Source organism: Coturnix japonica, unplaced genomic scaffold (assembly GCF_054131305.1).
Source record: "Coturnix japonica strain WE unplaced genomic scaffold, WE-NBRP24 Scf043, whole genome shotgun sequence".
NCBI classification, from domain to species: Eukaryota; Metazoa; Chordata; class Aves; order Galliformes; family Phasianidae; genus Coturnix; species Coturnix japonica.
In genome coordinates, this window is record NW_028188946.1 from 1 (window position 1) to 65,000 (window position 65,000).

At 52.0% G+C, this 65,000-nt stretch overlaps 2 protein-coding genes across 14 annotated transcripts; one reads left to right on the forward strand and one right to left on the reverse strand.

Annotated features, from left to right (window-relative positions):
- Positions 1-154: 154 nt before the first annotated feature.
- Positions 155-32,455, reverse strand: SF3B2 (splicing factor 3b subunit 2). 12 transcript variants are annotated; one of them, XR_014940501.1, is made up of 24 exons: positions 27,294-27,424; positions 27,166-27,212; positions 23,872-23,949; positions 23,474-23,647; positions 22,976-23,035; positions 22,777-22,894; positions 22,599-22,687; positions 20,000-20,105; positions 19,814-19,902; positions 19,482-19,703; positions 18,457-18,594; positions 18,157-18,237; positions 16,207-16,434; positions 15,369-15,518; positions 10,814-10,903; positions 10,594-10,701; positions 9,171-9,278; positions 8,890-9,032; positions 8,388-8,489; positions 3,420-3,519; positions 2,358-2,543; positions 1,314-1,407; positions 585-610; positions 155-530 (listed from the first exon to the last, which is right to left on the reverse strand). XR_014940501.1 is itself a non-coding variant. In XM_085531506.1 (23 exons), the coding sequence occupies exons 1-22, from the start codon at positions 27,400-27,402 to the stop codon at positions 1,339-1,341; spliced, it is 2,598 nt and encodes an 865-aa protein (XP_085387632.1). In that variant the 5' UTR covers positions 27,403-27,424; the 3' UTR covers positions 155-281; positions 1,314-1,338. The 12 variants fall into 12 exon arrangements, 3 of the variants coding, with proteins under 3 accessions (XP_085387632.1, XP_085387630.1, XP_085387631.1); XR_014940502.1 differs by lacking the exon at positions 585-610 and adding an exon at positions 634-664 and having other exon boundaries at positions 155-387; XR_014940499.1 differs by having other exon boundaries at positions 1,314-1,410.
- On the forward strand, positions 27,586-32,346 carry EIF1AD (eukaryotic translation initiation factor 1A domain containing). Of its 2 annotated transcripts, XM_015851209.3 has the most exons (5): positions 27,586-27,747; positions 29,202-29,310; positions 30,922-31,030; positions 31,151-31,195; positions 31,344-31,576. In XM_015851209.3, exons 1-5 carry the CDS (start codon positions 27,661-27,663, stop codon positions 31,543-31,545), a joined length of 552 nt encoding a protein of 183 aa, XP_015706695.2. In that variant the 5' UTR covers positions 27,586-27,660; the 3' UTR covers positions 31,546-31,576. The 2 variants fall into 2 exon arrangements, with proteins under 2 accessions (XP_015706695.2, XP_085387634.1); XM_085531508.1 differs by lacking the exon at positions 30,922-31,030 and having other exon boundaries at positions 31,344-32,346.
- Positions 32,456-65,000: the final 32,545 nt, after the last annotated feature.

Below are 65,000 nucleotides of genomic sequence, written 5' to 3' on the forward strand. Positions count from 1 at the left end.
TGGGGTCATTTTGGGCTGATTTGGGCCCATTTTGGTTCATTTAGGCCCATTTTGGGGCAATTTGGGCCCATTTTGGGCTGATTTGGTTCATTTTGGGTTCATTTGGGCCCATTTTGGGTTCCCATACCTGGAACATTTGGGGGGAAACCAGAAATAGTGAGGAAACGCCTCTTTATTTACAAAATATGGGGGGTACAAGGCAGGAATGGGGATGAATGGGGGCAATGGGGGTGAATGGAGCCATAGAGGACAATGGGGGTGAATGGGGCCATGGGGTCAATAGGGATGAATGGGGCCATGGGGTCAATGGGGATGAATGGGGCCATGGGGTCAATAGGGATGAATGGGGCCATGGGGGTCAATAGGGGTGAATGGGGCCATAGAGGACAATGGGGGTGAATGGGGCCATGGGGGTCAATGGGGATGAATGGGGCCATGGGGTCAATGGGGATGAATGGGGCCATGGGGTCAATGGGGATGAATGGGGCCATAGAAGGTAATGGGGGTGAATAGAGCCATAGAGGACAATGGGGATGAATGGGGCCTTGGGGTCAATGGGGGTGAATGGGGCCATGGGGTCAATAGGGATGAATGGGTCCATGGGGTCAGTGGGGGTGAATGGGGCCATGGGGTCAATGGGGATGAATGGGTCCATGGGGTCAGTGGGGGTGAATGGGGCCATGGGGTCAATGGGGATGAATGGGGCCATGGGGTCAATAGGGATGAATGGGGCCATGGGGTCAATGGGGGTGAATGGGGCCATAGAAGGTAATGGGGGTGAATGGAACCATAGAGGACAATAGGGATGAATGGGGCCATGGGGTCAATGGGGATGAATGGGGCCATGGGGTCAATAGGGATGAATGGGGCCATGGGGTCAATGGGGGTGAATGGGGCCATAGAGGACAATGGGGATGAATGGGGCCATGGGGTCAGTGGGGGTGAATGGGGCCATGGGGTCAATGGGGATGAATGGGGCCATGGGGTCAATGGGGATGAATGGGGCCATGGGGTCAATAGGGATGAATGGGGCCATAGAGGACAATGGGGATGAATGGGGCCATGGGGGTCAATAGGGATGAATGGGGCCATGGGGGTCAATAGGGATGAATGGGGCCATGGGGTCAATAGGGATGAATGGGGCCATGGGGTCAATGGGGATGAATGGGGCCATGGGGGCAATAGGAATGAATGGGGCCATAGAGGACAATGGGGGTGAATGGGGCCATAGGGGTGAATGGGGCCATAGAGGACAATGGGGATGAATGGGGCCATGGGGGTCAATGGGGGTGAATGGGTCCATGGGGTCAATGGGGGCAGCAGGGCTGTGTGGGTCCATCAGAACTTGAACTCCTTGTATTTCTTGCCCCCCCCTCGTGCGTCCTGCGGCTGCGCCTTGCGCTTCTTCTGCTGCGGGGAGCAAAGGGGCAAAGGACGGCGGTGAGGGGGGGGAGAGGGGCTGCTATGGGGCTGCTATGGGGCAGCTATGGGGCTGCTATGGGGCAGCTATGGGGCCGCTATGGGGCAGCTATGGGGCTGCTATGGGGCAGCTATGGGGCTGCTATGGGGCCGCTATGGGGCAGCTATGGGGCAGCTATGGGGCAGCTATGGGGCTGCTATGGGGCAGCTATGGGGCTGCTATGGGGCTGCTATGGGGCAGCTATGGGGCTGCTATGGGGCTGCTATGGGGCTGCTATGGGCCCGCTATGGGGCCGCTATGGGGCAGCTATGGGGCCGCTATGGGGCAGCTATGGGGCAGCTATGGGGCTGCTATGGGGCTGCTATGGGGTCCCTATGGGGCCGCTATGGGGCAGCTATGGGGTCCCTATGGGGCTGCTATGGGGCTGCTATGGGGCCGCTATGGGGTCCCTATGGGGCCACTATGGGGCTGCTATGGGGTCCCTATGGGGCCACTATGGGGTCCCTATGGGGCCGCTATGGGGCTGCTATGGGGCTGCTATGGGGCAGCTATGGGGCTGCTATGGGGCAGCTATGGGGCTGCTATGGGGCCGCTATGGGGCAGCTATGGGGTCCCTATGGGGCCGCTATGGGGCCGCTATGGGGCCACTATGGAGCCGCTATGGGGCTGCTATGGGGCAGCTATGGGGCCGCTATGGGGCAGCTATGGGGCCGCTATGGGGTCCCTATGGGGCCGCTATGGGGCCGCTATGGGGCAGCTATGGGGCAGCTATGGGGCCGCTATGGGGCTGCTATGGGGCAGCTATGGGGCTGCTATGGGGCCGCTATGGGGCAGCTATGGGGCAGCTATGGGGTTGCTATGGGGTCCCTATGGGGCCGCTATGGGGTTGCTATGGGGCAGCTATGGGGCTGCTATGGGGTCCCTATGGGGCACAGACCTTCTGCTTGGCTGCGTGCTCGGCCACCATGTCGCTGAAATCCTCCTTCTCCACCTGCGCCTGCTGCTCCCGCACGCGCTCCTCGTATTTCTGGGTCATGGCCGTAGGATCCAGCTCCAGCTCCTCCGGTGCCAGCGCCACCTCCACGCCCTGAGCCTCCGCCGACGGCCCCTTGCGGCCCATCACCTGCAGGGGGGAAATGATAACACATCAATGCAGCACTGCCCCATAACTGCCCCATAACCACCCATAACTGCCCCATAACCACCTGCAGGGGGGGGGAATAGTATCACATCAATGTATCACTGCCCCATCACTGCCCCACAACTGCCCCATAACCACCCATAACCACCCATCACTGCCCCATAACCACCCATCACCTGCAGGGGGAGCAATGGTATCACATCAATGTATCACTGCCCCATAACTGCCCCACAACTGCCCCATCACTGCCCCATAACCACCCATCACCTGCAGGGGGGAGCAATGATAACACATCAATGTATCACTGCCCCATAAGTGCCCCATCACTGCCCCACAACTGCCCCATAACCACCCATAACCACCCATCACCTGCAGGGGGGCAACAATATCACATCAATGTATCACTGCCCCATAACTGCCCCATCACTGCCCCATAACCACCCATCACTGCCCCACAACTGCCCCATAACCACCCATCACTGCCCCATAACCACCCATAACCACCCATCACCTGCAGGGGGGAGCAATGGTATCACATCAATGCAGCACTGCCCCATAACTGCCCCATAACTGCCCCATCACTACCCCATAACTGCCCCATAACCACCCATCACCTGCAGGGGGGCAACAATATCACGTCAATGCAGCACTGTGAGCACCCCATAACTGCCCCATAACTGCCCCATAACCACCCATCACCTGCAGGGGGGCAACAATATCACGTCAATGCAGCACTGTGAGCACCCCATAACTGCCCCATAACCACCCATCACCTGCAGGGGACACTCTTACAGACCCGAGGGCCCCCACCCCATAACCCCCCGCCCCATAACCCCCCCCATAGCCCTGTGTTCTCACGGCCGCCATGTCGTAGATGTGTGTGGATCCCATCATGGCGCCGCCCACTGTGGCCGTTCGCTTCTCGGGGACCACAGTGAAGAGCTGGGGGGTCTCGCTCCTAAAGGGGGGACGTGAAGGGGGCGGGTTGGGGCGCTGTGTTCTCTGCTTGGTGCCCCATAGCGCCCCATAGCGCCCCATAGCGCCCAGCTGCTCCATAGCACAACAGCAATAGTGCCCATAAACCCCCCCCAACTCCCTACCCCACAACCCCCCAAAGCCCCCCCAACATCCCACAGCCCCTGACCCACCCCAAACCCCCCAAAGCCCCCAAACCCCCCACACCCCCCAAACCCCCCACAGCCCCCAAACCCCCACAGCCCCCAAACCCCCCCACAGCCCCCAAACCCCCCCACAGCCCCCAAACCCCCCCACAGCCCCCAAACCCCCACAGCCCCCAAACCCCCCCCACAGCCCCCAAACCCCCCACAGCCCCCAAACACCCCCCACACCCCCCAAACCCCCCACACCCCCCAAACCCCCCACAGCCCCCAAACCCCCCCACAGCCCCCAAACCCCCCACAGCCCCCAAACCCCCCACAGCCCCCATAACCCCCCACAGCCCCCCATACCACCCACAGCCCCCAAACCCCCCCACAGCCCCCATAACCCCCCACAGCCCCCCATACCCCCCCACAGCCCCCATACCCCCCCACAGCCCCCAAACCCCCCCACAGCCCCCAAACCCCCCCACAGCCCCCAAACCCCCCACAGCCCCCAAACCCCCCACAGCCCCCACAGCCCCCAAACCCCCCACAGCCCCCATACCCCCCCACAGCCCCCAAACCCCCCCACAGCCCCCATAACCCCCCACAGCCCCCCATACCCCCCCACAGCCCCCATACCCCCCCACAGCCCCCATACCCCCCCACAGCCCCCAAACCCCCCCACAGCCCCCAAACCCCCCCACAGCCCCCAAACCCCCCACAGCCCCCAAACCCCCCACACCCCCCACAGCCCCCAAACCCCCCACAGCCCCCATACCCCCCCACAGCCCCCAAACCCCCCCACAGCCCCCAAACCCCCCACAGCCCCCAAACCCCCACAGCCCCCAAACCCCCCCACAGCCCCCAAACCCCCCACACACCCCATACCCCCCCACAGCCCCCAAACCCCCCACAGCCCCCAAACCCCCACAGCCCCCATACCCCCCCACAGCCCCCCATACCCCCCACAGCCCCCAAACCCCCCACACCCCCCACAGCCCCCAAACCCCCACAGCCCCCCATACCCCCCCACAGCCCCAAACCCCCCACAGCCCCCAAACCCCCCCACAGCCCCCCATACCCCCCCACAGCCCCCAAACCCCCACAGCCCCCATAACCCCCCATAGCCCCCAAACCCCCCACAGCCCCCATACCCCCCACAGCCCCCAAACCCCCCACAGCCCCCAAACCCCCCACAGCCCCCCATACCCCCCCACAGCCCCCATACCCCCCACAGCCCCCAAACCCCCCACAGCCCCCAAACCCCCCACAGCCCCCCATACCCCCCCACAGCCCCCATACCCCCCCACAGCCCCCCATACCCCCCACAGCCCCCAAACCCCCCCACAGCCCCCATACCCCCCCACAGCCCCCAAAGCCCCCACAGCCCCCAAACCCCCCACAGCCCCCCATACCCCCCCACAGCCCCCATACCCCCCCACAGCCCCCAAACCCCCCCACAGCCCCCAAACCCCCCACAGCCCCCCATACCCCCCCACAGCCCCCATACCCCCCCACAGCCCCCAAAGCCCCCACAGCCCCCAAACCCCCCACAGCCCCCCATACCCCCCCACAGCCCCCATACCCCCCCACAGCCCCCAAACCCCCCCACAGCCCCCAAACCCCCCACAGCCCCCAAACCCCCCACAGCCCCCAAACCCCCACAGCCCCCAAACCCCCCCACAGCCCCCAAACCCCCCACAGCCCCCAAACCCCCCACAGCCCCCAAACCCCCCCACAGCCCCCATACCCCCCCACAGCCCCCCATACCCCCCCACAGCCCCCAAACCCCCCACAGCCCCCAAACCCCCCACAGCCCCCATACCCCCCCACAGCCCCCAAACCCCCCCACAGCCCCCAAACCCCCCACAGCCCCCCATACCCCCCCACAGCCCCCATACCCCCCCACAGCCCCCAAACCCCCCCACAGCCCCCAAACCCCCCACAGCCCCCCATACCCCCCCACAGCCCCCATACCCCCCCACAGCCCCCAAAGCCCCCACAGCCCCCAAACCCCCCACAGCCCCCCATACCCCCCCACAGCCCCCATACCCCCCCACAGCCCCCAAACCCCCCCACAGCCCCCAAACCCCCCCACAGCCCCCAAACCCCCCACAGCCCCCAAACCCCCCACAGCCCCCACAGCCCCCAAACCCCCCCCACAGCCCCCAAACCCCCCACACCCCCCAAACCCCCCACACCCCCCAAACCCCCCCACAGCCCCCAAACCCCCCCACAGCCCCCAAACCCCCCACAGCCCCCAAACCCCCCACAGCCCCCATAACCCCCCACAGCCCCCCATACCACCCACAGCCCCCAAACCCCCCCACAGCCCCCATAACCCCCCACAGCCCCCCATACCCCCCCACAGCCCCCATACCCCCCCACAGCCCCCAAACCCCCCCACAGCCCCCAAACCCCCCCACAGCCCCCAAACCCCCCACAGCCCCCAAACCCCCCACAGCCCCCACAGCCCCCAAACCCCCCACAGCCCCCCATACCCCCCCACAGCCCCCAAACCCCCCCACAGCCCCCATAACCCCCACAGCCCCCCATACCCCCCCACAGCCCCCATACCCCCCCACAGCCCCCATACCCCCCCACAGCCCCCAAACCCCCCCACAGCCCCCAAACCCCCCCACAGCCCCCAAACCCCCCACAGCCCCCAAACCCCCCACACCCCCCACAGCCCCCAAACCCCCCACAGCCCCCATACCCCCCCACAGCCCCCAAACCCCCCCACAGCCCCCAAACCCCCCACAGCCCCCAAACCCCCACAGCCCCCAAACCCCCCCACAGCCCCCAAACCCCCCACACACCCCATACCCCCCCACAGCCCCCAAACCCCCCACAGCCCCCAAACCCCCACAGCCCCCATACCCCCCCACAGCCCCCCATACCCCCCACAGCCCCCAAACCCCCCACACCCCCCACAGCCCCCAAACCCCCACAGCCCCCCATACCCCCCCACAGCCCCAAACCCCCCACAGCCCCCAAACCCCCCCACAGCCCCCCATACCCCCCCACAGCCCCCAAACCCCCACAGCCCCCATAACCCCCCATAGCCCCCAAACCCCCCACAGCCCCCATACCCCCCACAGCCCCCAAACCCCCCACAGCCCCCAAACCCCCCACAGCCCCCCATACCCCCCCACAGCCCCCATACCCCCCACAGCCCCCAAACCCCCCACAGCCCCCAAACCCCCCACAGCCCCCCATACCCCCCCACAGCCCCCATACCCCCCCACAGCCCCCCATACCCCCCACAGCCCCCAAACCCCCCCACAGCCCCCATACCCCCCCACAGCCCCCAAAGCCCCCACAGCCCCCAAACCCCCCACAGCCCCCCATACCCCCCCACAGCCCCCATACCCCCCCACAGCCCCCAAACCCCCCCACAGCCCCCAAACCCCCCACAGCCCCCCATACCCCCCCACAGCCCCCATACCCCCCCACAGCCCCCAAAGCCCCCACAGCCCCCAAACCCCCCACAGCCCCCCATACCCCCCCACAGCCCCCATACCCCCCCACAGCCCCCAAACCCCCCCACAGCCCCCAAACCCCCCACAGCCCCCAAACCCCCCACAGCCCCCAAACCCCCACAGCCCCCAAACCCCCCCACAGCCCCCAAACCCCCCACAGCCCCCAAACCCCCCACAGCCCCCAAACCCCCCCACAGCCCCCATACCCCCCCACAGCCCCCCATACCCCCCCACAGCCCCCAAACCCCCCACAGCCCCCAAACCCCCCACAGCCCCCCATACCCCCCCACAGCCCCCAAACCCCCCCACAGCCCCCAAACCCCCCACAGCCCCCCATACCCCCCCACAGCCCCCATACCCCCCCACAGCCCCCAAACCCCCCCACAGCCCCCAAACCCCCCACAGCCCCCCATACCCCCCCACAGCCCCCATACCCCCCCACAGCCCCCAAAGCCCCCACAGCCCCCAAACCCCCCACAGCCCCCCATACCCCCCCACAGCCCCCATACCCCCCCACAGCCCCCAAACCCCCCCACAGCCCCCAAACCCCCCCACAGCCCCCAAACCCCCCACAGCCCCCAAACCCCCCACAGCCCCCACAGCCCCCAAACCCCCCACAGCCCCCCATACCCCCCCACAGCCCCCAAACCCCCCCACAGCCCCCATAACCCCCCACAGCCCCCCATACCCCCCCACAGCCCCCATACCCCCCCACAGCCCCCATACCCCCCCACAGCCCCCAAACCCCCCCACAGCCCCCAAACCCCCCCACAGCCCCCAAACCCCCCACAGCCCCCAAACCCCCCACACCCCCCACAGCCCCCAAACCCCCCACAGCCCCCATACCCCCCCACAGCCCCCAAACCCCCCCACAGCCCCCAAACCCCCCACAGCCCCCAAACCCCCACAGCCCCCAAACCCCCCCACAGCCCCCAAACCCCCCACACACCCCATACCCCCCCACAGCCCCCAAACCCCCCACAGCCCCCAAACCCCCACAGCCCCCAAACCCCCCCACAGCCCCCAAACCCCCCCACAGCCCCCCATACCCCCCACAGCCCCCCATACCCCCCCACAGCCCCCAAACCCCCCCACAGCCCCCATACCCCCCCACAGCCCCCCATACCCCCCCACAGCCCCCAAACCCCCCCACAGCCCCCATACCCCCCCACAGCCCCCAAACCCCCCCACAGCCCCCCAAACCCCCCCAAACCCCCCACACCCCCCCACACCCCCCATACCCATCCATGGCTTCCTCGATCTTCTTCTTACGCAGCTCTATCAGTTCGGGGGTCTCCATCCCCGCTGGCACAGAGGAGAAACCGCCGGGGGTGATGAGACCACTGGGATGGAGGCAATTAAAAGAGGAGGTGTTAATTAGGGGGTGGCAGCGCATACAGGGCAGTTATGGGGTAGCAGCATCGTATGGGGCAGTTATGGGGTAGCAGCATCGTATGGGGCAGTTATGGGGTAGCAGCATCCTATGGGGTAGCAGCATCATATGGGGCAGTTATGGGGCAGCAGCATCCTATGGGGCAGTTATGGGGTAGCAGCATCCTATGGGGCAGTTATGGGGCAGCAGCATCCTATGGGGCAGTTATGGGGTAGCAGCATCATATGGGGCAGTTATGGGGCAGCAGCATCATATGGGGCAGTTATGGGGTAGCAGCATCGTATGGGGCAGTTATGGGGCAGCAGCATCCTATGGGGCAGACATGGCTCAGCTATGGGGCAGAGCAGCACCTGTCGGCCGGGGTCACGAAGCCGCTCTCGTCTGGTTTCTCCTCATCACTCTCCTCCTCTTCCTCCTCCTCTGACGACTCCTCGTCCGACGGCTCCAGTTCCCCCCATGGGGTGCGATCAATTTCCTCCTCCTCCTCCTTTGCCTGTGGGGCACAAATATGGGGGGAGAAAAGGGGGGCGGGACCCCAAAGGAGGAGTTGGGGGGGGGTTCTATGGGGGTTCTATGGGGCTGAGACCCCCATGAGGGTTATGAGGGGTGGGGGATGTGGGGAGGAGCTCACCTGGAACTCGGCGGCGTTGGTCCCAAAGACGTCCCCATAGAGCGGCTTCCCGGTCTCATCCACGGGGGGCTTCCCCCACCCCCCTGCGTGGTACCCGAACGAGCAGCCCTGGGGGAGGGGCACAATGTGGGGCCTGCCCCATAGCGCCCCATAACACCCCACAGCCCCCCACCCCATAACACCCCACAGCCCCCCCATCCCATAACACCCCACAGCCCCCCACGACCCCCCCATCCCATAACACCCCACAGCCCCCCACGACCCCCCCCACCCCATAACACCCCACAGCCCCCCACGACCCCCCCCAGCCCATAACACCCCACAGCCCCCCACGACCCCCCCCATCCCATAACACCCCACAGCCCCCCACAACCCCCCCCACCCCATAACACCCCACAGCCCCCCACGACCCCCCACCCTATAACACCCCACAGCCCCCCACGATCCCCCCCACCCCATAACACCCCACAGCCCCCCACGATCCCCCCCACCCCGTAACACCCCACAGCCCCCCACGATCCCTCCCATCCCATAACACCCCACAGCCCCCCACGATCCCCCCCACCCCATAACACCCCACAGCCCCCCCATCCCATAACACCCCACAGCCCCCCACGACCCCCCCATCCCATAACACCCCACAGCCCCCCACGCCCCCCCCCACCCCATAACACCCCACAGCCCCCCACGCCCCCCCCCACCCCATAACACCCCACAGCCCCCCACGACCCCCCCATCCCATAACACCCCACAGCCCCCCATGACCCCCCCCCCCCATAACACCCCACAGCCCCACATGACCCCCCCCACCCCATAACACCCCACGACCCCCCCCACCCCATAACACCCCACAGCCCCCCACGACCCCCCCCATCCCATAACACCCCACAGCCCCCCACAACCCCCCCCACCCCATAACACCCCACAGCCCCCCACAACCCCCCCCACCCCATAACACCCCACGACCCCCCCCATCCCATAACACCCCACAGCCCCCCACGACCCCCCCCACCCCATAACACCCCACAGCCCCCCACGACCCCCCCATCCCATAACACCCCACAGCCCCCCACGACCCCCCCCACCCCATAACACCCCACAGCCCCCCACGACCCCCCCATCCCATAACACCCCACAGCCCCCCCATCCCATAACACCCCACAGCCCCCCACGACCCCCCCCCCCATCCCATAACACCCCACAGCCCCCCACGACCCCCCCCACCCCATAACACCCCACAGCCCCCCACGACCCCCCCCACCCCATAACACCCCACGACCCCCCCCATCCCATAACACCCCACAGCCCCCCCATCCCATAACACCCCACGACCCCCCCCACCCCATAACACCCCACAGCCCCCCACGACCCCCCCACCCCATAACACCCCACAGCCCCCCCACCCCATAACACCCCACTGTACCTCTGGGATGGGGGAGTTGAGCCCCGGGATCTTCAGGTTGGGGTATGAGGGGGGGGGTCCGTAGCGCTGCATCGCAATCAGCCACGGGGGGGGCACTTTGTGGGCGCTCTGTGGGGGCACAAGGAGGGATCAGGGGGGGGCTCAGCCCCTATTTGGGGTTACCCCCCCCCCCCATTGTGCCCCATTGAGCCCCATTGTGCCCCATTGAGCCCCATCTCACCGGCCCCACAGGCATCCCCAGCGCGATGCGCAGCTCGTCAGACAGGTCTCCAGGCTTCTTCTCCTTCAGGCGGGTCTCAAACTCCTTGCCCTGGGGGGGGCAACAGTGGGGGGTGTGGGGGGGTGTATGGGGGGATATAAGGGGGGATGTATGGGGGGATGTATGGGGGATGTATGGGGGGATGTATGGGGGGATGTATGGGGGGGTGTATGGGGGATGTATGGGGGGATATGGGGATGTATGGGGGGATGTATGGGGGGATATGGGGATGTATGGGGGGATGTATGGGGGGGTGTATGGGGGATGTATGGGGGGATGTATGGGGGATGTATGGGGGGGTGTATGGGGGGATGTATGGGGGGGTGTATGGGGGGATGTATGGGGGGATGTATGGGGGGATGTATGGGGGATGTATGGGGGGATGTATGGGGGGATGTATGGGGGGATGTATGGGGGATGTATGGGGGATGTATGGGGGGATGTATGGGGGATGTATGGGGGGATGTATGGGGGGATGTATGGGGGATGTATGGGGGGATGTATGGGGGGATGTATGGGGGGATGTATGGGGGATGTATGGGGGATGTATGGGGGGATGTATGGGGGATGTATGGGGGGGATGTATGGGGGATGTATGGGGGATGTATGGGGGGATGTATGGGGGATGTATGGGGGGATATGGGGAGAGATATGGGGGGATGTATGGGGGGGTGTATGGGGGATGTATGGGGGGATATGGGGATGTATGGGGGGATGTATGGGGGGATATGGGGATGTATGGGGGGATGTATGGGGGGGTGTATGGGGGATGTGTGGGGGGATATGGGGATGTATGGGGGGATGTATGGGGGGATATGGGGATGTATGGGGGGGTGTATGGGGGGAGATATAGAGGGATGTATGGGGGGATGTATGGGGGGATGTATGGGGGATGTATGGGGGGGTGTATGGGGGGATATGGGGATGTATGGGGGGATGTATGGGGGATGTATGGGGGGGTGTATGGGGGGATGTATGGGGGGGTGTATGGGGGATATATGGGGGGATGTATGGGGGGATGTATGGGGGGGTGTATGGGGGATGTATGGGGGGATGTATGGGGGGGTGTATGGGGGGGTGTATGGGGGGATGTATGGGGGGATGTATGGGGGGATGTATGGGGGGATGTATGGGGGGATGTATGGGGGATGTATGGGGGGTGTATGGGGGGGTGTATGGGGGGATGTATGGGGGGATGTATGGGGGGATGTATGGGGGATGTATGGGGGATGTATGGGGGATGTATGGGGGGATGTATGGGGGATGTATGGGGGGATGTATGGGGGGTGTATGGGGGGATGTATGGGGGATGTATGGGGGATGTATGGGGGGATGTATGGGGGATGTATGGGGGGGTGTATGGGGGGGTGTATGGGGGATGTATGGGGGGATGTATGGGGGGATGTATGGGGGGATGTGTGGGGGGATGTGTGGGGGGATGTATGGGGGGATGTGTGGGGGGATGTATGGGGGGATGTATGGGGGATGTATGGGGGGATGTATGGGGGGATGTATGGGGGATGTATGGGGGGATGTATGGGGGGATGTGTGGGGGGATGTGTGGGGGGATGTATGGGGGGATGTATGGGGGATGTATGGGGGGATGTATGGGGGATGTGTGGGGGGATGTATGGGGGGGTGTATGGGGGGATGTATGGGGGGATGTATGGGGGATGTATGGGGGATGTATGGGGGATGTATGGGGGGATGTGTGGGGGGATGTGTGGGGGGATGTATGGGGGATGTATGGGGGATATATGGGGGGAGATATGAGGGGATATGCAGAGAGATATAGGGATGGGGGATGCAGGGAGAAGGGGATATGGGGTGGGGAGATAGGAAGAGTGGTGGTGGGGAATGGGGTGCTCTATGGGGTGCCCTATATGGGGTGCCCTATATGGGGTGCCCTATTGGGTGCCCTATATGGGGTGTCCTATGGGGTTCCCTATGGGGTGCCCTATATGGAGTGCTCTATGGGGTGCCCTATATAGGGTGCCCTATGGGGTGCCCTATGGGGTGTCCTATATGGGGTGCCCTATGGGGCGCTCTATGGGGTGCCCTATGGGGTTCCCTATGGGGTGTCCTATATGGGGTTCCCTATGGGGTGCCCTATATGGGGTGCTCTATATGGGGTGCCCTATATGGGGTGCTCTATGGGGTGTCCTATATGGGGTGCCCTATGGGGTTCCCTATGGGGTGTCCTATGGGGTGCTCTATGGGGTTCCCTATGGGGTGCCCTATATGGGGTGCTCTATATGGGGTGCCCTATATGGGGTGCTCTATGGGGTGTCCTATATGGGGTGCCCTATGGGGTTCCCTATGGGGTGTCCTATGGGGTGCTCTATGGGGTTCCCTATGGGGTGCCCTATATGGGGTGCTCTATATGGGGTGCCCTATATGGGGTGCTCTATGAGGTGCCCTATATGGGGTGTCCTATATGGGGTGCCCTATGGGGTGCCCTATATGGGGTGTCCTATATGGGTTGCCCTATATGGGGTGCTCTATGGGGTGTCCTATATGGGGTGCCCTATATGGGGTGCCCTATATGAGGTGCCCTATATGGGGTGCCCTATGGGGTTCCCTATGGGGTGCTCTATATGGGGTGCTCTATATGGGGTGTCCTATATGCGGTGCCCTATATGGGGTGCCCTATATGGGGTGCTCTATGGGGTGCTCTATGGGGCGCTCTATAAGGTGCTCTATGGGGTTCCCTATGGGGTGCTCTATATGGGGTGCCCTATGGGGTGTCCTATATGGGGTTCCCTATGGGGTGTCCTATGGGGTGCCCTATATGGGGTGCCCTATATGGGGTGCTCTATGGGGTTCCCTATGGGGTGCCCTATATGGGGTTCCCTATGGGGTGCCCTATATGGGGTGCCCTATGGGGTGCCCTATATGGGGTGCCCTATATGGGGTGTCCTATATGGGGTTCCCTATGGGGTGTCCTATATGGGGTTCCCTATGGGGTGCCCTATATGGGGTGCTCTATATGGGGTGCCCTATATGGGGTGCTCTATGGGGTGTCCTATATGGGGTGCCCTATGGGGTTCCCTATGGGGTTCCCTATGGGGTGTCCTATGGGGTGCTCTATGGGGTTCCCTATGGGGTGCCCTATATGGGGTGCCCTATATGGGGTGCTCTACGGGGTGCCCTATATGGGGTGTCCTATATGGGGTGCCCTATGGGGTGCCCTATATGGGGTGCTCTATATGGGGTGCCCTATATGGGGTGCTCTATATGGGGTGCCCTATATGGGGTTCCCTATGGGGTGCCCTATGGGGTGCCCTATATGGGGTGCTCTATATGGGGTGCCCTATATGGGGTGCTCTATATGGGGTGCCCTATATGGGGTTCCCTATGGGGTTCCCTATGGGGTGCCCTATATGGGGTGCTCTATATGGGGTGCCCTATATGGGGTGCTCTATATGGGGTGCCCTATATGGGGTTCCCTATGGGGTGCCCTATGGGGTGCCCTATATGGGGTGCTCTATATGGGGTGCCCTATATGGGGTGCTCTATATGGGGTGCCCTATATGGGGTTCCCTATGGGGTTCCCTATGGGGTGCCCTATATGGGGTGCTCTATATGGGGTGCCCTATATGGGGTGCTCTATATGGGGTGCCCTATATGGGGTTCCCTATGGGGTGCCCTATGGGGTGCCCTATATGGGGTGCTCTATGGGGTGCCCTATATGGGGTGCCCTATATGGGGTGCTCTATGGGGTTCCCTATGGGGTGCCCTATGGGGTGCCCTATATGGGGTGCCCTATGGGGTTCCCTATGGGGTGCCCTATATGGGGTGCCCTATATGGGGTGTCCTATGGGGTGCCCTATATGGGGTGCTCTATGGGGTGCCCTATGGGGTTCCCTATGGGGTTCCCTATGGGGTGCTGTATGGGGTGCTCTATGGGGTGTCCTATATGGGGTGCCCTATATGGGGTGTCCTATGGGGTGCCCTATATGGGGTGCTCTATGGGGTGTCCTATGGGGTGCCCTATATGGGGTGCCCTATATGGGGCGCTCTATGGGGTGTCCTATGGGGTGCCCTATATGGGGTGCTCTATGGGGTTCCCTATGGGGTGTCCTATATGGGGTGCCCTATATGGGGTGCCCTATATGGGGTGCCCTATATGGGATGCCCTATATGGGGTGCTCTATGGGGTTCCCTATGGGGTGCCCTATATGGGGTGCTCTATATGGGGTGCCCTATATGGGGTGCTCTATATGGGGTGTCCTATGGGGTTCCCTATGGGGTGCCCTATATGGGGTGCCCTATATGGGGTGCCCTATATGGGGTGCCCTATGGGGTGTCCTATATGGGGTGTCCCATATGGGGTGTCCTATGGGGTGCCCTATATGGGGTGCTCTATGGGGTGTCCTATATGGGGTGCCCTATGGGGTTCCCTATGGGGTGCCCTATATGGGGTGCCCTATATGGGGCGCTCTATGGGGTGCCCTATGGGGTGTCCTATATGGGGTTCCCTATGGGGTTCCCTATGTGGCGCAGTGGGCCGCACCTCGTAGTACAGGTCGCCGTGGATGGTGAGTTTGGGCTTTGTCTGCCATTTGAAGAAGGCGTCGTGCAGCTTCTGGTAATCAATGTCGATTTTGCCCATTTTCGGCCGCACTTTTTCCCGCATTTTGGATTTCATCGTTTTCTGCTCCTCCTGGGGGGGCAGAAATGGGGGGGGGGGTTATATGGGGGGGTTATTTGGGGGGGGTTATTTGGGGGGGTTATTTGGGGGGGGTTCGGGGGGTGTCCGCACCCCTCCAGCCCAATACAGCTACAGGGCAGCCCCCAGAGCACAAAGAGCCTCCAAAGGACCACATACAGCCGCCATATGGAACTGAAGGAGACCCCGACCCCCCCCAATAAACCCCCATATCCCCCAGCCCCCAATAACCCCCATAACCCCCAGCCCCCAATAGACCCCCATAACTCCCAATAAACCCCCATATCCCCCAGCCCCCAATAGACCCCCATAACCCCCAATAGACCCCCATAACCCCCCAGCCCCCAATAGACCCCCATAACCCCCAATAACCCCCATAGCCCCCCAGCCCCCAATAGACCCCCATAACCCCCAACAGACCCCCATAACCCCCAATAGACCCCCATAACCCCCAGCCCCCAATAGACCCCCATAACCCCCAATAGACCCCCATAACCCCCAATAGACCCCCATAACCCCCAATAACCCCCATAGCCCCCAGCCCCCAATAGACCCCCATAACCCCCATAACCCCCAATAGACCCCCATAACCCCCAATAACCCCCGTAGCCCCCCAGCCCCCAATAGACCCCCATAACCCCCATAACCCCCCATAACCCCCATATCCCCCAGCCCCCCCCACCTTCTCCTGCAGCGCCTCCCTCATCTCCTGGATCCCGGTTCTCTTGATGAACTCGGGCAGCTCGAACGGCGGCTTCTCGATGCCGCGCTTCCCCTGCAGGTATTTCCTCTTGAAGCACCAATGACGCGGCACCGGCACCGAGTTGCGCGTGGCCTTTAAGTGAACCAGCAGCTTCGGGTCCTGCGCCGTCACGTCGTGCATCTCCACCACGTCCGGGCGGGCCACCAGCTGCAGGGGGGGACAGGGGGGCAATGAGAGTAATGGGGGCAATGGGAGCAATGAGAGTAATGGGGGCAATGGGAGATGGGGCAGGATGTGGGGCAGGGGACAGGGGGGCAATGGGAGCAATGAGAGTAATGGGAGATGGGGCAGGATGTGGGGCTGGGGGCAATGGGGGCAATGGGAGCAATGGGAGATGGGATGGGGGGATGTGGGGCTGGGGGCACTGGGGGCAATGGGAGCAATGGAAGCAATGGGAGATGGGATGGGGCAGGATGTGGGGCTGGGGGCACTGGGGGCAATGGGAGCAATGAGAGTAATGGGAGATGGGGCAGGATGTGGGGCTGGGGGCAATGGGGGCAATGGGAGCAATGGGAGATGAGGGGATGTGGGGCAGGGGGCGCTGGGATATGGGGCAGGGGGCGCTGGGGGCAATGGGAGCAATGGGAGCAATGGGAGATGGGGGGATGTGGGGCTGGGGGCACTGGGGGCAATGGGAGCAATGGGAGATGGGGCAGGATGTGGGGCAGGGGGCGCTGGGGGCAATGGCAGCAATGGGGGATGGGATGGGGGGATGTGGGGCTGGGGGCACTGGGGGCAATGGGAGATGGGAGGATGTGGGGCTGGGGGTGCTAGGATATGGGGCAGGGGGCACTGGGGGCAATGGCAGCAATGGGAGCAATGGGAGATGGGGGGATGTGGGGCAGGGGGCACTGGGGGCAATGGGAGCAATGGGAGATGGGGGGATGTGGGGCTGGGGGCAATGGGAGCAATGAGAGTAATGGGAGATGGGGGGATGTGGGGCAGGGGGCGCTGGGATATGGGGCAGGGGGTGCTGGGGGCAATGGGAGCAATGGGAGATGGGGGGATGTGGGGCTGGGGGCACTGGGGGCAATGGGAGCAATGGGAGCAATGGGAGATGGGGGGATGTGGGGCTGGGGGCAATGGGAGCAATGGGAGATGGGGGGATGTGGGGCAGGGGGCGCTGGGGGCAATGGGAGCAATGGGAGATGGGGCAGGATGTGGGGCTGGGGGCACTAGGATATGGGGCAGGGGGCACTGGGGGCAATGGGAGCAATGGGAGATGGGATGGGGGGATGTGGGCCAGGGGGCGCTGGGGGCAATGGGAGCAATGGGAGATGGGGGGATGCGGGGCAGGGGGTGCTGGGATATGGGGCAGGGGGCGCTGGGGGCAATGGGAGCAATGGGAGATGGAGGGATGTGGGGCTGGGGGCACTGGGGGCAATGGGAGCAATGGGAGATGGGATGGGGGGATGTGGGGCAGGGGGTGCTGGGGGCAATGGGGGCAATGGGAGCAATGGGGGCAATGGGAGCAATGGGGGCAATGGGAGATGGGGGGATGTGGGGCTGGGGGCACTGGGATATGGGGCAGGGGGTGCTGGGGGCAATGGGAGCAATGGGAGATGGGGGGATGTGGGGCTGGGGGCACTGGGGGCAATGGGAGCAATGAGAGTAATGGGATATAGGGCAGGATGTGGGGCAGGGGGCGCTGGGGGCAATGGGAGATGGGGCAGGATGTGGGGCTGGGGGCACTGGGGGCAATGGGAGCAATGGGAGATGGGATGGGGCAGGATGTGGGGCTGGGGGCACTGGGATGTGGGGCAGGGGGCGCTGGGGGCAATGGGAGCAATGGGAGATGGGGGGATGTGGGGCAGGGGGCACTGGGGGCTCTGTGAGCACCCATAGGTGTCGCTGTTTGCGCCCCCCGACCTGTTTGAGCTCCGCCACCGTGAAGCGGTTCATGCGCCGCAGTTTCTTCTTGGACAATTTGGGAACTTCAGGTTTTTTCTCCTAAAATAAAACCACCATCCCATAATGGGACCCCCAGAAACGCAGCCCCCATTGTGACCCCCCCCACTGCGTCCCCCCCACCCCATATAGTGCCCCCATCCCACTCACCCCCTCTCACTGTTACCCCACATCATCCCCCCGTCACCCCCGTGTCCTCCACCCCATAAGTGCCCCCCGCCCCATAAGTGCCCCCCCCCATTGTCCCCCCGCTGCCCCCACCTGCTCATCGTCGCTGCTGTCCCCGTCGCTGCCCTTTTGTCCATCCTCGAATCCCTTTTTTTTGGGCACTGTGGGGTTTTCGGGTCTCTCTGCTCTGTCGGGCTCCTTCTCTTTGTCCTTCTTCACGTCGTCCGTCAGCTGTGGGGGCCACCAGCAGCACCCATGGGTGCCACCATCCCCCCATGTACCACCACCCCCCACCCATGGGTGCCACCATCCCCCCATGATCCAACACCCCCCACCCATGGGTGCCACCATCCCCCCCTGTTCCACCACCCCCCACCCATGGGTGCCCCCATCCCCCCATGATCCACCACCATCCCCCCATGATCCACCACCACCCATGGGTGCCACCATCCCCCCCTGTTCCACCCCCACCCCCACCCATGGGTGCCTCCATACCCCCCATGTACCACTATCCCCCACCCATGGGTGCCCCCATCCCCCCCTGTCCCACCACCCCCCACCCCCACCCATGGGTGCCACCATGCCCCCCATGTACCACCCCCACCCATGGGTGCCCCCATCCCCCCCTGTCCCACCACCCCCCACCCCCACCCATGGGTGCCCCCATCCCCCCCTGTCCCACCCCCACCCCCCACCCATGGGTGCCCCCATCCCCCCATGATCCACCACCATCCCCCCATGTACCACCCCCACCCATGGGGGCCACCATCCCCCCATGATCCACCCCCACCCCCCCCCATGGGTGCCCCCATCCCCCCCTGTTCCACCCCCACCCATGGGTGCCACCATCCCCCCACGTACCACCCCCCACCCATGGGTGCCCCCATCCCCCCCTGTTCCACCCCCCACCCCCCACCCATGGGTGCCCCCATCCCCCCCTGTCCCACCACCCCCCACCCATGGGTGCCACCATCCCCCCCTGTTCCACCACCCCCCACCCATGGGTGCCCCCATCCCCCCATGATCCAACACCATCCCCCCATGTACCACCACCCCCCACCCATGGGTGCCCCCATCCCCCCCTGTTCCACCACCCCCCACCCATGGGTGCCCCCCACCTTGAAGGCCTCAAAGATCCTCTTGAAGAACACGAAGTTGGGGTCGTAGATCTCGGGCTCCTCAGTGACGTATTCAATCTCCACGTCCGCGTTGCCCCCATCGTTGCCCCCCCCCGGCCCCACGTCTCGTGACGGCCCCAAATCTCGGGTTCCTGCCCCCGAATCTCGTGCTGCCCGCGAGCGCTTCTTCTTCTTCTTGCGGTTACGGCGCTTCCGGGTGCGCTGTGGGGACAGCAGTTGTGGGGCGCTGTTATGGGGCGCTGTTATGGGGTCACTGCTTATGGGATCACCACTTATGGGGCAACGCTATGGGGCGCACTTCTGGGTCTCACCTCCTTCTTGGACAGCCCCAGCTCCTCCTCCACCTCATGCACCGGCATACTGACCAGGGAACGCGACTCCATCTCCAACTCATCCTCCACTGCAGACCCCAAAAAACCCCAAATCCGGCCCAATTTGGGGGAGGTGGGCAATGGGACCCCCCCCCCCAGCAGCACCCATGGGTGCCGCCCACCCACCCGTCAGCCCCGGCACCGTGATCAGCTCCTCCTGCCGGATCTCCTTCAGCTGCAGGATCTTCTCCAGGGCCTGCGGGATCTTCGGCCCCACGGCAGAATCGTCCAGCTGTGGGGTGGGGTGGGGGTCAGGGGGGCACTGCCCCATAGGGACCCCAGGGATCACGGGGCACTGCACTGCCCCATAGGGACCCCAGGGATCACAGGGCACTGCACTGCCCCATAGGGACCCCAGGGATCACAGGGCACTGCACTGCCCCATAGGGACCCCCAGGGATCCAGGGGCACTGCACTGCCCCATAGGGACCCCCAGGGATCACAGGACACTGCACTGCCCCATAGGGACCCCAGGGATCATGGGGCACTGCACTGCCCCATAGGGACCCCCAGGGATCACAGGGCACTGCCCCATAGGGACCCCCAGGGATCACGAGGCACTGCACTGCCCCATAGGGACCCCCAGGGATCAAGGGGCACTGCACTGCCCCATAGGGACCCCCAGGGATCATGGGGCACTGCACTGCCCCATAGGGACCCCAGGGATCACAGGACACTGCACTGCCCCATAGGGACCCCAGGGATCACGGGGCACTGCACTGCCCCATAGGGACCCCCAGGGATCCAGGGGCACTGCACTGCCCCATAGGGACCCCCAGGGATCCAGGGGGGCACTGCACTGCCCCATAGGGACCCCAGGGATCACGGGGTATTGCACTGCCCCATAGGGACCCCCAGGGATCACGGGGCACTGCACTGCCCCATAGGGACCCCAGGGATCACGGGGTATTGCACTGCCCCATAGGGACCCCCAGGGATCATGGGGCACTGCACTGCCCCATAGGGACCCCCAGGGATCCAGGGACACTGCACTGCCCCATAGGGACCCCCAGGGATCACAGGGCACTGCACTGCCCCATAGGGACCCCCAGGGCACTGCACTGCCCCATAGGGACCCCCAGGGATCCAGGGGCACTGCACTGCCCCATAGGGACCCCCAGGGATCACAGGGCACTGCACTGCCCCATAGGGACCCCCAGGGATCACAGGACACTGCACTGCCCCATAGGGACCCCAGGGATCACAGGACACTGCACTGCCCCATAGGGACCCCCAGGGATCACAGGGCACTGCACTGCCCCATAGGGACCCCAGGGATCACAGGGCACTGCACTGCCCCATAGGGACCCCAGGGATCACAGGGCACTGCACTGCCCCATAGGGACCCCCAGGGATCCAGGGACACTGCACTGCCCCATAGGGACCCCCAGGGATCACAGGGCACTGCACTGCCCCATAGGGACCCCAGGGGTCACAGGGCACTGCACTGCCCCATAGGGACCCCCAGGGCACTGCACTGCCCCATAGGGACCCCCAGGGATCCAGGGGCACTGCACTGCCCCATAGGGACCCCAGGGGTCACAGGGCACTGCACTGCCCCATAGGGACCCCCAGGGCACTGCACTGCCCCATAGGGACCCCAGGGATCACGGGGCACTGCACTGCCCCATAGGGACCCCAGGGATCACAGGGCACTGCACTGCCCCATAGGGACCCCAGGGATCACAGGACACTGCACTGCCCCATAGGGACCCCAGGGATCACAGGGCACTGCACTGCCCCATAGGGACCCCCAGGGATCACGGGACACTGCACTGCCCCATAGGGACCCCCAGGGATCACGGGGCACTGCACTGCCCCATAGGGACCCCAGGGATCACGGGGCACTGCACTGCCCCATAGGGACCCCAGGGATCACAGGGCACTGCACTGCCCCATAGGGACCCCCAGGGATCAAGGGACACTGCACTGCCCCATAGGGACCCCCAGGGATCACGGGGCACTGCACTGCCCCATAGGGACCCCAGGGATCACGGGGCACTGCACTGCCCCATAGGGACCCCAGGGATCACAGGGCACTGCACTGCCCCATAGGGACCCCCAGGGATCACAGGGCACTGCACTGCCCCATAGGGACCCCCAGGGATCACAGGGCACTGCACTGCCCCATAGGGACCCCAGGGATCACAGGGCACTGCACTGCCCCATAGGGACCCCAGGGATCACAGGGCACTGCACTGCCCCATAGGGACCCCAGGGATCACGGGGCACTGCACTGCCCCATAGGGACCCCCAGGGATCACAGGGCATTGCACTGCCCCATAGGGACAGGGATCACAGGGCACTGCACTGCCCCATAGGGACCCCCAGGGATCACAGGGCACTGCACTGCCCCATAGGGACAGGGATCACGGGGCACTGCACTGCCCCATAGGGACAGGGATCACGGGGCACTGCACTGCCCCATAGGGACAGGGATCACGGGGCACTGCACTGCCCCATAGGGACAGGGATCACGGGGCACTGCACTGCCCCATAGGGACCCCAGGACACTGCACTGCCCCATAGGGACCCCCAGGGATCCAGGGGCACAGCACTGCCCCATAGGGACCCCAGGGATCACGGGGCACTGCACTGCCCCATAGGGACCCCCAGGGGTCAGGGGGGCACTGCACTGCCCCATAGGGACCCCCAGGGATCACGGGGCATTGCACTGCCCCATAGGGACCCATATTGCCCTCTGATTTTAGGAACCCCCCATTACCTCTCTGCTGTCATCTCCAGGCGGTGGGGGGGGTCCTCGTGGTCGAGAAGTCCCCATTGTTCCCATAGAGGAGCCCATAGAAGCGCTGCCTGCAGGGGGTTGGGGGCAGGACAAACAGGAGGTGCTGCCCCCGGGGGGGGGTTTGGGGGGTGGTTTGTTGGGGGGGGGCAGTGCTCACCTCGGGGGGGCAGAGGGGCCCGAGCACCCATAGGTGCCACCTCAGGGGGGCGGGGGACGGGGGGCGCCATCTTGGCCATCTCCTGCTGCTGCCTCTCCTGCTCCAGCAATACAGCTGCCTGCAGGGGGGGGGGGGGTGTCACTACTGGGCTGACCCCTCACCCAGCCCCCCCAGGGACCCCCCCCCATACACTGCTCACCCGCTTCTGCTGCTCCAGCAGCTCCTGCTCCTTGGCCTTATCCCCAAACTGGTGCTGGCCCTATTGGGGGGGGGGGGCAGAGCAACTCAGGGACCCCCAGGGGGAGGAATAAAGATCTGCCCCAACCCAATGGGGGGGGGGACAGAGCAGGGAGTGGGGGGCAGGCAGCACCAAGGGGGGGTCGGAACCCAGGGGGGGGGGCAGTTAATAGGGCTGGAAAGCAGCACCCAAGGGGGGGGGGCAGTTAATAGGGCTGTACAGCAGCACCCAAGGGGGGGGGGGGGGGGCAGTTAATAGGGCTGTACAGCAGCACCCAAGGGGGGGGGGCAGTTAATAGGGCTGTAAAGCAGCACCCAAGGGGGGGGGGGGGCAGTTAATAGGGCTGTACAGCAGCACCCAAGGGTGGGGGGGGGCAGTTAATAGGGCTGTACAGCAGCACCCAAGGGGGGGGGGGCAGTTAATAGGGCTGTACAGCAGCACCCAAGGGGGGGGTCTGACCTGCTGTGCCCGCTCCTCCTGCAGCATCAGCGCCGCCTGCTGCTGTGCCAGCGTGAGCCGCTCCTCCTCCGACATCGCTGGGGGGGCGGGGGCTGCTGTGCCCCCCCCCATCCCAAACCCCATGGCCATGGCTGGGGGGGGCGGGGGAGGAACCAGCGCCACCGGGGGGGGGGGCTGCAGGAGCAGGACGGGACGGAGGGAGCAAAGTAAGACCCCCCCCATCCCTGTACCCAAATAAATAACCAGCCCCCCCCCCCCCCAAAATCATCAGAGCCCCCCACAGAACGGATCCACCCCTCGATTTCAGGGCTCTGTGGGTCCCCCAGCCCCATAATCCCCCAGCCCCATATCTTGAACCACATCTCACTCTGCCCCCCCGGACCCCCCCACCCCGTTACCTGTGTGGGCAGGGGGGGGGGCGGCACCTTGTCCCCCTCGTCGGGGCGCAGTGTGGGGCGGCTCAGCACGATGCCGGTCTGTGGGGCAACGGGGGGGGGGGCATCAATGGGGACAGGGGGGGGACAGAGTCAGAATGGGGACAGGAGGAGATCGGGGACGTAATGGGGACATAAGGGGGAGGCTATAGGGACATTATGGGGGTGTAATAGGGATATAATAGGGACATAATGGGGACTTAATAGGGACATTATAGGGACATGATAGGGACTTAATAGGGATAAAATAGGGATATAACAGGGATATAATAGGGATTTAATGGGAACATCGTGGAGACATGGACCAATGGGACCCAATGGGCCACAATAGGACCCGATGGGGCACAATAGGACCCAATGGGACCCAATAGGACACAATAGGACCCAATAGGGCACAATAGGACCCAATAGGGCACAATAGGACCCAATAGGGCACAATAGGACCCAATAGGGCACAATAGGACCCAATAGGGCACAATAGGACCCAATAGGACCCAATAGGACACAATAGGACCCAATAGGGCACAATAGGACCCAATAGGGCACAATAGGACCCAATAGGGCACAATAGGACCCAATAGGACACAATAGGACCCGATGGGGCACAATAGGACCCAATAGGGCACAATAGGACCCAATAGGGCACAATAGGACCCAATAGGACACAATAGGACCCAATAGGACCCAATAGGACACAATAGGACCCGATGGGGCACAATGGGACCCAATGGGACCCGATGGGACCCAATGGGACACAATAGGACACAATAGGACCCAATGGGACACAATAGGACCCAATGGGACACAATGGGGCACAATGGGGCACAATAGGACCCAATAGGACCCAATGAGGCACAATAGGACCCAATGGGGCACAATAGGACCCAATGGGGCACAATAGGACCCAATAGGACACAATAGGACCCAATGGGGCACAATAGGACCCAATAGGACCCAATAGGACACAATAGGGCACAATAGGACCCAATAGGACCCAATAGGACCCAATAGGACACAATAGGACCCAATAGGGCACAATAGGACCCAATAGGACCCAATAGGGCACAATAGGACCCAATAGGGCACAATAGGACCCAATAGGGCACAATAGGACACAATAGGACCCAATAGGGCACAATAGGACCCAATAGGGCACAATAGGACCCAATAGGGCACAATAGGACCCAATAGGGCACAATAGGACCCAATGGGACCCAATAGGACCCAATGGGACCCAATAGGACACAATAGGACACAATAGGACACAATAGGACCCAATAGGGCGCAATAGGACCCAATAGGGCACAATAGGACCCAATAGGGCACAATAGGACCCAATGGGGCACAATAGGACCCAATGGGGCACAATAGGACACAATAGGACCCAATGGGACACAATAGGACACAATAGGACCCAATGGAGCACAATAGGACCCAATAGGACACAATAGGACCCAATGGGACACAATAGGACCCAATGGGACACAATAGGACACAATAGGACCCAATGGAGCACAATAGGACCCAATAGGACCCAATAGGACCCAATAGGACCCAATGGGACCCAATAGGACCCAATGGGGCACAATAGGACCCAATAGGGCCCAATGGGGCACAATAGGACACAATGGGGCACAATGGGGCACAATAGGACCTAATGGGGCTCAATGGGGCACAATGGGACCCAATGGGGCACAATGGGACACAATAGGACACAATGGGGCACAATAGGACACAATAGGACCCAATGGGGCACAATAGGACCCAATAGGGCACAATAGGACCCAATAGGACACAATAGGACCCAATGGGGCACAATAGGACCCAATAGGGCGCAATAGGACCCAATAGGACACAATAGGACCCAATAGGGCACAATAGGACCCAATAGGGCACAATGGGGCACAATAGGACCCAATGGAGCACAATAGGACCCAATGGAGCACAATAGGACCCAATGGGGCACAATAGGACCCAATGGGGCACAATAGGACACAATAGGACCCAATGGGACACAATAGGACACAATAGGACCCAATGGAGCACAATAGGACCCAATAGGACACAATAGGACCCAATGGGACACAATAGGACCCAATGGGACACAATAGGACCCAATGGGACACAATAGGACACAATAGGACCCAATGGAGCACAATAGGACCCAATAGGACCCAATAGGACCCAATAGGACCCAATGGGACCCAATAGGACCCAATGGGGCACAATAGGACCCAATAGGGCCCAATGGGGCACAATAGGACACAATGGGGCACAATGGGGCACAATAGGACCTAATGGGGCTCAATGGGGCACAATGGGACCCAATGGGGCACAATGGGACACAATAGGACACAATGGGGCACAATAGGACACAATAGGACCCAATGGGGCACAATAGGACCCAATAGGGCACAATAGGACCCAATAGGGCACAATAGGACCCAATAGGACACAATAGGACCCAATGGGGCACAATAGGACCCAATAGGGCGCAATAGGACCCAATAGGACACAATAGGACCCAATAGGGCACAATAGGACCCAATAGGGCACAATGGGGCACAATAGGACCCAATGGAGCACAATAGGACCCAATGGAGCACAATAGGACCCAATGGGGCACAATAGGACCCAATGGGGCACAATAGGACCCAATGGGGCACAATAGGATCCAATGGAGCACAATAGGACCCAATGGAGCACAATAGGACCCAATAGGGCACAATAGGACACAATAGGACACAATAGGACACAATAGGACCCAATAGGACACAATAGGACCCGATGGGGCACAATGGGACCCAATGGGACCCAATGGGACCCAATAGGACACAATAGGACCCAATAGGACACGATAGGGCACAATAGGACCCAATAGGGCACAATAGGACCCTATAAGACACAATAGGACCCAATAGGGCACAATAGGACACAATAGGACACAATAGGGCACAATAGGACCCAATAGGACCCAATAGGGCACAATAGGACCCAATAGGGCACAATAGGACCCAATAGGACACAATAGGGCACAATAGGGCACAATAGGGCGCAATAGGGCGCAATAGGACACAATAGGACACAATAGGACCCAATGGAGCACAATAGGACCCGATGGGGCACAATAGGACCCAATGGGACCCAATAGGACACAATAGGACCCAATAGGACACAATGGGCCACAATAGGACCCAATAGTCCCCAATGTTCCCCGCAGTCCCCGCAGTCCCCGCAGTCCCGTTCCTTGTCGCTGACCTGCACGGTGTAGCTCTGCAGCCGTTCCAGCAGCTCCTCCCGGCTCCCTGCGGACAAACCGGAGCCCCGATCTCAGCCTCGCCCTGCGGCTCCTCCCCCCCGTCCCGTCCCGTTTGTTCCCGCCGTACCGTGCGCTGCCGCCCCGATGCTGCCCAGCCCGTGCCGCAGCTCGGCGGGGCCCCAACTCGCGTAGTCCCCCGGGCCCGAACCCGCCGCCTCCGTCCGCTCCGCCGCCATCTTGCCGAGCAGGGCCTCACGCACGGCACGCACGGCACGTACAGCCAATCAGAGAGTCGCCCCGCCCCTCACGCAGAGCGCGTGGCACGCACAACCAATCAAAGCGTTGCTCCGCCCCCTCCGGGCAGCGCGCGGCACGAGCAGCCAATCCGGGCGCAGAAGCTCTGTGGCGGATGTGACGTCACGTACCGGAAGCGGAAGTGCTCCAGTTGGACGGCGGTGGCGGCGGCGCCGGTTCCGAGCCGCTCCCGGGCCGCCATGTCACGTGCCACCAAGCGGAAACACGTGACCCGGGAGGTGCTGGAGGAGCACGTGGTGCCCACCCCGCAACAGAGAATCGTCAGGGTGCGGGGCCTATGGGGGGTAATGGGGGGCTATGGGGCTTATGGGGGGCTGTGGGGTGTTATGGGGGGGCTATGAGGTGTTATAGGGTTTATGGGGGGTTGTGGGGGGGTAATGGGGGATAATAGGGGGCTATGGGGTGGATTATGGGGCTTATGGGGGGATATGGGGGGGCTATGGGGTGTTATAGGGTTTATTGGGGCCTATAGGGGGTTATGGGGTGTTATGGGGGGCTATGGGAGGGTTATGGGGTGTTATAGGGTTTATGGGGGGTAATGGTGGGTTTATGGGAGGCTATGGGGCTTATGGGAGGGGCTATGGTGGGCTATGGGCTGTTATGGGGGCTATGGGGTGTTATACGGGGGGCTATGGGGTGTTATACGGGGGGCTATGGGGTGTTGTAGTGTTTATGGGGGGCAATGGGGTGTTATGGGGGTTATGGGGCGGCTATGGGGTAGATTATGGGGCTTATGGGGGGTTATGGGGTGTTATAGGTTTTATGGGGGGTTATGGGAGACTATGGGGTGTTATGGGGTTTGTGGGGGGCTATGGGGCCTATGGGGTGTTATAGGTTTTATGGGGTGTTATAGGGTTTATGGGGGGCTATGGGTTGTTATAGGGTTTATGGGCTGTTATAGGGTCTATAGGTTTTATGGGGTGTTATAGGGTTTATGGGTTGTTATAGGGTTTATGGGGGCTATGGGGTGTTATAGGGTTTATGGGGTGTTATAGGGTCTATAGGGGGCTATGGGTTGTTATAGGGTTATGGGGTGTTATAGGGTTATGGGGTGTTATAGGGTTTATGGGGTGTTATAGGGTTTATGGGGTGTTATAGGGTTTATGGGGTGTTATAGGGGGCTATAGGGTGTTATAGGGTCTATAGGGTTTATGGGCTGTTATAGGGTCTATAGGGTTTATGGAGTGTTATAGGGTTTATGGGTTGTTATAGGGTTTATGGGGTGTTATGGGGGGCTATAGGCTGTTATAGGGTCTATAGGGGGTTATGGGGTGTTATAGGGTTTATGGGCTGTTATAGGGTCTATAGGGGGCTATGGGTTGTTATAGGGTTATGGGTTGTTATAGGGTTTATGGGGTGCTATAGGGTCTATAGGGGCTATGGGGTGTTATAGGGTTTATGGGGTGTTATGGGGGGCTATAGGGTGTTATAGGGTCTATAGGGGTTATGGGGTGTTATGGGCTGTTATAGGGTCTATAGGGGTTATGGGCTGTTATAGGGTCTATAGGGGGCTATGTGATGTTATAGGGTTTATGGGGGCTATGGGGGGGTTATAGGCTGTTATAGGGCCTATAGGGGTTATGGGCTGTTATAGGGTTTATCGGGTGTTATGGGGGTGTTATGGGCTGTTATAGGGTCTATAGGGGTTATGGGGTGTTATAGGGTTATGGGTTGTTATAGGGGTTATGGGGTTTGCTCTCACGCCGCCGTCCCGCTGCAGGTTCTGAGCAGCCCCGGGAACAACCTGCACGAGGTGGAGGCGTCCGACGGGTCGCGCTTCCTGGTGAGCATGCCGGCCCGGTTCCGGCACCACGTCTGGATCAAACGAGGTGGGAACCAACAGCCCCATGGGATCCAATACGGCCCCATTGATGCCCCATTCATGGCCCCATTGATACCATTGAGTCCCCATTCATGGCCCCATTCACGGCCCCATTGATACCATTGAGTCCCCATTGATGGCCCCATTGATACCATTGAGTCCCCATTCATGGCCCCATTCATGGCCCCATTGATACCATTGAGTCCCCATTCATGGCTCCATTCATGGCCCCATTGATACCATTGAGTCCCCATTCATGGCCCCATTCATGGCCCCATTGATACCATTGAGTCCCCATTCATGGCCCCATTCACGGCCCCATTGATACCATTGAGTCCCCATTCATGGCCCCATTCACGGCCCCATTGATACCATTGAGTCCCCATTCATGGCTCCATTCATGGCCCCATTGATACCATTGAGTCCCCATTGATGGCCCCATTCATGGCCCCATTGATACCATTGAGTCCCCATTGATGGCCCCATTCATGGCCCCATTGATACCATTGAGTCCCCATTGATGGCCCCATTCATGGCCCCATTGATACCATTGAGTCCCCATTCATGGCCCCATTCATGGCCCCATTGATACCATTGAGTCCCCATTCATGGCCCCATTCATGGCCCCATTGATACCATTGAGTCCCCATTCATGGCCCCATTCATGGCCCCATTGATACCATTGAGTCCCCATTCATGGCTCCATTCACGGCCCCATTGATACCATTGAGTCCCCATTCACGGCCCCATTGATACCATTGAGCCCCCATTCATGGCCCCATTCACGGCCCCATTGATACCATTGAGTCCCCATTCATGGCCCCATTGATACCATTGAGCCCCCATTCATGGCCCCATTCACGGCCCCATTGATACCATTGAGTCCCCATTCATGGCTCCATTCATGGCCCCATTGATACCATTGAGTCCCCATTCATGGCCCCATTGATGGCCCCATTGATACCATTGAGTCCCCATTCATGGCCCCATTGATGGCCCCATTGATACCATTGAGCCCCCATTCATGGCCCCATTGATGGCCCCATTGATACCATTGAGTCCCCATTCATGGCCCCATTCACGGCCCCATTGATACCATTGAGTCCCCATTGATGGCCCCATTCACGGCCCCATTGATACCATTGAGTCCCCATTCATGGCCCCATTCACGGCCCCATTGATACCATCGAGTCCCCATTGATGGCCCCATTGATACCATTGAGTCCCCATTCATGGCTCCATTCACGGCCCCATTGATACCATTGAGTCCCCATTCATGGCCCCATTCATGGCCCCATTGATACCATTGAGTCCCCATTCACGGCCCCATTGATACCACTGAGTCCCCATTCATGGCCCCATTCACAGCCCCATTGATACCATTGAGCCCCCATTCATGGCTCCATTCATGGCTCCATTGATACCATTGAGTCCCCATTCATGGCCCCATTCATGGCCCCATTGATACCATTGAGCCCCCATTGATGCCCCCATTGATACCATTGAGTCCCCATTCATGGCTCCATTCATGGCCCCATTGATACCATTGCGTCCCCATTGATGCCCCCAGCCCCCCCCCCATGGTTCCCCCTTTCACCTCCCCCCCGTGTCCCCCCAGGTGACTTTCTCTTGGTGGACCCCATTGAGGAGGGGGTGAAGGTGAAGGCTGAGATGTCGCTGCTGCTGCTGCGGCCCCACGTTCGCTTCCTGCAGCACCAGGGGCTCTGGTACCGACCCCCATTTTGGGTCCCATTCCCCCTTTTTGGGGTCTCCCCCCTTTATGGGATGGATGACGCCACCCCACATCCTTCCCCCAGCCTCACTCTGTCCTTATCTCCCCCCCCCAGGCCCGCAGCCTTCACAGCATCCTCAGAGCCGACCCGGCAGGAGGGGTGAGTAATTAACGGGGTGGTGTTAATGAGGGTTAATGAGGGCAATGGGGCCGTTCATCTGACTGGGGAGGATGCACTGTGCCCCCCCTCAATGGGGCTGGGATGGGACTGAGATGAGCTGACGGTCCGTGTCCACCCCATTGAACAGGAACGGGGACACGGAGCTGTTCGTTAACACCAACCGGGCGCCCGTCAGCGAGGAGGAGGATGGAGGGGACACAGGAGGGGACACAGGAGAGGATGAAGAGGACACGGGGGATGATGAAGAGGACATGGGAGAAGATGGAGGGGACACGGGAGATGATGAATCCGGGGCTGACAAAGGCACAGAGAGCAGCACTGCGACGTAGGGATTCGCCTTCAATAAAGAGTTGGACTTTACCTGGAGCTGTTGTGCCCCACAAGGGGTTTGCAGAGCCTGAGTTATAGGGCTGAAGTCATCTTATGGGGCACCATGAGGCTCTATGGGGTCTTGTGCGGCTCTATGGGGTTCTGTGGTGTGGTTATGGGGCTCTGTTGGGTGGCTGTGGGGCTCTGTTGGGGTTCTGTGGGCTCTTATGGGGCTCTATGGCAAAGCTCTTTGCTCGGGGAGCAGCAGCAGGCGGAGACTTACCGAGATGGCAGAGTCGGGGGGTGTATCTGCATCCACACCTGAAATAGAGATGGAGGCACAGCAGGACGGCAGCCACTGGCACAGCATCACCCCAACAACGTCAGCAAACAATATCACTATCTATTGTCACTCCCTGATGTCACCCCCCAGAGATACCCAGCATCACCCCATTGACACCCCCAGTGTCACCCCAACATCACCAGCCCCCATTGTCACAGCTTAATGTCACCACAACCCCAGTGTCACCCCCAGTGTCACCCCAACAACACCAGCAAACAACAGTGTCAGCACCTACTGTCACCCCCAGAGATACCCAGCATCACCCCAGTGTCACCCCAACGTCATCAGCCCCCATTGTCACAGCTTAATATCACCATACACCCCCATTGTCACCCCAACATCACCAGCCCCCATTGTCACAGCTTAATGTCACCATACAACCCCAGTGTCACCCCAATGTCATCAGCCCCCATTGTCACAGCTTAATATCACCATACAACCCCATTGTCACCCCAACATCATCAGCCCCCATTGTCACTGCTTAATGTCACCATACAACCCCATTGACACCCCCAGTGTCACCCCAACATCATCCGCCCCCATTGTCACAGCTTAATATCACCATACAACCCCAGTGTCACCCCCAGTGTCACCCCAACATCACCAGCCTCCATTGTCACAGCTTAATGTCACCATACAACCCCAGTGTCACCCCCAGTGTCACCCCAACGTCATCAGTCCCTATTGTCGCAGCTTAATGTCACCACAACCCCATTGACACCCCCAGTGTCACCCCCAGTGTCACCCCAAAGTCATCAGCCCCCATTGTCGCAGCTTAATGTCACCATACAACCCCAGTGTCACCCCAACGCCTCCCCAGCACCATCAACTCCACCATGACTCCTTGCTGTTAAAGCCCCCATCACACCCCCCATCACCCCCATCCCCCCCCCCATCCCCACCTCGTGTCCCCCCACTGACCCCCCGGTGTCTCCCCACATCCCGTTTCCATCGTCACCCCCCGACGTCAAACCCCAACGTCACCCCAACATCAGCCCATTGTCCCCATCACGTGACGCTCCTCTGCCGTCCCGATTCAGCCTATGACCACAATGAGGCTGCGCAGCAGGTTCGTGTTTATTCAGCACACGGGGATGATTCCTCCTGTCACGTGTCCTGTCACGTGTCCTGTCATGTGTCCTGTCACGTGTCCCGTCACGTGTCCTGTCACGCAGCAGCGCTACAAAGTCCTTCCTGCCCCCCATAAACTGCCCCAAAACCCAGCGATAAACACCCCCCCCCCCCCAAAAAATACCCGGATTTGGCCCCAAAATACCCGGATTTGGCTCCAAAATACCCGGATTTGGCCCCAAAATACCCGGATTTGGCTCCAAAATACCCGGATTTGGCTCCAAAATACCCGGATTAGGCCCCAAAATGGCGCCGCGTTCCCTTATAGCCTCCCTGTGGGGCTCAGTGTGTCTCTATGGGGCGCCGTGTCCCTGTGTCTCCTCCCCCATCTCCCCGTGACTCCCGTTATAATTAAAGCGGCCGGTTCCGGCTCCATCCGGTTCCCCCCGAACCCCCCGCAGCCCCACGGCGGAAACACCGGAAACGGGCAGCCGGAAACAGAACTGCACCCCCCACAGCCGGAACCGGAAATAAGGAGGCGGTCTCAGTGATATCCCACAATCCCCTCCGCCGGAAGAGACGCCATTGCTAACGAACAAAATGGCGCCCACCAAATGAGGCGGTATATCCCGCAATGCACCTTGCCGGAAGTGATGCTACTGCGCATGATCAAAATGGCGGCCTCCAGATGCCACGATATGCCTCGTTATATCCCACAATGCACGATACCGGAAGCGAACCTACTGCGCATGATCAAAATGGCGGCCTCTAATGCCTCGTTATGCCTCGTTATATCCCACAATGCACCATTCCGGAAGCGACGCTACTGCGCATGATCAAAATGGCGATTTCCAATTGCCACGTTATGCCGCGTTATATCCCACAATGCACCATACCGGAAGTGCCACTACTGCGCATGATCAAAATGGCGATCTCCAGATGCCTCGTTATATCCCACAATGCACCATACCGGAAGCGACCCTACTGCGCATGATCAAAATGGCGGCCTCCAAGTGCCACGATATGCCTCGTTATATCCCACAATGCACCATTCCGGAAGCGACACTACTGCGCATGTTCAAAATGGCGGCCTCTAAATGCCTCGTTATGCCGCGTTATATCCCACAATGCAATATACCGGAAGCGACGCTACTGCGCATGATCAAAATGGCGACCTCCGGATGCCCCGTTATGCCTCGTTATATCCCACAATGCACCACACCGGAAGCGAACCTACTGCGCATGATCAAAATGGCGGCCTCCAGATGCCACGATATGCCTCGTTATATCCCACAATGCACCATTCCGGAAGCGAACCTACTGCGCATGATCAAAATGGCGGCCTCCAAATGCCACGATATGCCTCGTTATATCCCACAATGCACCTTGCCGGAAGCGACACTACTGCGCATGATCAAAATGGCGGCCTTTAAATGCCTCGTTATATCCCACAATGCACCATACCGGAAGCGACGCTACTGCGCATGATCAAAATGGCGATCTCCAGATGCCTCGTTATGCCGCGTTATATCCCACAATGCAACATACCGGAAGTGCCTCTACTGCGCATGATCAAAATGGCGACCTCCAGATGCCTCGTTATGCCGCGTTATATCCCACAATGCACCTTGCCGGAAGTGACGCTATTCCTCACTATGAAAATGGCGCCCGCTACGTGCCGGGACGCTGTGGGGCTTTATGGGGCTCTTTGGGGGTCTATGGGGCTCTATGGGGCTTCTATGGGGCACTGTGGGGCACTATGGGGCTCTGTGGGGCTTCTATGGGGCACTGTGGGGCTTCTATGGGGCACTATGGGGCTCTGTAGGGCTTCTATGGGGCGCTGTGTGTCTCTGTGTGTCTCGGGGGCTGTTATGGGGCTTCCACCGTCACCGCCATCATTCCCCTCACACCAGCCACATCACTGACCACCACCATCACCACCATCATCCCCATCAGCCCCATTATCACCATCACCCCATTATAACCATCACCCCCATTATCACCATCACCCCCATTATAACCATCACCCCCATTATCACCATCACCCCATTATCACCATTACCCCCATTATCACCATTACCCCCATTATCACCATCACCCCATTATAACAATCACCCCATTATAACAATCACCCCATTATCACCATCACCCCATTATCACCATTACCCCCATTATCACCATTACCCCCATTATCACCATCACCCCATTATAACAATCACCCCATTATAACAATCACCCCATTATCACCATCACCCCATTATAACAATCACCCCATTATCACCATCACCCCATTATAACCATCACCCCCATTATCACCATCACCCCCATTATAACCATCACCCCATTATCACCATCATCCCATTATCACCATCATCCCATTATCACCATCACCCCATTATAACCGTCACCCCATTATAACCATCACCCCATTATCACCATCGCCCCATTATAACCATCACCCCATTATAACCATCACCCATTATCACAATCCCCCCATTATCACCATCACCCATTATGTCCATCACCCCCATCACCCCACCATTGTCCCCCCACTGTCCCCCCCCACTGGAGCCCCTCCCCCATTGAGCACCGTTCAGCATCCGCTGCTGTCACACCCATCCCCTCCCCTCTACGTCACCCCACTGCCCAATTCCAAGTGGTTTTCTTCCACTCTAACCCATCTTTCTTGGTTTTCTTCAGCTTTAACCCTGATTTTCTTGGTTTTCTTCCACTCTAAAACTGCTGTTCTTGGTTTTCTTCTGTTCTAACCCGTCTTTTCTTGGTTTTCTTCGGCTCTAACCCGTCTTTTCCTTGTTTTCTTATGTTCTAACCCATCTTTTCTTGATTTTCTTCTGCTCTAATTCTGCTTTTCTTGCTTTTCTTCCACTCTAACTTTGCTTTTCTTTGATTCCTGCTGCTCTAACCTGTGTTTTCATGGTTTTCTTCAGCTCTAACCCTTCTTTCCTTGGATTTCTTCCACTCTAACCCTGCTTTTCTTGTTTTTCTTCCACTCTAACCCTGCTGTTCTTGCTTTTCCTCTGCTCTAATCCTGTATTTCTTGGTAGGAAAAAAGTGTAGGAAAACCAAGTTTTAATGAGTTAGAGCGTTGTAAAGTCAAGAAAAGGTGGTTAGAGTGAAAGAAAACCAAGAAAAGCAGGGTTAGAGCGGAAGAAAAACAAAAAAAAGCACGGTTAGAACAGAAGAAAACTAAGAAAAGCAGTGTTGTAGTGGAAGAAAACCAAGAAAAGCAGTTTTAGAGCGGATGAAAACTAAGAAAAGCAGGGTATAGCTGAAGAAAACCAAGAAAAGCAGGGTTAGAGCTAAAGAAAACCAAGAAAAGCAGGGTTAGAGCTAAAGAAAACCAAGAAAAGCAGGGTTAGAGCAGCATGAATCCAATAAAAGCAGAGTTATAGAGGAAGAAAATTAAGAAAAGGAGGGTTAGAGTGGAAGAAAACCAAGTAATGATGAGTTAGAGTGGGTAAAATCAAGAAAAGGTGTTTAGAGCAGAAGAAAACCAAGAAAGGATCGGTTAGAGCAGAAAATAACCATGAAAAGCCGGGTATAGCAGTAGAAAACCAAGAAAAGCAGGGTTAGAGCAGAAGAAAACCGAGAAAAGCAGGGTTAGAGCAGAAGAAAACCAAGTAATGACGGGTTAGAGCAGAGTAAAGGAAAAGACAGGTTAGATCGGAAGAAAACCAAGGAAAACGGGGTTAGAGCAATTCCCCTCTCTCTGCTCCCCCTTAACATAAACTATAAATCTGTAACTACCCTTTGCCTTAGTGAGGCCCCTTTCCCTTTCTGTAGCCCAGTGTTCTCTGTTCATCTACTCTGGCTCCTTTTTCACTATTCAGTCCCTCATCTACTCATTGTCACATTCCAACATGGTTCCTTGTGTAATTCCATTGATACCTCCACATCTACATACAGCTTCACTGTCAAACATCAGCTCCGTGTCCCCCCCCAGACACCTCAAAATCCCCCCCAAACATCTCTGCCCCCCATCAGCTCAGCATTACTCCATTATCAGAACCAGAACTCACCTCCTGTAGTGCTGTTCTAGGCCGAGCAACGTGATGGCGGAGAAGCCAAGTCCTGGGGCTCCATCCAGCAGCTCTTGGTCCAAGGCAGCAACAGAGCAGAAGAGCTTCTTCATGTGGGTAGATGTGACCACAACGAGGAGCTCCAGCAAATACCTGCTGCCCCACAGTGCCAGCCCTTATATGAGCACCAGGAGGGGGCGGAGCCAGCCCTGCAGCCAATCGGATGTGTTGCCTGCACTTGGGCTGTACTGCTGTGTCCCCGCCCCATCATGGCTTCCAACCATGACTAAGCATTTCTATTATATCACCCTAATTATATCATGATATCATCGCCCCCATCACCCCCCATCGTTCCAATGTCCCCCCCCATAACCCCCCCATCATCCCAATGTCCCCCCAGCATCAACCCTAGAGCGGTGCCCACAGTGTCACCCCATTGTGACACTGAGATCTGCACCCCCGTGTCCATACACTGTGCTGTTGTTTCTCCTCTATCCATAACCCTCCCCATTAAGAACAAATAAATGTAATTATTCACCTGTTACTGCTTTGTTTTTGTTCTCAATTGGAGCTGTTATGTAACATCCTGATTGGGCACCTGCTGAGGAGAGGGGCCCACCCCATGGGCACAGGTGGGGGCCGTTGAGGGGTGGACTGTGATTGGTTGGAGCCTGGCTCCTCCCCTCCTTGATTGGTATTTAAGGGCTGGGAAGGGCAGGGGGCAGCATCAGTTCCAGCTCGGTGCTCCTATGGGAGCATTGAGGGAGAGGATTCTCCTTCCTGCTGCTTTCGAGCTCTGGATGCCATATGAGATGCGACTCTGCTTGGAGATCCTTTCCTTTGGGGTCAGTGGTGAGTCTTTGGCTTTGCAATGGGGTAAGGAATTTCTTCTTTATTACTGGGCTGATGTCTTCTCCTTTTGATTGCTCCTAACAGCACTTATGGATGGGGGTGAGAAGGAGCCGTATCTAGAGCCTCCTTCCTTTGGATGGAGGGCTCAGCCTTCACAATGGGGTGAGCGATCCCTTCTTTATTGCAGGGTTTGGGGGTGGAATGGGTCACTTTGGGATGCTCCATCCCTAGAGGTGTTTGAGGCTGTGGGACCTTGGTGTGGTGGTTGGTGACTGTCCCCATAGCAGGGGGTTGAATGGAGATGGTCATTCTTGTCCTCAGTCCTGATCATCATTTGATTCTATGCTCATATATTGCAGAGTATCAGCCCCAATGTTGGATGTTCTAACCCTGTTTTTCTTGGTTTCTCCGGCTCTAACCCTGTTTATCTTGGTTTTCGTCCGCTCTAACCCTGCTTTTCTTGGTTTTCTTCCGTTCTAACCCTGCTTTCCTTGTTTTTTTTTTCGGCTCTAACCCTGTTTTTCTTGGTTTTCTTCTGCTCTAACCCTGTTTATCTTGGTTTTCTTCTGCTCTAACCCTGCTTTTCTTGGTTTTCTTCCGTTCTAACCTTTTTTTTTTTGGTTTTCTTCTGTTCTAACCCTGTTTTTCTTGTTTTTTTTCGGCTCTAAGCCTGCTTTTTTTGGTTTTCTTCGGCTCTAACCCTGTTTTTCTTGGTTTTTTTAGGCTCTAACCCTGTTTTTTTTGGTTTTCTTCGGCTCTAACCCTGCTTTTCTTGGTTTTCTCCGGCTCTAACCCTGTTTTTCTTGGTTTTTTTAGGCTCTAACCCTGCTTTTCTTGGTTTTCTTCTGCTCTAACCCTGTTTTTCTTGGTTTTCTTCTGTTCTAACCCGGCTTTTCTTGGTTTTCTTCTGCTCTAACCCTGCTTTTCCTGGTTTTCTTCCGTTCTAACCAGGCTTTTCTTGGTTTTCTTCCGTTCTAACCCGGCTTTTCTTGGTTTTTGTCCGCTCTAACCCTGCTTTTCTTGGTTTTCTTCCGCTCTAACCCTGTTTTTCTTGGTTTTCTCTGGCTCTAACCCTGCTTTCCTTGGTTTTCTCTGGCTCTAACCCTGTTTTTCTTGGTTTTCTTCCGCTCTAACCCTGTTTTTCTTGGTTTTCTTCGGCTCTAACCCTGTTCATCTTGGTTTTTTTCGGCTCTAACCCTGTTTTTCTTGGATTTTTTCGGCTCTAACCCTGTTTTTCTTGGTTTTCTTCTGCTCTAACCCTGTTTTTCTTGGTTTTTTTCGGCTCAAACCCTGTTTTTCTTGGTTTACTTCGGCTCTAACCCTGTTTATCTTGGTTTTTTTCGGCTCTAACACTGTTTTTCATGGTTTTTTTCGGCTCCAACCCTGTTTTTCTTGGTTTTCTTCCGCTCTAACCCTGTTTATCTTGGTTTTATTCCGCTCTAACCCTGTTTTTCTTGGTTTTCTTCCGTACTAACCCTGTTTTTCTTGGTTTTTTTTCGGCTCTAACCCTGTTTTTCTTGGTTTTCTTCCGATCTAACCCTGTTTTTCTTGGTTTTTTCCGGCTCTAACCCCGTTTTTCTTGGTTTTCTTCCGGTCTAACCATGTTTTTCTTGGTTTTCTTCGGCTCCTACCCCGTTTTTCTTGGTTTTCTTCCGTTCTAACCCGGCTTTTCTTGGATTTTTTCGGCTCTAACCCTGTCTTTCTTGGTTTTCTTCCTTTCTAACCCGGCTTTTCCTGGATTTTTTCGGCTCTAACCCTGTTTTTCTTGGTTTTCTTTTGTTCTAACCCGGCTTTTCTTGGTTTTTTTCGGCTCTAACCCTGTTTTTCTTGGTTTTCTTCTGTTCTAACCCGGCTTTTCTTGGTTTTTTCGGCTCTAACCCTGTTTTTCTTGGGTTTTTTCGGCTCTAACCCTGTTTTTCTTGGTTTTCTTCTGTTCTAACCCGGCTTTTCTTGGTTTTCTTCGGCTCTAACCCTGTTTTTCTTGGTTTTCTTTTGTTCTAACCCGGCTTTTCTTGGTTTTCTTCTGCTCTAACCCTGTTTTTCTTGGTTTTATTCCGCTCTAACCCTGTTTTTCTTGGTTTTCTTTCGTTCTAACCCTGTTTTTCTTGTTTTTTTTTGGCTCTAACGCTGTTTTTCTTGGTTTTTTCGGCTCTACTCCTGTTTTTCTTGGTTTTTTTCGGCTCTAACCCTGTTTTTCTTGGTTTTTTTCGGCTCTAACCCTGTTTTTCTTGGTTTTTTTGGGCACTAACCCTGTTTTTCTTGGTTTACTTCCGCTCTAACCCTGCTTTTCTTGGTTTACTTCCGATCTAACCCTGTTTTTCTTGGTTTTTTTCGGCTCTAACCTTGTTTTTCTTGGATTTTTCGGATCTAACCCTGTTTTTCTTCGTTTTCTTTTACTCTAACCCTGCTTTTCTAGGTTTTCTTCGGCTCTAACCCCGTTTTTCTTGGTTTTCTTCCGTTCTAATCCGGCTTTTCTTGGTTTTCTTCCGCTCTAACCCTGTTTTTCTTGGTTTTCTTCCATTCTAACCTGGCTTTTCTTGTTTTTTTGGACTCTAACCCTGTTTTTCTTGGTTTTTTTCGGCTCTAACCCTGCTTTCCTTGGTTTTCTTTGGCTCTAACCCCGTTTTTCTTGGTTTTCTTCCGCTCTAACCATGTTTTTCTTGGATTTCTTCGGCTCTAACCCATTTTATCTTGGTTTTATTCCGCTCTAACCCTGTTTTTCTTGGTTTTCTTCCAATCTAACCCTGTTTTTCTTGGTTTTTTTCGGCTCTAACCCTGTTTTTCTTGGTTTTCTTCCGCTCTAACCCTGTTTTTTTTGCTTTTCTTCCGCTCTACCCCTGTTTTTTTTGGTTTTCTTCGGCTCTAACCCTGTTTTTCTTGTTTTTTTTCGGCTGTAACCCTGTTTTTCTTGGTTTTCTTCCGCTCTAACCCTGCTTTTCTTGTTTTTCTTCGGCTCTAACCTTGTTTTTCTTGGTTGTCTTCTGTTCTAACCCTGTTTTTCTTGGTTATCTTCCTTTCTATTCCTGTTTTTATTGGTTTTCTTCCGCTCTAACCCTGTTTTTCTTGGTTTTCTTCCGCTCTACCCCTGTTTTTCTTGTTTTTTTTTGGCTCTAACCCCGTTTTTCTTGGTTTTCGTCCGTTCTAACCCGGCTTTTCTTGGTTTTTTTTCTTTTTTTTTTAATCTTTTTTAAATACCTGGTTAGAACGGAAGAAAACCAAGAAAAACAGGGTTTGAGCCGAAGAAAAGCAAGAAAAACAGGGTTAGAGCCGAAAAAAACCAAGAGAAGCCAGGTTAGAACGGAAGAAAACCAAGAAAAACAGGGTTAGAGCGGAAGAAAACCAAGAAAAGCAGGGTTAGAACAAAAGAAAACCAAGAAAAACGGGGTTAGAGTCGAAGAAAACCTGGAAAAACAGGGTTAGAGCGGAAGAAAACCAAGAAAAACAGGGTTAGAGCCGAAAAAAAACCAGGAAAAGCCGGGTTAGACCGGAAGAAAACCAGGAAAAACAGGGTTAGAGCGGAATAAAACCAAGGTAATTAGGGTTAGAGCCGAAAAAAACCAAGAAAAGCTGGGTTAGAACAGAAGAAAACCATGAAAAACTGGGTTAGAGCGGAAGAAAACCAAGAAAAGCAGGGTTAGAGTAGAAAACAGGGGTTAGGGTTAGGGTTAGGGTGAGGGTTAGGGTTAGGGCTAGAGTAGGGTTAGGGTTAGGGTTAGGGTTAAGGTTAGGGTTAGGGTTAGGGTTAGGGTTAGGGTTATGGTTAGGGTTAGGGTTAGGGTTAGGGTTAGGGGTAGGGTTAAAGTTAGGGTTACGGTTAGGGTTAGGGTTAGGGTTAGGGTTATGGGTAGGGTAGGGCTAGGGTTAGGGTTAGGGTTACGGTTAGGGTTAGGGTAGGGTTAGGGTTAGGGTTAGGGTTAGGGTTAGGCTTAGGGTTAGGGTTAGGGTTAGGGTTAGGGTTAGGGTAGGGTTAGGGTTAGGGTTAGGGTTAGGGTTAGAGTTAGGGTTCGGGTTAGGGTTAGGGTTAGGGTTAGGGTTTAGGGTAGGGTTAGGGTTAGGGTTAGGGTTAGGGTTAGGGTTAGGGTTAGGGCTAGGGTTAGGGTTAGGGTTAGGGTTAGGATTAGGGTTAGGGCTAGAGTAGGGTTAGGGTTAGGGTTATGGTTAGGGTTAAGGTTAAGGTTAGGGTTAGGGTTAGGGGTAGGGTTAGGGTTATGGTTAGGGTTAGGGTTAGGGTTAGGGTTAGGGTTAGGGTTACGTTTAGGGTTAGGGTTAGGGTTAGGGTTATGGGTAGGGTAGGGCTAGGGTTAGGGTTAGGGTTAGGGTTAGGGTTAGGGTAGGGTTAGGTTTAGGGTTAGGGTTAGGGTTAGGGTTAGGGTTAGGCTTAGGGTTAGGGTTAGGGTTAGGGTTAGGGTTAGGGTTAGGGTAGGGTTAGGGTTAGGGTTAGGGCTAGAGTAGGGTTAGGGTTAGGGTTAGGGTTAGGGCTAGAGTAGGGATAGGGTTAGGGTTAGGGTTAGGGTTAGGGTTAGGGTTAGGGTTAGGGTTAGGGTTAGGGTTAGGGTTAGGGTTAGGGTTAGGGTAGGGTTAGGGTTAGGGTTAGGGTTAGGGTTAGGGTTAGGGTTAGGGCTAGAGTAGGGTTAGGGTTAGGGTTAGGGTTAGGGTTAGGGTTAGGGTAGGGTTAGGGTTAGGGTTAGGGTTAGGGTTAGGGTTAGGGTTAGGGTTAGGGTTAGGGTTAGAGCTAGGGTTAGGGTTAGGTTTAGGGTTAGGGTTAGGGTTAGGGTTAGGGCTAGAGTAGGGATAGGGTTAGGGTTAGGGTTAGGGTTAGGGCTAGGGTTAGGGTTAGGGTTAGGGTTAGGGTTAGGGTTAGGGTTAGGGTTAGAATAGGGTTAGGGTTAGGGTTAGGGTTAGGGTTAAGTTTAGGGTTAGGGTTAGGGTTAGGGTTAGGGTTAGGGTTAGGGTTAGGGTTAGGGTTAGGTTTAGGGTTAGGGCTAGGGTTAGGGTTAGGGTTAGGGTTAGGGTTACGGTAGGGTTAGGGTTAGGGTTAGGGTTAGGGTTAGGGTTAGGGTTAGGGTTAGGGTTAGGGCTAGAGTAGGGATAGGGTTAGGGTTAGGGTTAGGGTTAAGGTTAGGGTTAGGGTTAGGGTTAGGGTTAGGGTTAGGGTTAGGGTTAGGGTTAGGGTTAGGGTTAGGATTAGGGTTAGGGTTAGGGTTAGGGTTAGGGTTAGGGTTAGGGTTAGGTTTAGGGTTAGTGCTAGTGTTAGGGTTAGGGTTAGGGTTACGGTAGGGTTAGGGTTAGGGTTAGGGTTAGGGTTAGGGTTAGGGTTAGGGTTAGCGTTAGGGTTAGGGTTTTTTTTCTTGGTTTTTTTTGGCTCTAACCCTGTTTTTCTTGGATTTCTTCCCCTCTAATGCTGTTTTTCTTGGTTTTCTTCCGTTCTAACCCGGCTTTTCTTGGTTTTCTTCTGCTCTAACCCTGTTTTTCTTGGTTTTCTTCGGCTCTAACCCTGTTTTTCTTGTTTTTCTTCCTTTCTAACCCTGTTTTTCTTTGTTTTCTTCCGCTCTAACCCATTATTTTCTTGGTTTTTTTCGGCTCTAACCATTTTTTTCTTGGTTTTTTTCGGCTCTAACCCTGCTTTTCTTGGTTTTCTTCCGCTCTAACCCAGATTTTCTTGGTTTTTTTCGGCTCTAATCCTTTTTTTCTTGTTTTTTTTTCGGCTCTAACACTGCTTTTCTTGGTTTTCTTCCGCTCTAACCCTGTTTATCTTGGTTTTATTCCGCTCTAACCCTGTTTTTCTTGGTTTTTTTCGGCTCTAACCCTTTTTTTCTTGGTTTTCTTACATACTAATCCTGTTTTTCTTGGTTTTCTTCCGCTCTAACCCTGTTTTTCTTGGTTTTTTTCGGCTCTATCCCTTTTTTTCTTGGATTTTTTCGGCTCTAACCCTCTTTTTCTTGGTTTTTTTCGGCTCTAACCCCGTTTTTCTTGGTTTTCTTCCTCACTAACCAAGTTTTTTCATGGTTTTTTTCGGCTCTAACCCTGTTTTTCTTGGTTTTCTTCCGCTCTAACCCTGTTTTTCTTGGTTTTCTTCCGCTCTAACCCTGTTTTTCTTGGTTTTCTTCCGCTCTAACCCTGTTTTTCTTGGTTTTCTTCCGTTCTAACCCGGCTTTTCTTTGTTTTTTTCGGCTCTAACCCTGTTTTTCTTGGTTTTCTTCCGCTCTAACCCTGTTTTTCTTGGTTTTCTTCGGCTCTAACCCTGTTTTTCTTGGTTTTCTTCCGTTCTAACCCGGCTTTTCTTGTTTTTTTTCGGCTCTAATTCTGTTTTTCTTGGTTCATTTTTGTTCTAACCCTGTTTTTCTTGGTTTTTTTCGGCTCTAACCCGGCTTTTCTTGGTTTTCTTCTGCTCTAACCCTGTTTATCTTGGTTTTCTTTCGCTCTAACCCTGTTTTTCTTGGTTTTCCTCTGCTCTAACCCTGTTTTTCTTGGTTTTTTTCGGCTCTAACCCTGTTTTTCTTGGTTTATTCCGGCTCTAACCCTGTTTTTCTTGGTTTTTTTCGGCTCTAACCCTTCTTTTCTTTGCTTTCTTCCACTCTAACCCTGCTTTTCTTGGTTTCTTTCGGCTCTAGCCCTGTTTTTCTTGGTTTTCTTCCGTTCTAACCCTGTTTTTCTTGGTTTTCTTCGGCTCTAACCCTGTTTTTCTTGGTTTTCTTCTGCTCTAACCCTGTTTTTCTTGGTTTTCTTCTGCTCTAAACCTGTTTATCTTGGTTTTCTTCCGCTCTAACCCTGTTTTTCTTGGTTTTCTTCGGCTCTAACCCTGTTTTTCTTGGTTTATTCCGGCTCTAACCCTGTTTTTCTTGGTTTTTTTCGGCTCTAACCCTTCTTTTCTTTGCTTTCTTCCGCTCTAACCCTGCTTTTCTTGGTTTCTTTCGGCTCTAACCCTGTTTTTCTTGGTTTTCTTCCATTCTAACCCTGTTTTTCTTGGTTTTCTTCGGCTCTAACCCTGTTTTTCTTGGTTTTCTTCGGCTCTAACCCTGTTTTTCTTGGTTTTCTTTCGTTCTAACCCTGTGTTTCTTTGTTTTCTTCTGCTCTAACCCATTATTTTTTTGGTTTATTTCGGCTCTAACCCTGTTTTTCTTGGTTTTCTTCCGCTCTAACCCAGCTTTTCTTGGTTTTTTTCGGCTCTAACCCTGTTTTTCTTGTTTTTTTTCGGCTCTAACCCTGCTTTTCTTGGTTTTCTTCCGCTCTAACCCTGTTTTTCTTGGTTTTTTTCGGCTCTAACCCTGTTTTTCTTGTTTTTTTTCGGCTCTAACCCTGCTTTTCTTGTTTTTTTTCGGCTCTAACCCGGCTTTTCTTGGTTTTCTTCTGCTCTAACCCTGTCTATCTTGGTTTTCTTCCGCTCTAACCCTGTTTTTCTTGGTTTTCTTCTGCTCTAACCCTGTTTTTCTTGGTTTTTTTCGGCTCTAACCCTGATTTTCTTGGTTTATTCCGGCTCTAACCCTGTTTTTCTTGGTTTTTTTCGGCTCTAACCCTGCTTTTCTTTGTTTTCTTCCGCTCTAACCCTCTTTTTCTTGGTTTCTTTCGGCTCTAACCCTGTTTTTCTTGGTTTTTTTCCGCACTAACCCTGCTTTTCTTGGTTTTCTTCGGCTCTAACCCTGTTTTTCTTGGTTTTCTCCGGCTCTAACCCTGTTTTTCTTGGTTTTCTTCCGCTCTAACCCCGTTTTTTATTGTTTTTTTCGGCTCTAACCCTGTTTATCTTGGTTTCATTCCGCTCTAACCCTGTTTTTCTTGGTTTTCTTCCATTCTAACCCTGTTTTTCTTGGTTTTTTTCGGCTCTAACCCTGGTTTTTCTTGGTTTTCTTCGGCTCTAACCCTGTTTTTCTTGGTTTTCTTCCGTTCTAACCCTGTTTTTCTTGGTTTTCTTCCGCTCTAACCCATTATTTTCTTGGTTTTTTTCGGCTCTAACCCTGTTTTTCTTGGTTTTCTTCCGCTCTAACCCAGCTTTTCTTGGTTTTTTTCGGCTCTAACCCTGTTTTTCTTGGTTTTTTTCGGCTCTAACCGTGCTTTTCTTGGTTTTCTTCCGCTCTAACCCTGTTTTTCTTGTTTTTTTTCGGCTCTAACCCTGTTTTTCTTGGTTTATTCCGGCTCTAACCCTGTTTTCCTTGGTTTTTTTCGGCTCTAACCCTTCTTTTCTTTGCTTTCTTCCACTCTAACCCTGCTTTTCTTGGTTTCTTTCGGCTCTAGCCCTGTTTTTCTTGGTTTTCTTCCGTTCTAACCCTGTTTTTCTTGGTTTTCTTCAGCTCTAACCCTGTTTTTCTTGGTTTTCTTCTGCTCTAACCCTGTTTTTCTTGGTTTTCTTCTGCTCTAAACCTGTTTATCTTGGTTTTCTTCCGCTCTAACCCTGTTTTTCTTGGTTTTTTTCGGCTCTAACCCTGTTTTTCTTGGTTTTCTTCGGCTCTAACCCTGTTTTTCTTGGTTTATTCCGGCTCTAACCCTGTTTTTCTTGGTTTTTTTCGGCTCTAACCCTTCTTTTTTTTGCTTTCTTCCGCTCTAACCCTGCTTTTCTTGGTTTCTTTCGGCTCTAACCCTGTTTTTCTTGGTTTTCTTCCATTCTAACCCTGTTTTTCTTGGTTTTCTTCGGCTCTAACCCTGTTTTTCTTGGTTTTCTTTCGTTCTAACCCTGTTTTTCTTGGTTTTCTTCTGCTCTAACCCATTATTTTTTTGGTTTTTTTCGGCTCTAACCCTGTTTTTCTTGGTTTTCTTCCGCTCTAACCCAGCTTTTCTTGTTTTTTTTCGGCTCTAACCCGGCTTTTCTTGGTTTTCTTCTGCTCTAACCCTGTCTATCTTGGTTTTCTTCCGCTCTAACCCGGCTTTTCTTGGTTTTCTTCCGTTCTAACCCTGTTTTTCTTGGTTTTTTTCGGCTCTAACCCTGTTTTTCTTGTTTTTTTCGGCTCTAACCCTGTTTTCCTTGGTTTTCTTCCGCTCTAACCCAGCTTTTCTTGGTTTTTTTCGGCTCTAACCATTTTTTTCTTGTTTTTTTTCGGCTCTAACCCTGCTTTTCTTGGTTTTCTTCCGCTCTAACCCAGCTTTTCTTGGTTTTTTTCGGCTCTAACCCTTTTTTTCTTGTTTTTTTTCGGCTCTAACACTGCTTTTCTTGGTTTTCTTCCGCTCTATCCCTGTTTTTCTTGGTTTTCTTCGGCTCTAACCCGGTTTTTCTTGGTTTTCTTCCGTTCTAACCCGGCTTTTCTTGGTTTTCTTCGGCTCTAACCCTGTTTATCTTGGTTTTATTCCGCTCTAACCCTGTTTTTCTTGGTTTTTTTCGGCTCTAACCCTTTTTTTCTTGGTTTTCTTACATACTAATCCTGTTTTTCTTGGTTTTCTTCCGCTCTAACCCTGTTTTTCTTGATTTTCTTCGGCTCTAACCCTGTTTTTCTTGGATTTTTTCGGCTCTAACCCTCTTTTTCTTGGTTTTTTTCGGATCTAACCCCGTTTTTCTTGGTTTTCTTCCTCACTAACCAAGTTTTTTCATGGTTTTTTTCGGCTCTAACCCTGTTTTTCTTGGTTTTCTTCCGCTCTAACCCTGTTTTTCTTGGTTTTCTTCCGTTCTAACCCGGCTTTTCTTTGTTTTTTTCGGCTCTAACCCTGTTTTTCTTGGTTTTCTTCCGCTCTAACCCTGTTTTTCTTGGTTTTCTTCGGCTCTAACCCTGTTTTTCTTGGTTTTCTTCCGTTCTAACCCGGCTTTTCTTGTTTTTTTTCGGCTCTAATTCTGTTTTTCTTGGTTCATTTTTGTTCTAACCCTGTTTTTCTTGGTTTTTTTCGGCTCTAACCCGGCTTTTCTTGGTTTTCTTCTGCTCTAACCCTGTTTATCTTGGTTTTCTTCCGCTCTAACCCTGTTTTTCTTGGTTTTCCTCTGCTCTAACCCTGTTTTTCTTGGTTTTTTTCGGCTCTAACCCTGTTTTTCTTGGTTTATTCCGGCTCTAACCCTGTTTTTCTTGGTTTTTTTTGGCTCTAACCCTTCTTTTCTTTGCTTTCTTCCACTCTAACCCTGCTTTTCTTGGTTTCTTTCGGCTCTAGCCCTGTTTTTCTTGGTTTTCTTCCGTTCTAACCCTGTTTTTCTTGGTTTTCTTCGGCTCTAACCCTGTTTTTCTTGGTTTTCTTCTGCTCTAACCCTGTTTTTCTTGGTTTTCTTCTGCTCTAAACCTGTTTATCTTGGTTTTCTTCCGCTCTAACCCTGTTTTTCTTGGTTTTCTTCGGCTCTAACTCTGTTTTTCTTGGTTTTCTTCAGCTCTAACCCTGTTTTTCTTGGTTTATTCCGGCTCTAACCCTGTTTTTCTTGGTTTTTTTCGGCTCTAACCCTTCTTTTCTTTGCTTTCTTCCGCTCTAACCCTGCTTTTCTTGGATTCTTTCGGCTCTAACCCTGTTTTTCTTGGTTTTCTTCCATTCTAACCCTGTTTTTCTTGGTTTTCTTCGGCTCTAACCCTGTTTTTCTTGGTTTTCTTCGGCTCTAACCCTGTTTTTCTTGGTTTTCTTTCGTTCTAACCCTGTTTTTCTTGGTTTTCTTCTGCTCTAACCCATTATTTTTTTGGTTTTTTTCGGCTCTAACCCTGTTTTTCTTGGTTTTCTTCCGCTCTAACCCAGCTTTTCTTGGTTTTTTTCGGCTCTAACCCTGTTTTTCTTGTTTTTTTTCGGCTCTAACCCTGCTTTTCTTGGTTTTCTTCCGCTCTAACCCTGTTTTTCTTGGTTTTTTTCGGCTCTAACCCTGTTTTTCTTGTTTTTTTTCGGCTCTAACCCTGTTTTTCTTGGTTTTCTTTCGTTCTAACCCTGTTTTTCTTGGTTTTCTTCTGCTCTAACCCATTATTTTTTTGGTTTTTTTCGGCTCTAACCCTGTTTTTCTTGGTTTTCTTCCGCTCTAACCCTGTTTTTCTTGGTTTTCTTCTGCTCTAACCCTGTTTTTCTTGGTTTTTTTCGGCTCTAACCCTGATTTTCTTGGTTTATTCCGGCTCTAACCCTGTTTTTCTTGGTTTTTTTCGGCTCTAACCCTTCTTTTCTTTGTTTTCTTCCGCTCTAACCCTCTTTTTCTTGGTTTCTTTCGGCTCTAACCCTGTTTTTCTTGGTTTATTTCCGCACTAACCCTGTTTTTCTTGGTTTTTTTCGGCTCTAACCCTGTTTTTCTTTGTTTTCTCCAGCTCTAACCCTGTTTTGCTTGGTTTTCTTCCGCTCTAACCCCGTTTTTTATTGTTTTTTTCGGCTCTAACCCTGTTTATCTTGGTTTTATTCCGCTCTAACCCTGTTTTTCTTGGTTTTCTTCCGTTCTAACCCTGTTTTTCTTGGTTTTTTTCGGCTCTAACCCTGTTTTTCTTGGTTTTCTTTGGCTCTAACCCTGTTTTTCTTGGTTTTCTTCCGTTCTAACCCTGTTTTTCTTTGTTTTCTTCCGCTCTAACCCATTATTTTCTTGGTTTTTTTCGGCTCTAACCCTGTTTTTCTTGGTTTTCTTCCTCTCTAACCCAGCTTTTCTTGGTTTTTTTCGGCTCTAACCCTGTTTTTCTTGGTTTTTTTCGGCTCTAACCGTGCTTTTCTTGGTTTTCTTCTGCTCTAACCCTGTTTTACTTGGTTTTTTTCGGCTCTAACCCTGTTTTTTTTGGTTTTTTTCGGCTCTAACCGTGCTTTTCTTGGTTTTCTTCCGCTCTAACCCTGTTTTTCTTGGTTTTTTTCGGCTCTAACCCTGTTTTTCTTGGTTTATTCCGGCTCTAACCCTGTTTTTCTTGGTTTTTTTCGGCTCTACCCTTCTTTTCTTTGCTTTCTTCCGCTCTAACCCTGCTTTTCTTGGTTTTTTTCGGCTCTAACCCTGTTTTTCTTGGTTTTCTTCCGTTCTAACCCTGTTTTTCTTGGTTTTCTTCGGCTCTAACCCTGTTTTTCTTGATTTTCTTCGGCTCTAACCCTGTTTTTCTTGGTTTTCTTCCGTTCTAACCCTGTTTTTCTTTGTTTTCTTCCGCTCTAACCCATTATTTTCTTGGTTTTTTTCGGCTCTAACCCTGTTTTTCTTGGTTTTCTTCCGCTCTAACCCAGCTTTTCTTGGTTTTTTTCGGTTCTAACCCTGTTTTTCTTGTTTTTTTTCGGCTCTAACCCTGCTTTTCTTGGTTTTCTTCCGCTCTAACCCTGTTTTTCTTGGTTTTTTTCGGCTCTAACCCTGTTTTTCTTGGTTTTTTTCGGCTCTAACCGTGCTTTTCTTGGTTTTCTTCCGCTCTAACCCTGTTTTACTTGGTTTTTTTCGGCTCTAACCCTGTTTTTTTTGGTTTTTTTCGGCTCTAACCGTGCTTTTCTTGGTTTTCTTCCGCTCTAACCCTGTTTTTCTTGGATTTTTCGGCTCTAACCCTGTTTTTCTTGGTTTATTCCGGCTCTAACCCTGTTTTTCTTGGTTTTTTTCGGCTCTAACCCTTCTTTTCTTTGATTTCTTCCACTCTAACCCTGCTTTTCTTGGTTTCTTTCGGCTCTAGCCCTGTTTTTCTTCGTTTTCTTCCGTTCTAACCCTGTTTTTCTTGGTTTTCTTCGGCTCTAACCCTGTTTTTCTTGGTTTTCTTCTGCTCTAACCCTGTTTTTCTTGGTTTTCTTCTGCTCTAAACCTGTTTATCTTGGTTTTCTTCCGCTCTAACCCTGTTTTTCTTGGTTTTCTTCGGCTCTAACCCTGTTTTTCTTGGTTTTCTTCAGCTCTAACCCTGTTTTTCTTGGTTTATTCCGGCTCTAACCCTGTTTTTCTTGGTTTTTTTCGGCTCTAACCCTTCTTTTCTTTGCTTTCTTCCGCTCTAACCCTGCTTTTCTTGGATTCTTTCGGCTCTACCCCTGTTTTTCTTGGTTTTCTTCCATTCTAACCCTGTTTTTCTTGGTTTTCTTCGGCTCTAACCCTGTTTTTCTTGGTTTTCTTCCGCTCTAACCCAGCTTTTCTTGTTTTTTTTCGGCTCTAACCCGGCTTTTCTTGGTTTTCTTCTGCTCTAACCCTGTCTATCTTGGTTTTCTTCCGCTCTAACCCGGCTTTTCTTGGTTTTCTTCCGTTCTAACCCTGTTTTTCTTGGTTTTTTTCGGCTCTAACCCTGTTTTTCTTGTTTTTTTAGGCTCTAACCCTGTTTTCCTTGGTTTTCTTCCGCTCTAACCCAGCTTTTCTTGGTTTTTTTCGGCTCTAACCATTTTTTTCTTGTTTTTTTTCGGCTCTAACCCTGCTTTTCTTGGTTTTCTTCCGCTCTAACCCAGCTTTTCTTGGTTTTCTTCGGCTCTAACCCTGTTTTTCTTGGTTTTCTTCTGCTCTAACCCTGTTTTTCTTGGTTTTCTTCTGCTCTAAACCTGTTTATCTTGGTTTTCTTCCGCTCTAACCCTGTTTTCCTTGGTTTTCTTCCGCTCTAACCCAGCTTTTCTTGGTTTTTTTCGGCTCTAACCCTCTTTTTCTTGGTTTTTTTCGGATCTAACCCCGTTTTTCTTGGTTTTCTTCCTCACTAACCAAGTTTTTTCATGGTTTTTTTCGGCTCTAACCCTGTTTTTCTTGGTTTTCTTCCGCTCTAACCCTGTTTTTCTTGGTTTTCTTTCGTTCTAACCCTGTTTTTCTTGGTTTTCTTCTGCTCTAACCCATTATTTTTTTGGTTTTTTTCGGCTCTAACCCTGTTTTTCTTGGTTTTCTTCCGCTCTAACCCAGCTTTTCTTGGTTTTTTTCGGCTCTAACCCTGTTTTTCTTGTTTTTTTTCGGCTCTAACCCTGCTTTTCTTGGTTTTCTTCCGCTCTAACCCTGTTTTTCTTGGTTTTTTTCGGCTCTAACCCTGTTTTTCTTGTTTTTTTTCGGCTCTAACCCTGTTTTTCTTGGTTTTCTTTCGTTCTAACCCTGTTTTTCTTGGTTTTCTTCCGTTCTAACCCGGCTTTTCTTGTTTTTTTTCGGCTCTAATTCTGTTTTTCTTGGTTCATTTTTGTTCTAACCCTGTTTTTCTTGGTTTTCTTCCGCTCTAACCCTGTTTTTCTTGGTTTTCTTCTGCTCTAACCCTGTTTTTCTTGGTTTTCTTCCGCTCTAACCCTGTTTTTCTTGGTTTTCCTCTGCTCTAACCCTGTTTTTCTTGGTTTTTTTCGGCTCTAACCCTGTTTTTCTTGGTTTATTCCGGCTCTAACCCTGTTTTTCTTGGTTTTTTTCGGCTCTAACCCTTCTTTTCTTTGCTTTCTTCCACTCTAACCCTGCTTTTCTTGGTTTCTTTCGGCTCTAGCCCTGTTTTTCTTGGTTTTCTTCCGTTCTAACCCTGTTTTTCTTGGTTTTCTTCGGCTCTAACCCTGTTTTTCTTGGTTTTCTTCTGCTCTAACCCTGTTTTTCTTGGTTTTCTTCTGCTCTAAACCTGTTTATCTTGGTTTTCTTCCGCTCTAACCCTGTTTTTCTTGGTTTTCTTCGGCTCTAACTCTGTTTTTCTTGGTTTTCTTCAGCTCTAACCCTGTTTTTCTTGGTTTATTCCGGCTCTAACCCTGTTTTTCTTGGTTTTTTTCGGCTCTAACCCTTCTTTTCTTTGCTTTCTTCCGCTCTAACCCTGCTTTTCTTGGATTCTTTCGGCTCTAACCCTGTTTTTCTTGGTTTTCTTCCATTCTAACCCTGTTTTTCTTGGTTTTCTTCGGCTCTAACCCTGTTTTTCTTGGTTTTCTTCGGCTCTAACCCTGTTTTTCTTGGTTTTCTTTCGTTCTAACCCTGTTTTTCTTGGTTTTCTTCTGCTCTAACCCATTATTTTTTTGGTTTTTTTCGGCTCTAACCCTGTTTTTCTTGGTTTTCTTCCGCTCTAACCCAGCTTTTCTTGGTTTTTTTCGGCTCTAACCCTGTTTTTCTTGTTTTTTTTCGGCTCTAACCCTGCTTTTCTTGGTTTTCTTCCGCTCTAACCCTGTTTTTCTTGGTTTTTTTCGGCTCTAACCCTGTTTTTCTTGTTTTTTTTCGGCTCTAACCCTGTTTTTCTTGGTTTTCTTTCGTTCTAACCCTGTTTTTCTTGGTTTTCTTCTGCTCTAACCCATTATTTTTTTGGTTTTTTTCGGCTCTAACCCTGTTTTTCTTGGTTTTCTTCCGCTCTAACCCTGTTTTTCTTGGTTTTCTTCTGCTCTAACCCTGTTTTTCTTGGTTTTTTTCGGCTCTAACCCTGATTTTCTTGGTTTATTCCGGCTCTAACCCTGTTTTTCTTGGTTTTTTTCGGCTCTAACCCTTCTTTTCTTTGTTTTCTTCCGCTCTAACCCTCTTTTTCTTGGTTTCTTTCGGCTCTAACCCTGTTTTTCTTGGTTTTTTTCCGCACTAACCCTGTTTTTCTTGGTTTTTTTCGGCTCTAACCCTGTTTTTCTTTGTTTTCTCCAGCTCTAACCCTGTTTTGCTTGGTTTTCTTCCGCTCTAACCCCGTTTTTTATTGTTTTTTTCGGCTCTAACCCTGTTTATCTTGGTTTTATTCCGCTCTAACCCTGTTTTTCTTGGTTTTCTTCCGTTCTAACCCTGTTTTTCTTGGTTTTTTTCGGCTCTAACCCTGTTTTTCTTGGTTTTCTTTGGCTCTAACCCTGTTTTTCTTGGTTTTCTTCCGTTCTAACCCTGTTTTTCTTTGTTTTCTTCCGCTCTAACCCATTATTTTCTTGGTTTTTTTCGGCTCTAACCCTGTTTTTCTTGGTTTTCTTCCTCTCTAACCCAGCTTTTCTTGGTTTTTTTCGGCTCTAACCCTGTTTTTCTTGGTTTTTTTCGGCTCTAACCGTGCTTTTCTTGGTTTTCTTCTGCTCTAACCCTGTTTTACTTGGTTTTTTTCGGCTCTAACCCTGTTTTTTTTGGTTTTTTTCGGCTCTAACCGTGCTTTTCTTGGTTTTCTTCCGCTCTAACCCTGTTTTTCTTGGTTTTTTTCGGCTCTAACCCTGTTTTTCTTGGTTTATTCCGGCTCTAACCCTGTTTTTCTTGGTTTTTTTCGGCTCTACCCTTCTTTTCTTTGCTTTCTTCCGCTCTAACCCTGCTTTTCTTGGTTTTTTTCGGCTCTAACCCTGTTTTTCTTGGTTTTCTTCCGTTCTAACCCTGTTTTTCTTGGTTTTCTTCGGCTCTAACCCTGTTTTTCTTGATTTTCTTCGGCTCTAACCCTGTTTTTCTTGGTTTTCTTCCGTTCTAACCCTGTTTTTCTTTGTTTTCTTCCGCTCTAACCCATTATTTTCTTGGTTTTTTTCGGCTCTAACCCTGTTTTTCTTGGTTTTCTTCCGCTCTAACCCAGCTTTTCTTGGTTTTTTTCGGTTCTAACCCTGTTTTTCTTGTTTTTTTTCGGCTCTAACCCTGCTTTTCTTGGTTTTCTTCCGCTCTAACCCTGTTTTTCTTGGTTTTTTTCGGCTCTAACCCTGTTTTTCTTGGTTTTTTTCGGCTCTAACCGTGCTTTTCTTGGTTTTCTTCCGCTCTAACCCTGTTTTACTTGGTTTTTTTCGGCTCTAACCCTGTTTTTTTTGGTTTTTTTCGGCTCTAACCGTGCTTTTCTTGGTTTTCTTCCGCTCTAACCCTGTTTTTCTTGGATTTTTCGGCTCTAACCCTGTTTTTCTTGGTTTATTCCGGCTCTAACCCTGTTTTTCTTGGTTTTTTTCGGCTCTAACCCTTCTTTTCTTTGATTTCTTCCACTCTAACCCTGCTTTTCTTGGTTTCTTTCGGCTCTAGCCCTGTTTTTCTTCGTTTTCTTCCGTTCTAACCCTGTTTTTCTTGGTTTTCTTCGGCTCTAACCCTGTTTTTCTTGGTTTTCTTCTGCTCTAACCCTGTTTTTCTTGGTTTTCTTCTGCTCTAAACCTGTTTATCTTGGTTTTCTTCCGCTCTAACCCTGTTTTTCTTGGTTTTCTTCGGCTCTAACCCTGTTTTTCTTGGTTTTCTTCAGCTCTAACCCTGTTTTTCTTGGTTTATTCCGGCTCTAACCCTGTTTTTCTTGGTTTTTTTCGGCTCTAACCCTTCTTTTCTTTGCTTTCTTCCGCTCTAACCCTGCTTTTCTTGGATTCTTTCGGCTCTACCCCTGTTTTTCTTGGTTTTCTTCCATTCTAACCCTGTTTTTCTTGGTTTTCTTCGGCTCTAACCCTGTTTTTCTTGGTTTTCTTTGGCTCTAACCCTGTTTTTCTTGGTTTTCTTTCGTTCTAACCCTGTTTTTCTTTGTTTTCTTCTGCTCTAACCCATTATTTTTTTGGTTTTTTTCGGCTCTAACCCTGTTTTTCTTGGTTTTCTTCCGCTCTAACCCAGCTTTTCTTGTTTTTTTTCGGCTCTAACCCTGTTTTTCTTGTTTTTTTTCGGCTCTAACCCTGCTTTTCTTGGTTTTCTTCCGCTCTAACCCTGTTTTTCTTGGTTTTTTTCGGCTCTAAACCTGTTTTTCTTGTTTTTTTTCGGCTCTAACCCTGTTTTTCTTGGTTTTTTTCGGCTCTAACCCGGCTTTTCTTGGTTTTCTTCTGCTCTAACCCTGTCTATCTTGGTTTTCTTCCGCTCTAACCCTGTTTTTCTTGGTTTTTTTCCGCACTAACCCTGCTTTTCTTGGATTTTTTCGGCTCTAACCCTGTTTTTCTTGGTTTTCTCCAGCTCTAACCCTGTTTTTCTTGGTTTTCTTCCGCTCTAACCCCGTTTTTTATTGTTTTTTTCGGCTCTAACCCTGTTTATCTTGGTTTTATTCCGCTCTAACCCTGTTTTTCTTGGTTTTCTTCCGTTCTAACCCTGTTTTTCTTGGTTTTTTTCGGCTCTAACCCTGTTTTTCTTGGTTTTCTTCGGCTCTAACCCTGTTTTTCTTGGTTTTCTTCCGTTCTAACCCTGTTTTTCTTTGTTTTCTTCCGCTCTAACCCATTATTTTCTTGGTTTTTTTCGGCTCTAACCCTGTTTTTCTTGGTTTTCTTCCGCTCTAACCCAGCTTTTCTTGTTTTTTTTCGGCTCTAACCCTGTTTTTCTTGGTTTTTTTCGGCTCTAACCGTGCTTTTCTTGGTTTTCTTCTGCTCCAACCCTGTTTTACTTGGTTTTTTTCGGCTCTAACCCTGTTTTTTTTGGTTTTTTTCGGCTCTAACCGTGCTTTTCTTGGTTTTCTTCCGCTCTAACCCTGTTTTTCTTGGTTTTTTTCGGCTCTAACCCTGTTTTTCTTGGTTTATTCCGGCTCTAACCCTGTTTTTCTTGGTGTTTTTCGGCTCTAACCCTTCTTTTCTTTGCTTTCTTCCGCTCTAACCCTGCTTTTCTTTGTTTTTTTCGGCTCTAACCCTGTTTTTCTTGGTTTTCTTCCGTTCTAACCCTGTTTTTCTTGGTTTTCTTCGGCTCTAACCCTGTTTTTCTTGATTTTCTTCGGCTCTAACCCTGTTTTTCTTGGTTTTCTTCCGTTCTAACCCTGTTTTTCTTTGTTTTCTTCCGCTCTAACCCATTATTTTCTTGGTTTTTTTCGGCTCTAACCCTGTTTTTCTTGGTTTTCTTCCGTTCTAACCCTGTTTTTCTTGTTTTTTTTCGGCTCTAACCCTGTTTTTCTTGGTTTTTTTCGGCTCTAACCCTGCTTTTCTTGGTTTTCTTCCGCTCTAACCCTGTTTTTCTTGGTTTTTTTCGGCTCTAACCCTGTTTTTTTTGGTTTTTTTCGGCTCTAACCGTGCTTTTCTTGGTTTTCTTCCGCTCTAACCCTGTTTTTCTTGGTTTTTTTCGGCTCTAACCCTGTTTTTCTTGGTTTATTCCGGCTCTAACCCTGTTTTTCTTGGTTTTTTTCGGCTCTAACCCTTCTTTTCTTTGCTTTCTTCCTCTCTAACCCTGCTTTTCTTGGTTTCTTTCGGCTCTAGCCCTGTTTTTCTTCGTTTTCTTCCGTTCTAACCCTGTTTTTCTTGGTTTTCTTCGGCTCTAACCCTGTTTTTCTTGGTTTTCTTCTGCTCTAACCCTGTTTTTCTTGGTTTTCTTCTGCTCTAAACCTGTTTATCTTGGTTTTCTTCCGCTCTAACCCTGTTTTTCTTGGTTTTCTTCGGCTCTAACCCTGTTTTTCTTGGTTTTCTTCAGCTCTAACCCTGTTTTTCTTGGTTTATTCCGGCTCTAACCCTGTTTTTCTTGGTTTTTTTCGGCTCTAACCCTTCTTTTCTTTGCTTTCTTCCGCTCTAACCCTGCTTTTCTTGGATTCTTTCGGCTCTAACCTTGTTTTTCTTGGTTTTCTTCCATTCTAACCCTGTTTTTATTGGTTTCCTTTGGCTCTAACCCTGTTTTTCTTGGTTTTCTTCGGCTCTAACCCTGTTTTTCTTGGTTTTCTTTCGTTCTAACCCTGTTTTTCTTTGTTTTCTTCTGCTCTAACCCATTATTTTTTTGGTTTTTTTTCGGCTCTAACCCTGTTTTACTTGGTTTTCTTCCGCTCTAACCCAGCTTTTCTTGGTTTTTTTCGGCTCTAACCCTGTTTTTCTTGTTTTTTTTCGGCTCTAACCCTGCTTTTCTTGGTTTTCTTCCGCTCTAACCCTGTTTTTCTTGGTTTTTTTCGGCTCTAACCCTGTTTTTCTTGTTTTTTTTCGGCTCTAACCCTGTTTTTCTTGTTTTTTTTCGGCTCTAACCCGGCTTTTCTTGGTTTTCTTCTGCTCTAACCCTGTTTTTCTTGGTTTTCTTCCGCTCTAACCCTGTTTTTCTTGGTTTTCTTCGGCTCTAACCCTGTTTTTCTTGGTTTTTTTCGGCTCTAACCCTGATTTTCTTGGTTTATTCCGGCTCTAACCCTGTTTTTCTTGGTTTTTTTCGGCTCTAACCCTGATTTTCTTTGTTTTCTTCCGCTCTAACCCTCTTTTTCTTGGTTTCTTTCGGCTCTAACCCTGTTTTTCTTGGTTTTTTTCCGCACTAACCCTGCTTTTCTTGGTTTTTTTCGGCTCTAACCCTGTTTTTCTTGGTTTTCTCCAGCTCTAACCTTGTTTTTCTTGGTTTTCTTCCGCTCTAACCCCGTTTTTTATTGTTTTTTTCGGCTCTAACCCTGTTTATCTTGGTTTTATTCCGCTCTAACCCTGTTTTTCTTGGTTTTCTTCCGTTCTAACCCTGTTTTTCTTGGTTTTTTTCGGCTCTAACCCTGTTTTTCTTGGTTTTCTTCGGCTCTAACCCTGTTTTTCTTGGTTTTCTTCCGTTCTAACCCTGTTTTTCTTTGTTTTCTTCCGCTCTAACCCATTATTTTCCTGTTTTTTTTCGGCTCTAACCCTGTTTTTCTTGGTTTTCTTCCGCTCTAACCCAGCTTTTCTTGTTTTTTTTCGGCTCTAACCCTGTTTTTCTTGGTTTTTTTCGGCTCTAACCGTGCTTTTCTTGGTTTTCTTCTGCTCTAACCCTGTTTTACTTGGTTTTTTTCGGCTCTAACCCTGTTTTTTTTGGTTTTTTTCGGCTCTAACCGTGCTTTTCTTGGTTTTCTTCCGCTCTAACCCTGTTTTTCTTGGTTTTTTTTCGGCTCTAACCCTGTTTTTCTTGGTTTATTCCGGCTCTAACCCTGTTTTTCTTGGTTTTTTTCGGCTCTAACCCTTCTTTTCTTTGCTTTCTTCCGCTCTAACCCTGCTTTTCTTGGTTTTTTTCGGCTCTAACCCTGTTTTTCTTGGTTTTCTTCCGTTCTAACCCTGTTTTTCTTGGTTTTCTTCGGCTCTAACCCTGTTTTTCTTGATTTTCTTCGGCTCTAACCCTGTTTTTCTTGGTTTTTTTCCGCACTAACCCTGCTTTTCTTGGGTTTTTTCGGCTCTAACCCTGTTTTTCTTGGTTTTCTCCAGCTCTAACCCTGTTTTTCTTGGTTTTCTTCCGCTCTAACCCCGTTTTTTATTGTTTTTTTCGGCTCTAACCCTGTTTATCTTGGTTTTATTCCGCTCTAACCCTGTTTTTCTTGGTTTTCTTCCGTTCTAACCCTGTTTTTCTTGGTTTTTATCGGCTCTAACCCTGTTTTTCTTGGTTTTCTTCGGCTCTAACCCTGTTTTTCTTGGTTTTCTTCCGTTCTAACCCTGTTTTTCTTTGTTTTCTTCCGCTCTAACCCATTATTTTCTTGGTTTTTTTCGGCTCTAACCGTGCTTTTCTTGGTTTTCTTCCGCTCTAACCCAGCTTTTCTTGGTTTTTTTCGGCTCTAACCCTGTTTTTCTTGGTTTTTTTCGGCTCTAACCGTGCTTTTCTTGGTTTTCTTCTGCTCTAACCCTGTTTTACTTGGTTTTTTTCGGCTCTAACCCTGTTTTTTTTGGTTTTTTTCGGCTCTAACCGTGCTTTTCTTGGTTTTCTTCCGCTCTAACCCTGTTTTTCTTGGTTTTTTTCGGCTCTAACCCTGTTTTTCTTGGTTTATTCCGGCTCTAACCCTGTTTTTCTTGATTTTCTTCGGCTCTAACCCTGTTTTTCTTGGTTTTCTTCCGTTCTAACCCTGTTTTTCTTTGTTTTCTTCCGCTCTAACCCATTATTTTCTTGGTTTTTTTCGGCTCTAACTCTTTTTTCTTGGTTTTCTTCCGCTCTAACCCAGCTTTTCTTGGTTTTTTTCGGCTCTAACCCTGTTTTTCTTGTTTTTTTTCGGCTCTAACCCTGCTTTTCTTGGTTTTCTTCCGCTCTAACCCTGTTTTTCTTGGTTTTTTTCGGCTCTAACCCTGTTTTTCTTGGTTTTTTTCGGCTCTAACCGTGCTTTTCTTGGTTTTCTTCCGCTCTAACCCTGTTTTACTTGGTTTTTTTCGGCTCTAACCCTGTTTTTTTTGGTTTTTTTCGGCTCTAACCGTGCTTTTCTTGGTTTTCTTCCGCTCTAACCCTGTTTTTCTTGGTTTTTTTCGGCTCTAACCCTGTTTTTCTTGGTTTATTCCGGCTCTAACCCTGTTTTTCTTGGTTTTTTTCGGCTCTAACACTTCTTTTCTTTGCTTTCTTCCACTCTAACCCTGCTTTTCTTGGTTTCTTTCGGCTCTAGCCCTGTTTTTCTTCGTTTTCTTCCGTTCTAACCCTGTTTTTCTTGGTTTTCTTCGGCTCTAACCCTGTTTTTCTTGGTTTTCTCCAGCTCTAACCCTGTTTTTCTTGGTTTTCTTCTGCTCTAAACCTGTTTATCTTGGTTTTCTTCCGCTCTAACCCTGTTTTTCTTGGTTTTCTTCGGCTCTAACCCTGTTTTTCTTGGTTTTCTTCAGCTCTAACCCTGTTTTTCTTGGTTTATTCCGGCTCTAACCCTGTTTTTCTTGGTTTTTTTCGGCTCTAACCCTTCTTTTCTTTGCTTTCTTCCGCTCTAATTCTGCTTTTCTTGGATTCTTTCGGCTCTAACCCTGTTTTTCTTGGTTTTCTTCCATTCTAACCCTGTTTTTCTTGGTTTTCTTCGGCTCTAACCCTGTTTTTCTTGGTTTTCTTCGGCTCTAACCCTGTTTTTCTTGGTTTTCTTTCGTTCTAACCCTGTTTTTCTTTGTTTTCTTCTGCTCTAACCCATTATTTTTTTGGTTTTTTTCGGCTCTAACCCTGTTTTTCTTGTTTTTTCTCGGCTCTAACCCAGCTTTTCTTGGTTTTTTTCGGCTCTAACCCTGTTTTTCTTGTTTTTTCTCGGCTCTAACCCTGCTTTTCTTGGTTTTCTTCCGCTCTAACCCTGTTTTTCTTGGTTTCTTTCGGCTCTAACCCTGTTTTTCTTGTTTTTTTTCGGCTCTAACCCTGTTTTTCTTGTTTTTTTTCGGCTCTAACCCTGTTTTTCTTGGTTTTTTTCGGCTCTAACCCGGCTTTTCTTGGTTTTTTTCGGCTCTAACCCTGTTTATCTTGGTTTTCTTCCGCTCTAACCCTGTTTTTCTTGGTTTTCTTCTGCTCTAACCCTGTTTTTCTTGGTTTTTTTCGGCTCTAACCCTGATTTTCTTGGTTTATTCCGGCTCTAACCCTGTTTTTCTTGGTTTTTTTCGGCTCTAACCCTTCTTTTCTTTGTTTTCTTCCGCTCTAACCCTCTTTTTCTTGGTTTCTTTCGGCTCTAACCCTGTTTTTCTTGGTTTTTTTCCGCACTAACCCTGCTTTTCTTGGTTTTTTTCGGCTCTAACCCTGTTTTTCTTGGTTTTCTTCCGCTCTAACCCTGTTTTTCTTGGTTTTCTTCCGCTCTAACCCAGCTTTTCTTGGTTTTTTTCGGCTCTAACCCTGTTTTTCTTGGTTTTTTTCGGCTCTAACCGTGCTTTTCTTGGTTTTCTTCCACTCTAACCCTGTTTTTCTTGGTTTTTTTCGGCTCTAACCCTGTTTTTCTTGGTTTATTCCGGCTCTAACCCTGTTTTTCTTGGTTTTTTTCGGCTCTAACCCTTCTTTTCTTTGCTTTCTTCCGCTCTAACCCTGCTTTTTTTGGTTTTTTTCGGCTCTAACCCTGTTTTTCTTGGTTTTCTTCCGTTCTAACCCTGTTTTTCTTGGTTTTCTTCGGCTCTAACCCTGTTTTTCTTGATTTTCTTCGGCTCTAACCCTGTTTTTCTTGGTTTTCTTCCGTTCTAACCCTGTTTTTCTTTGTTTTCTTCCGCTCTAACACATTATTTTCTTGGTTTTTTTCGGCTCTAACCCTGTTTTTCTTGGTTTTCTTCTGCTCTAACCCAGCTTTTCTTGTTTTTTTTCGGCTCTAACCCTGTTTTTCTTGGTTTTTCTCGGCTCTAACCCTGCTTTTCTTGGTTTTCTTCCGCTCTAACCCTGTTTTTCTTGGTTTTTTTCGGCTCTAACCCTGTTTTTCTTGGTTTTTTTCGGCTCTAACCCTGTTTTTCTTGTTTTTTTTCGGCTCTAACCCGGCTTTTCTTGGTTTTCTTCTGCTCTAACCCTGTTTTTCTTGGTTTTCTTCTGCTCTAACCCTGTTTTTCTTGGTTTTTTTCGGCTCTAACCCTGTTTTTCTTGGTTTATTCCGGCTCTAACCCTGTTTTTCTTGGTTTTTTTCGGCTCTACACCTTCTTTTCTTTGTTTTCTTCCGCTCTAACCCTGTTTTTCTTGGTTTCTTTCGGCTCTAACCCTGTTTTTCTTGGTTTTCTTCCGTTCTAACCAGGCTTTTCTTGGTTTTCTTCGGCTCTAACCCTGTTTTTCTTGGTTTTTTTCCGCACTAACCCTGCTTTTCTTGTTTTTTTTCGGCTCTAACCCTGTTTTTCTTGGTTTTCTCCAGCTCTAACCCTGTTTTTCTTGGTTTTCTTCCGCTCTAACCCTGTTTTTCTTTGTTTTTTTCGGATCTAACCCTGTTTATCTTGGTTTTATTTTGCTCTAACCCTGTTTTTCTTGGTTTTCTTTTGTTCTAACCCTGTTTTTCTTGTTTTTTTTTCGGCTCTAACCCTGTTTTTCTTGGTTTTTTTCGGCTCTAACCCTGGTTTCCTTGGTTTTCTCCGGCTCTAACCCTGTTTTTCTTGGTTTTCTTCCGCTCTAACCCTGTTTTTCTTGTTTTTTTTTCGGATATAACCTTGTTTTTCTTGGTTTTAGTGGTTAGGATTAGGTTAGGGTTAGGGTTAGGGTTAGGGTTAGGGTTAGGGTTAAGGTTAGGGTTAGGGTTAGGGTTAGGGTTTTTTTTCTTAGTTTTTTTCGGCTCTAACCCTGTTTTTCTTGGATTTCTTCCCCTCTAACCCTGTTTTTCTTGGTTTTTTTTCGGATATAACCTTGTTTTTCTTGGTTTTAGTGGTTAGGATTAGGTTAGGGTTAGGGTTAGGGTTAGGGTTAGGGTTAGGGTTAAGGTTAGGGTTAGGGTTAGGGTTAGGGTTTTTTTTCTTAGTTTTTTTCGGCTCTAACCCTGTTTTTCTTGGATTTCTTCCCCTCTAACCCTGTTTTTCTTGGTTTTCTTCCGCTCTAACCCGGCTGTTCTTGGTTTTTTTCGGCTCTAACCCTGTTTTTCTTGGTTTTTTTCGGCTCTAACCCTGTTTTTCTTGGTTTTCTTCCGTTCTAACCCGGCTTTTCTTTGTTTTCTTCTGCTCTAACCCTGTTTTTCTTGGTTTTCTTCCGTTCTAACCCGGCTTTTCTTGATTTTCTTCCTCTCTAACCCATTTTTCTTGGTTTTCTTCCGTTCTAACCCGGCTTTTCTTAGTTGTTTTCGTCTCTAACCTTGTTTTTCTTGGTTTTTTTCGGCTCTAACCCTGTTTATCTTGGTTTATTTCGGCTCTAACCCTGTTTTTCTTGGTTTTCTTCCGCTCTAACCCTGCTTTTCTTGGTTTTCTTCCGCTCTAACCCTGTTTTTGTTGGTTTTCTTCCATTCTAACCCGGCTTTTCTTGGTTTTCTTCCGTTCTAACCCTGTTTTTCTTGGTTTTTTTCGGCTCTAACCCTGTTTTTCTTGGTTTATTCCGGCTCTAACCCTGTTTTTCTTGGTTTTTTTCGGCTCTAACCCTTCTTTTCTTTGCTTTCTTCCGCTCTAACCCTGCTTTTCTTGGTTTCTTTCGGCTCTAACCCTGTTTTTCTTGGTTTTCTTCCGCTCTAACCCTGTTTTTCTTGGTTTTCTTCGGCTCTAACCCTGTTTTTCTTGATTTTCTTCGGCTCTAACCCTGTTTTTCTAGGTTTTCTTTCGTTCTAACCCTGTTTTTCTTTGTTTTCTTCCGCTCTAACCCATTATTTTCTTGGTTTTTTTCGGCTCTAACCCTGTTTTTCTTGGTTTTCTTCCGCTCTAACCCAGCTTTTCTTGTTTTTTTTCGGCTCTAACCCTGTTTTTCTTGTTTTTTCTCGGCTCTAACCCTGCTTTTCTTGGTTTTCTTCCGCTCTAACCCTGTTTTTCTTGGTTTTTTTCGGCTCTAACCCTGTTTTTCTTGGTTTTTTTCGGCTCTAACCCTGTTTTTCTTGTTTTTTTTCGGCTCTAACCCGGCTTTTCTTGGTTTTCTTCTGCTCTAACCCTGTTTTTCTTGGTTTTTTTCGGCTCTAACCCTGTTTTTCTTGGTTTATTCCGGCTCTAACCCTGTTTTTCTTGGTTTTTTTCGGCTCTACACCTTCTTTTCTTTGTTTTCTTCCGCTCTAACCCTGTTTTTCTTGGTTTCTTTCGGCTCTAACCCTGTTTTTCTTGGTTTTCTTCCGTTCTAACCAGGCTTTTCTTGGTTTTCTTCGGCTCTAACCCTGTTTTTCTTGTTTTTTTTCCGCACTAACCCTGCTTTTCTTGTTTTTTTTCGGCTCTAACCCTGTTTTTCTTGGTTTTCTCCAGCTCTAACCCTGTTTTTCTTGGTTTTCTTCCGCTCTAACCCCGTTTTTCTTTGTTTTTTTCGGATCTAACCCTGTTTATCTTGGTTTTATTTTGCTCTAACCCTGTTTTTCTTGGTTTTCTTTTGTTCTAACCCTGTTTTTCTTGTTTTTTTTTCGGCTCTAACCCTGTTTTTCTTGGTTTTTTTCGGCTCTAACCCTGGTTTCCTTGGTTTTCTCCAGCTCTAACCCTGTTTTTCTTTGTTTTCTTCCGCTCTAACCCATTATTTTCTTGGTTTTTTTCGGCTCTAACCCTGTTTTTCTTGGTTTTCTTCCGCTCTAACCCAGCTTTTCTTGGTTTTTTTCGGCTCTAACCCTGTTTTTCTTGTTTTTTTTCGGCTCTAACCCTGCTTTTCTTGGTTTTCTTCCGCTCTAACCCTGTTTTTCTTGGTTTTTTTCGGCTCTAACCCTGTTTTTCTTGGTTTTTTTCGGCTCTAACCCTGTTTTTCTTGTTTTTTTTCGGCTCTAACCCGGCTTTTCTTGGTTTTCTTCTGCTCTAACCCTGTTTTTCTTGGTTTTCTTCTGCTCTAACCCTGTTATTCTTGGTTTTTTTCGGCTCTAACCCTGTTTTTCTTGGTTTATTCCGGCTCTAACCCTGTTTTTCTTGGTTTTTTTCGGCTCTACACCTTCTTTTCTTTGTTTTCTTCCGCTCTTACCCTGTTTTTCTTGGTTTCTTTCGGCTCTAACCCTGTTTTTCTTGGTTTTCTTCCGTTCTAACCAGGCTTTTCTTGGTTTTCTTCGGCTCTAACCCTGTTTTTCTTGGTTTTCTTCCGCTCTAACCCTGTTTTTCTTGTATTTTTTTCGGATATAACCTTGTTTTTCTTGGTTTTAGTGGTTAGGATTAGGTTAGGGTTAGGGTTAGGGTTAGGGATAGGGTTAAGGTTAGGGTTAGGGTTTGGGTTAGGGTTAGGGTTAGGGTTAGGGTTAGGGTTAGGGTTAGGGTTACGGTTAGGGTTAGGGTTAGGGGTAGTATTAGGGTTAGGGTTAGGGGTAGGGGTAGGGGTAGGGTTAGGGTTAGGGCTAGGGTTAGGGTTAGGGTTAGGGCTAGGGTTAGGGTTAGGGTTAGGGTTAGGGTTAGGGTTAGGGTTAGGGTTAGGGTTAGGGTTAGGGTTAGGGTTAGGGTTAGGGCTAGAGTAGGTTTAGGGTTAGGG

Coding starts and splice junctions, on each gene's coding strand:
- SF3B2 (XM_085531506.1), bottom strand. CDS start 27,402: ATGGCGGCGGAGCGGACGGAGGCGGCGGGTTCGGGCCCGGGGGACTAC. Junction 19,903..19,999: donor CACGGTGCCGGGGCTGACGG/GTGGGTGGGCGG, acceptor TGGGGTCTGCAG/TGGAGGATGAGTTGGAGATG. Junction 19,704..19,813: donor TGGGGCTGTCCAAGAAGGAG/GTGAGACCCAGA, acceptor CTGTCCCCACAG/CGCACCCGGAAGCGCCGTAA.
- EIF1AD (XM_015851209.3), top strand. CDS start 27,661: ATGTCACGTGCCACCAAGCGGAAACACGTGACCCGGGAGGTGCTGGAG. Junction 27,748..29,201: donor CGCAACAGAGAATCGTCAGG/GTGCGGGGCCTA, acceptor GTCCCGCTGCAG/GTTCTGAGCAGCCCCGGGAA. Junction 29,311..30,921: donor CCACGTCTGGATCAAACGAG/GTGGGAACCAAC, acceptor GTGTCCCCCCAG/GTGACTTTCTCTTGGTGGAC.